This window comes from Diadema antillarum, unplaced genomic scaffold, assembly GCF_040938485.1.
Source record: "Diadema antillarum isolate AM-2024a unplaced genomic scaffold, OU_Dant_1.0 seq00001522_RagTag, whole genome shotgun sequence".
NCBI lineage: Eukaryota > Metazoa > Echinodermata > Echinoidea > Diadematoida > Diadematidae > Diadema > Diadema antillarum.
The window spans coordinates 73,228-145,316 of NW_027272254.1; positions in this window are offsets into that span (position 1 = coordinate 73,228).

Consider the following 72,089-nt stretch of genomic DNA (forward strand, 5'->3'; position numbering starts at 1 on the left):
TAATTTATCAACAAACAGGAAATTAAAAAAATATATAGTTTTGTTTCTTGTCGTTTTATTTGGGGGTTATGAATAAAAAATATGATTATTTGGAGAAACGTCGCAAAGTTCTATCACGTCCTTCTTACAATAGTTTTCCTTTTTTTTTTCTTGCTTGGTTTTATAGTCAGCTAGAATACAGGATGGAGTGTCTTTTAGTGCCTTAATTTGTTTACAAAATATAGAACTTATAATAAAATGGCTTACATTATTATCCCATGAGGTGTTACACACGGTGCCCCATTCCTTGAAGTAGTAGATTTCAACTCGCCCTTCTCCGTTTGAAGACAGTCGAACAGCTAAAATGAAAAAATAATGAAAATAATAACTCTTCCCTGAACTGTACAATTTTGTTTTGTTAAAATTCTTTACATAGAAGTTAACAATGATTCAGATTCAAACTCAAATTCAAATTCAAATTTATTTTCAATTCCATAAAAAAGACATAATCATTTACAATGTATTATAAGCAGAACATATTTATATCAATTGCAAAAAACGTGAAATAACAAAATACATGTGATAATTGGTAACAAAACCTCTCACATTATGTTTCAGGCCTATTTGTATACTATTATCATAAATCATTATATTATTATAATACATATACTATAATGTATGCGTGTAAGCAGGCTGCCGACTCAGTGGTAGCTTCATGTAAATACACAATGCTCTTCGCAACAGTAGTGTCATTTATGGTAGCCTACTTAAAACCATAGTCATGAAATTTAACAATTTACTGTTTGATTCAAAACCTGTTTCCGTAAGGAGTATCACAGGTATATTGAGCGAGTTTTGTACAAGTTCTAATTGTATTTAAAATCACTTTTGTCTTCATTGGTTCAAGGCGTCAGGATAACGAAAATTCCGAGCAAGAGGCGGCCAGATAATCGAGGTCAGACTATATCAGCTGAAATTGCACACAGCAGAGCCTGTGCTGATGACACCGTTTTATGCAGGGATTAATAATAAATACGCCATGAAATGATAATATCTTCCCATTAACTATGATTGATATATTCCATTATACCTCTCTTAACTTATCCATATCATCAACGGATAGGTAGATGAGAGTGACGTGTGAGGAGTAAAAAAGTAAATTACTTAATACCTACCAATGATGTCATTTGATAGATTTTTTTTTTTTGGGGGGGGGGGGAACTAAGTAACACAAGATATGTTTTTTAATCATCTCTCCCATTTTGGTTCTTTTGACTTCAAGTGTTGCAAATGATGTTATTAGGGTACCCGGGGCAAAGTGGTCCAAAAATGTTTGTCCAGCCAAAACGGGAATTCAAAGCAGAGAAAAGTAAGATTTTTTGTTTATACTATTACCTGAGAACCACCGCAAACAAATGGCAGTAAAATTTGTTTTCAAATCATCAGTTTTATCAATTACTATGAATTTGAAAAAAAGTATGAAAAGTCCACTTTGCCCCAGACCATTGGGGCAAAGTGGAATACAAAACGCAAGGCATGCGGCGTGCGTGGAAACACACCAAACTTCATTTTACCCACAAGCCCATTAGTTAACATGTTCCACCTTGCCCCGTCCACTTTGCCCCAACCATGTATAATTTTCCCAAGATGCATCACTGTGACGTCGGCCAATATTTACTAGCCCTGATATCATGATTTATGGAAGCTTAAATTACTTTATATAAATTTATATGGAAATAAAATCATTTTGAACTGAATTGAAGTGAATTGAAATCCATGCATTGTTGTTACCATGGCTTTCGAAATACTATTTCAGATAAGCATGATAATTTTGGCATAAAATATAATAGTCATCAATTGTTGGTTTTTTAGGTATCCAAAACAGATATTTTCCCTAAAGACACACATACAATTACTTATTTACACAACTCTGATATCAAAAGATGGAGCATCCCTAGAGAGATCTTGGTACACGAGCTTTAGATTCAAGACTAAATACATATAGATTTTAAATGGGGGTGTTTCACTTTGCCCCGTGTTCCTCTTTGCCCCGGGTTCCTACATGTATTATTGTTTCAATTATTTTTTGTACAAAAATTGGAAAATATATCATTGCACAGTGATGTTTGTTTCATACTTTTGCGAACTCAAAGTGGATATACATCATGTACATACAAATCAAATCAAACGACAACATGACAGTCCAAAGATTCTCATATGCGAATTCAAGAATTGAAGGTTGCTGCATATGATTATATAGTTGTAATAATATTGCCATAACCATTGTTTTGTTCTGATTTCTCTTTGCCGCCTTCTCGCCTTCTCGGATCCGAAAAGATCGAGATGACGAGATCTCACATCTCGATTTTCGTTTTCTCGGACGCGAGAAGCCGATTGTCGAGATATCACATCTCGATTTTCGTTTACTCGGACGCGAAAAGCCGATTGACAAGATGTCACATCTTCATTTTCGATTCCTCGGACCCCAAAAGTTGAGAATACGAGATCTTTGATTTTGCCTTCTTGCCTTCTCGCCTTCATGGGCCCGAAAATTCGACATGACGCGAGGTCTCATATCTTGGCTTCTCGGACGTGAGAAGCCGAGTGAATACGATCACACTCCTCATCTACCTGCCTGCTTCATAGCTCTGACCAGAAAAGTTGAGAAGAAGAGATCTCACAACTCGCCTTTCGTTCACTCGGATCCGAGATGACGGGGTGACAAAATTTCATGCCTCACCCTTTAGTTTACTCGGACCCGAGAAGCCAATTGACAAGATGCCATATCTCGCCTTTCGTATACTCACATCCGGATTTCGAAGTCAAGGAAATGCGTTAACTCGTCTTCAATCAATGACACTCACCTGCATCATCATTTACGAGAAATGGGATAGTTAAATCTACTGGTATTATATTTTACCTTCACGAGGTCTCACACACTGCCAATGGGTCAAGCTGCTGGGAAATCCGAATTCTTCAAGGGATTTGATTGGCGGTCGCTCTATTTGCTGTAGTTCCAGCTGGATTTCTTCTCCGGTAACTTCCTCCAGCACGGTCGGACACACAAAGGCAGGACAATTGGAGGCAGCACAGACACCTTCGGATCCCGCCGAAAGGGGCAATACCGTTGATAAAATAGAATAGAGAAAGCTTAAAAATAGAGATGAATATATAAATGAATAAAAATATTTAAATAAACAGAACTAATATGCCGTTTGAATAGATTCGCAAAGTCATTTGTGTCTTGAATATTTGTTTGTCTGTGATGTAATACAGATCAGTTATCTTGATTTTAGTTACCAAGAGAGAGGGGGTTTTATTAAAACATCGCAGTGGAAGCTAACCATGAAATTGCCTTGCGTATGCAAACTAATGTCATTGGTCCTCATGCATAGAGGAAAGGTTTGCAAAATAGATTGTGATAAATAATTGCCAGATAAAATTTTGGTTCAATCAAGCATGATAACAGCTAGAGTTAGTATTTTCTCATGATTCGTCCACTTAATCAGTAACGTGTACCGATGATGGATTTAAAAACGTGTTTATTGCATGTAAAATACTAAACGAAATGTTAATTGGAATACATAAAGTGTTAGCACAAGGTGGTTGCGATCTCTTTCGTTTACTTTGATTGTGGACCCTTGGAGCAGAGATAAGTGTTAATCTTCCAGGAGATTGTGTTGTAATATAGTAAAGATAGACCAAGACTCCTATAGTAAAGCCATAATGACAGATTTTAATCCTACTATATTAACTGCATGTTGTATCCCCAAATGCCGAGACTACTGGGCATATCTATTGACAAAGATGATTGCAATCCGCCTGAAACACAGGAATTATTCCTTGAAGTCACATATAGTATTCAGAATTATGCATCTTTCTATCTTATTACAGCACTTCAGGCACAGCTGTCTCTGCAGTAAACCGTCATTCGTGAAATTTACACGGAAGTTCATTTCATCTTAATTTTAAGCAAGTTATTCCTTTCTCCTTACTACATCACTTCACCCGGCTATTTTGTTATCTGCTGCTAAATTAACTTACTTCTTTGCAGGACGGTGCCATTAACATGGTTATGTTTCTGTATTTCAAATTCTAATCAATAGCAATATTGAATTTGACCTTTCAGGTTACTATTCAAAATAAATCTATGTTTCGTTCTGTTGTTTTCTAACAGGTATTTTGTTTTGTTGATTTCTTTCGAACATGCAATTTCTCTAAACTTTAATCCAATAATGTGAATTCAAAATGAATGGGGTGAATTTTTATATCGTTGAAAAAAGGTTGAAAAAAAGTCAATGGAATAGCTAACATAACTCACCACGCAGTGCATATAGTAAAGAGAACCATTTCAAGACCGGCAGGGTCCCCATCCTTCTTTTCGAGACGACTTCATATGTGGAATAGAACACACTACCGATATATCGCTGCAAACTTTACAGCGCTTTATGAAGGCATATCGGAGCAAACGTGAGTTGTCGGGATGGCGCGTTCTTTCAAACTGATACAATGTCGTACGGAGCTTTAGGTTTTCGCCGACGCGGACGTTCGGGAGGGGGGATGAACGTGTTCTGCGCATGCACGCATCCGCTTATAAAAGTCGACCTCGCGTCTGAGTTTGCAAGGCCAATTTGGGGTCATTTTTCGCGTCGGCTCAATTCAATAGGGAGCTTTAGATTTTGACGCGCGGACGTTTGAGCCGACGCTTGCCCTGGACGTTCTCCTCTCCCTGCGTCGTGTGGAAAAGTAGCTTTAGATTACGCTGGGACGCAACGTATAAAAAACAAAATCGCGCCCCCATATGATCAGTGCATGAAGAAGCTCTCTACGTCGCAAACTGTGCGGACGTGAAAATAGCCCAGTACGCGTAGTGAAAAACTCAGGCGACGCAAGCTTAAAATAGATTGACTTTACGCGCGCTACTGCGCACGCTCAGAACATTTTTTTTCCTTTGAACGTCCGCGCGTCTAAAATCTAAAGCTCCCTAGTGATTATCAGGCGTGAACCTAGATGAGAGCTTTAGCGCGTTTATTTTATGGCCTTACGAAATCAAATTGTGAGGGGGTGATATCAATTCACTATTTGCATATTTATATTGAATGTTCGTGGAGTTCATGTTCACTTTTTCGTGGAGATAAGCGAAACTTCAAAATTTCAAAAGTTCCATGATTTTTTCTCCGATTTTGATGACATATTCATAGACGTGCTTAGGAAATATTATTTTCTTTTTATTACAGACTAACTTTCAACTGGTTCGTAATTCCCCTTTAACTCTCCCCAATGATGCAGCACTGATTACCTCGACCCATCTATGTGACCCTGCACCACAAAACCACCAAAAAGTCATCAGACATGGATTCTTAGTTAAGGGCAGATTCTGAAAGAGCAGACTCTAAGCTTTAAAATGATATATAACTCAATGCAAATGGACTCCCCTAACCTATCTAAATACTGGAAAGAAAGCACACACTCTGGAAAAGTGTGAACTGAGAAAAGAGGCTCTGAAATACAGTGTCTATTTAAGCACTAAATCTTTACCAAGCCTTGCTAGCTGTGCCCAAAAAAAAAAACAAAAAACAATGGGACAAAACACAGGATGTAAACCACTAGAGGAGCAACAAGGAAAAGTAGAAATTACGCGGTGCGTAAAATATGTCCCCGCCGGAAGTAGCATTTAGTAGCAAAATGTACAATATCGGTAAAAAATCAAGGTCAAAGGTCAAAGAAGTCAAAGGTCAAAATTCTGTGTAGAAGTTTTGAAGCCCTCACCTAGTGCCATCACATAAAGCAAACGGAATCGAAATCGGGTTAGAAATGGCGAAGGAGTAACATTTTGTAGCCAATGTACAATATAGGTCAAAAATCAAGGTCAAAGGTCAAAGAAGTCAAAGGTCAAAATTCTGTGTAGAAGTTTTGAAGCCCTCACCTAGTGCCATCACATAAAGCAAACGGAATCGAAATCGGGTTAGAAATGGCGAAGGAGTAACATTTTGTAGCCAATGTACAATATGGGTCAAAAATCAAGGTCAAAGGTCAAAGAAGTCAAAGGTCAAAATTCCGTGTAGAAGTTTTGAAGCCCTCACCTAGTGCCATCACATAAAGCAAACGGAATCGAAATCGGGTTAGAAATGGCGAAGGAGTAGCATTTTGTAGCCAATGTACAATATAGGTCAAAAATCAAGGTCAAAGGTCAAAGAAGTCAAAGGTCAAAATTCTGTGTAGAAGTTTTGAAGCCCTCACCTAGTGCCATCACATAAAGCAAACGGAATCGAAATCGGGTTAGAAATGGCGAAGGAGTAGCATTTTGTAGCAAAATGTACAATATAGGTCAAAAATCAAGGTCAAAGGTCAAAGAAGTCAAAGGTCAAAATTTTGTGTAGAAGTTTTGAAGCCCTCACCTAGTGCCATCACATAAAGCAAACGGAATCGAAATCGGGTTAGAAATGGCAAAGGAGTAGCATTTTGAAGCAAAATGTACAATATAGGTCAAAGGTCAAGGTCAAAGGTCACAACTGAAATTCTGTGTAGAAGTTTCAAAGCTCCCATGTAGTGCTATCATATAAAGCAAACAGAATTAAAATTGGCTCATAAATGACAGAGAAATAGCAAATTGAACATTTTGATCACACACGGACGCACAGACAGACAGACAGACGGACGGACAGACACACGGACACACACACCTACGGAGCCCGTTTCATAGTCCCCTGCTCGAACTCGTTCGGCGGGGACAACAATGAAGAGATTATCAGATTAAAGTGAAATTGAGCATGCTCTATTAACACATTCTGTCCATGATTAATGCCAACTTTCAAAGCAGTAGCATTATCTTGTCAAAAGTTATTAGACTTGAAAGTGAAGACTGTGCAAAGGATTTGAAGATATGGAAAGAGGCCTCTATATAAAAGACATACCCGATCATTCTACTCTCCCCCCCCCCCAAAAAAAAAAGGATGTAGAAAACTACTGAAAACACACTTTCCCATTAATGTTATGATTCCAAACTAAAGAATAGCGAAGAAGAAGGATAGCTCTTTCAGAAAATATGAAAAACTCAAGATTGGCTCAGTTGACCCATTTCACCTTTTTTTTAGTCCTCACGTAAAATCAATGGGTGCGGCTGTTTGTTCATTTTGTGGTGCACGGTCACCTATAGGCCGTTTATATTAGCAGCAGTACGAAGTGTAGTACGGGTGAGCTTCTTGTCATACCGATCTGCTGATTGGTTGGTATTTTCTCGAGCAAACACTGGTAGCGAAATTCACTATTCCCGTAATGATTGGCCCTGATATTCCTTCGTGAAGCCATTAGCAAATTACAATGCTGACCTTGACAAAGAAAGTTATCAGTTATTGGTAAATGATTACGGACAAAGTGTGTATTGCCGTGTACTCTTCAGTTTAATGGTATAAATTTTTTAAACTTTCATTATTTGAAAGTGAAAGGTTTTGACCTTCATAGTGAGAAGGCTTTTATTTTAATCTGTATCTGTATATCCCTGTTGCCCAGGGAATTTATAGCACAGAAACCAACAATTATTTATGTTTGTGTAACCATGCAAAGACACAAGCCGGCGTTGATGTACAACGAACGACAAATCAGGCATACAGTAACAACCTTGTGAAAGGCATGGTATAGTTTTGATTGAGGTGAGGATTCAGCTTTTAACTTTTTGCGAGATATTTTTAGAAACAACTTTTTGCAGTATTAAAGGGCACTTAACTCTAAGAGGATTTCAAAGTTTACTTGATGCAAATTGGTTTTGAAATGGATGAGAAATTCCCAAACACAATAAAAGGTGCGTCCCACTTTCGTTGTGATATTTTTGTTTTCTAAATTTGAGCCATTATAAAGCTAGTTTTTATCAAATAAACTTTGAATCCCTTTTAGAATTGTACGCTTTTTCATATTTGAAAGGAGGTTTATTTATTTACCCAGTTTTATTTACCCAGGGTAGCCCAATCAGTGGTTTGCACACTGTTATCCTAGGGGGCCCTGCAACAGAATGACAAAATATAACAGTTCAACATACACAAAATAACAAATCAAGGACCTCCCTTTTTACATCGTAACATCAACACAATATCAATGCTCTATGTAAATGTGTAAATGTATAAATGCAAAATTAATCTTTGGCGATAATAATACACAAGCTCACATTGTTTGAAAAAAGATGGTACCTTAACATTATACAAAAATATATTTAAAAAAAAAGTTTCTCATTATTTATAAAAAAAAAAAAAAATCATCATAAAATACGTTGGAAACCTGAAGCCCCATCTCAAGGGAATGTGTACCATCCCTGTAATAGCAGGAATGTTGCTATCATGATTTTAGTCATAAAAATCATCATCATCATCATTATCATTATAATCATCATTAATGTATAGTGATGTCTAATCAGGATGACGATGATGATAATGATAATGATAACAGCAATGATGCTTTCTATGATAAAGATACAAGATAATCATACAATGAATAATCCGCTCTCATTGACATATTAGAGAACAATGGTCATGGTAGCCTTTGGCAACATTATAAGCTGTTGTTTGTTTGCTTGTCTGTTTCATTTTCTTTCTGAAAAGATGGCTGGATAGCCCATATTCAACTACCCTAGCTGGTTTTCGATGGGGTCCAGTTGGATGTGATTCGCGGCCGCTTCATCAAGTTATGCACCTTTGCACTTTGCGATGAATGAATAAAGTGCATGATTTGTGACTCTCTCTCACACACTGGACCTTCCTTATTATTATTGCACACAAAAATTGCTCAGTTAGACTCGGGAATCGGATCCTGGTCCTTGGATCTGGAGGTTGACCGCTACCGACTGAGCCAAATCACTGCCCATGAAATGAAACAATGAAAATGAAACGACAGTCTTCTGCATTTACACTCCCAATACGTGTGCCATAATTCAGTCTGATCATGTGATTCACTTTATCCCGAGTGATTCCCAATTGACGTGTTAGCTTATTCTTTTCTTTAATCGGTACACGTAAATATATCAGTTTTATATTCGGATGTACACACCGTATGTTCTATTATCTTGTAAACAAAAAGAAACGACTGTATTTCTTTGTAATATACATTCCATGCAGATAATTCCTAATAAATTCATTTGAATTTGAATTTGGATTTGAATGAAATGAAAATACAAAGGAATATACAAGTGAATAAGGATTTATCTGTATTTCGATGACGAACTTCGGGCTTTTTAGTGTTCTTTCCAATAATGAGTTGTATGTGCAGCACACACAATCGGAGCTTGGCGCTGTTATTTTTTTTTTTTCTTTGAGTGATCCACGTCCTACAAACGTTGTTCTTTAGTGGGATACTCTTTTCCATCTTCATACATACAACGGTATTCAAATTTTCTGTTTGTTACAGTGGCAAAGTGTGAAATGTTCTTTTTATTGCTATGTAGGCTAATGTCAATTGTACACATACATTTTGTATTACATTCAATGATTTGTCCTTCTCATTTGTATAAAAGTTGAATGGATAAATGTACAACTTTGTATGATGTAGTTTTTCATTGACTGAAAAAAAAAATTGAATTCAATTTAATTGAAGAACCATTCAATATGAAATGACGTAGTTATTTTCGCAGATTATTGGCAGGTCCTTTTCCGCACATTTCATTTCATCGTATTTCATTTATTAGTTTCCATATCCAAATGATACAGAATAATTTCAAAGTAGCATAGTCGATTTGTACAAGAAGGTGAAATGTCATAAAGCACTGACATGAAGCACATTGTATTAACGAAATACATGAAGTTAAAATCAAGCTAAAATGTAAATACACAGTCATCTCAATACACAATTCCAGAATCTTATCAAAACATGATTCGATGATTTTACATTTTCAATACATTCAAGCGTGAGATATTATGTAATCTACAATATCATGGGTATCATACACAGAGAGTACAATATTTAGGCTTGTGCCGAAAGGGTGGGTTGGGTGGTGGCGCGTCGCGTTAATGGGAACACCACCCTTCGTCCAAAGCCCCCCGGTTTTGCCGAAAGGGTGCGTTGGGAGCGTTGGGTGGCGTCGCGTTGACTGGAACCTCACCCTTCGTCCAAAGCCCCCCCCCCCCCCCCCCCCCGGTTTTGCCGAAAGGGTGCGTTGGTACTTTTTCTCATGTAATATTAAAAGACGAGTTTTGAATTTATATTTAACCTTCAAACAACCATTTCAAAGAGGCTATCGTCCGGATCGGTTTACACTCTATTACCACTTGGTCTACAGCCAGTTCGTCCAATTACTGTTTGGTCTAATTGTTATTTGGTTTAATTACTATTTGGTCTACAGTCAATTAATCTAATAATAGCCATTTGGTCTATTTTGGTCTATTATGAGTTGGTCTAATTCCATTTCGTCTAATCATCAAATGGTCTAAAATAAAACCAAATTTGTCCAACCCAACCCACCCTTTCGGCACAAGCCCAATATTTACAGGTGTTGCATTATATGAAATACACCGTAGAGACATCATTTTTTGTTCTTTGATATAAAAGTAATGATATGAAAAATATTACACTTCGTAGTGAGTACTGTGTATTACATGGCTAAAACGAATTACATGTACTATTTTATATATATTCTTCAGCTGTCTTTAGTTCTAAATGTGCTAATCTAAAAAAAGATGTTCTTTTTTCACTTACACATTGTATTTTCTTCTGCTACCTACATACAATTGTGGGTATGTATTTCATTTCCAATCCATTTTACACTTGAACCATAAAATGACATTAACGAATAAGAAAGTGTCATCTACACTCGGTAGATTATCGGCACTGTCATGTGATAACACTGACTTAAGCATTTTTTTTCTTTAAAAAAAACACAAAACGAAGAAAAATAATCTAAATTTGGCACAACCTGAGTCGTTTTATACGGCAGCTTTATAAGTTGATGGGAGATTTTAAAGCTACAAATATAAAGCTTCTCTGTCACGCAGTGAAGAAATTCCATAACTTGTGATGATATCATACATTCAAAAAGACGAATGCGCCACCAGACAATTGCTTGAACTTTCCGACGCAATCATATTTATCACAAATGCAGCACAGAAAATATAGCTACATTTTGGATATACATCCAATATTTGTAATGATATAGAGTACCACATGTATCACTTGTATACATTGTCATCCTGAGCTTTCCACAGGAAGTTTGATCTTTTTCAATAAATGATCGGATATAAAGGCTACAAGAATAAATGAAAGATGTAACAAAAACATATCAATTAAGAAAGACATTAAAATGCATCTCAGTATTAAAAGGAATTGTAAAACATCTTTCAGTTTATCATGACGTACAGTTTATTAATCGACATATCGTTAAACACTCGTAACTCCTCGAAGACCGGTCCAGATACGTAATTATGCTTGGAAGGAAAGCAGAATACAGTATACACCGTTTTAATGTTTCCTCATCTTCTGCACTGCATTAGATTGGCCAAACTACAATGGAGTTTAATCATTCCTCGGGTAGCTTCTGTATGCTACTCCATAATCACATTCAGAATTCTTGAAGGGTACAGAGCTTGTTTTACAAACCCTCCCTTGGCAGCATGTACAGTGTATCTTTTCTCCAATGATCCCATCAGTGTTTTGTTTGTTTGCCTGTTTGTTTGCTTACTTGTTTTTTAAGACTGAATGCCAATAAATTTTACCGCATAGATATCTTCAAAGCACATGAATTTGGTAGCAGTGTCATTAGAATGGTGCTTAATAATATAATATTTTAAACAAAATGCTATTTACAAGGTGTTTTGAATCTTCTTAAGATTCATTGTTAATATAACAGTCTAAAACACACACACACATCTTAAAGGCCGAAACGGCTATTCTTAAGTACAATTAAGTCTTTTGTGTAGAAATTATGTAACATCATGTAATTCTATTGCATAGTAGACAATTTGTTTTGTAACTTCATAGCAGTTTCAGAGCTACACCATGAAGGGGTGTACACAAGATATTACTTGTTAGTATGAGGAAGAAGTAAAAAACAAAAAGTAAAATTAAGCATTTCATTTCATTCAAACATGGTAAGACCTCAAAATTTACACGCGACCAAAAGTGATTCAAAAATTTGAAAAAAAAATAAAGCAAGATTTTTTTTTATTTTTTTTTTAGTCGGTATCATTCTACAACAGATCAATATCATATAGATCACTATTACAAATTTACAGAAACAGTACAGCTCAGTTACAGTTATATCTTTGTAACTGCATGCTCTGATAAGCTGACATTTTAACAATAATTTTTACTGTGAGTGCTCCTCTATGATTGGCAAGTTGCTATCATTGAAAATTATTGGCAGACTGATTGGTATTACGTACCACTTTGGAATCGGAACTGCCCAGTCACCATGGTCACAATGGTTCATGATATGCTGATATCTAAACAGTCATTAAATTTTCTCATCTTTTATACAATCTTGACAACATATTGACAGCCCTCCTTGATTGCTGCTACAGATAATTCAAGCTTTAGCCGAGTACTCCTCGTTTAGCACATTGGAAATGCTAAATATCACTGGTAGTCTGGTAACAGATACCACTTAAAATCTAAAATTGCTTGTTGGAATAACCCAAAGTACACTGATATTTACACAATCAATAAATTTTCCTCATCGATTCTGCAGTTTTTGCCAAAAAACATAATATTGACCTTCATGACTGCATTTGTTTGGCTTAAGCCTTGCGGCAGTTGCTCCTACTACAACCCACTACTGATACATCCAACACCTCACAAAGATTTTCAAGAAATTTTCTCCCCTATCTCAAGAAAAACATAACGTGAATCTATTCAAGATGAAACAAATACATATCTACGTGTATTCATAGTGTCTTCTTACTCAAGAAATTGCAAATTTGGGTCACAAAGATGAGCAACAGACCTTTTTTTTTTTCCAATGATCTTTACATTGCAAGTGCTGATCCATGTGAATGGTAAGATTTGAGGGTACGTGTACAAGTCTGGATGAATTTTTGCTGGAAAATCTTGATTTTTTAAATTCTTTTCTTTTATAGCCACCTTGATAATGATAACAATATTGATAATAGAAAACATTTGTAATGCACAGGTATCCATCATGAATAGATGCTCATGGTGCAGAGAAAGGCAGATAGAAAATATCTATGAAGAAAGGTACACTAACAACGATCCATCCCCCCCCCCCCCTCCCTCGACCCAGATGAATGGGCTGGGATGTGCATGGGTGGGAGTGGGGAAGGGGGAGGGGGAGGCGGGAGAGGAGAGCCTGCAGGAGCATTACATCTTTGAGACTAGTTCGTAGCTTCTGGACTCTTTTTACTCATAGCAGTGATTCAGTGTACGCGACAAGCCGTAAGGAGGCATTACACCCGAAGATTACAGTGATACACTGAGAACTGCAGTATGCGCAGTCTCATGATTAGGGCTCACACAGGTAAATATTTCCCCATAGAGACATGTGTCAAAATTAGAAATTCCAAAAATTCTGTAAAATAGCTGGGAGAAATGAGGCGTTTCATTTTCACTAACCTTGATCAGTGAGATATATACCCTTTCATTCATCAAATTTCCAAGGGGGGTTCTTCAACTCAAACTCTATCCATGGGTTCACAAAACTAAACTACAAGTTCTTTTTACTCAAAAAATCACATATTTTCTGTACATGCACCCAATCAAAAATAGTCCCTTTAAATTATGATTTCATCTTCCAACAAAAATGCAGTTTGCAGAGGAGTTCATTCTCAATATCTGCAACTACGTGTATTAGGTTTTTTGCCAAACTGCATTTCTGATTTTTAATTAATTTTTTTCTTCATATATTTTAGTACACTTGTATCTTTGGTACGATTTTGTGAAGCGGTCTGGGACATTCCATTACAGTGTATATTTACAGGTGTGAGCCCATTATCGCAATCAGAAAATTTGCGCCCTCTCTTGGTTTGTCGCAAGTGGTAAAATATTGCACCAAGGAAAAAGGGACGGAGCCCAGACTACTCTGAGACCCTGTGCCTGGATGGTCGTTGGATGATTTCTCCAAGTCATCTTGGATGCAGTGTGTCATCCTCCTGACTCAGTTGCTATGGATGTTGTAGAGCAGCCTTAGTCCAATCTCCTGCAGAGTGGTTATCATCCAGCTTCTTCTGATCACTGATATCATGTAGAAATGAGAATGGAGATGGAAAAATCATTTCTCAATACATCTTGAATATGGTGGGGGGTATTAAGATGGACTTGGCATGCCAGGAAAGCAGCAGCATAACATAAAACATTCTATATAATGAAAATTACACTTAAAATTTTCACAATAGATCTGCCAGCATGTTTGACCATTTAGGGAACTTGGACAAGCAAATTGCAAACGTGGAACATAACTGTTAGACTGTTAGACTCATACCTGTGGGCACCATTTCATGAAAGTTGTCAGCCCTGATAAGTATCAGTCTCTGACAATTTCAGTAATATCCTTGGTTTTAATCTGCTGAGAAGCTCTGGTTATACTGACTGTTACTATGGTAATTGTCAGAGACAGACAACTTGTCAGGGCTGGCATCTTTCATGAAATAGTGCCAAGACGTCACTTCAGATAAACTTACAAAACTTGTACTTTGTGTTCTGATGAATCACAAGCATAACAACTTCATAGAAAGTGAAAATACGTGTATATTTGTGTGCATTTGGTCCTTAGACATGTCCTGTTTCAATAGATATTCATCAACGCATCAACTTTACCGTGACTTCCACCATAGAGACATTGGGAGCATAAGACGCTATGGCTGAACTCTAAGAAAAACCTTGGAATATCTAGGTATATTATCTTCTGTTCTTTATCTATGATTAATTTTTCTCCTTTTTATTTTTGTTCTACTTCAAAGCCTTGGGTATCTTCTTACCATTGAGGAAGATTTGGAAGACGAAGTCCTCGCGGCAGAATAAAAAACAGGTACATTTCCTGGCCTGTCATTCTGAAGAAAAAAAAATAAAACAAAACAAAAATAGGAGAAATGCAAATCAAATACATCTACCCCCAGAAGAAGAAAAAGGAATGACTGGGAAATTAAAAATGTGAGACATAACTGGTAGACTGTTAGACTCCTACCTGTGGGCACCGTATCATGAAAGTTGTCAGCTCTGACAAAACTTGGTTTTCATTTGCTGAGAAGCTTTGGTCACTGACTATTACTATGGTAATTGCCAGAGACTGATAACTTGTCAGGGTTTTTTTTTTTTTTTTTGTTCTACTTGAAAGCCTTGGGTATCTTCTTACCATTGAGGAAGATGTGGAAGCTGTTGAAGCACTCGCGGCAGAATAAAAGCCAGGTAAATTTCCAACCCTGACATCCTGAAGAAAAAAACAAAACAAAACGAATAGGAAAAATGCAAATCAAGTACATCTACCCCAGAAAAGAAAAAGAAATGACTGGGATATTGCAAATGTGGAACATAACTGGTAGACTGTTAGACTCCTACCTGTGGGCACCGTATCATGAAAGTTGTCAGCTCTGACAAGTATCAGTCTCTGAAAATTTCAGTAAAATCTTGGTTTTAATTTGCTGAGAAGCTTTGGTCACTGACTGTTACTGTGGTAATTGTCAGACACTGATAACTTGTCAGGGTTTTGTTTTTTTTTTTTTGTTCTACTTGAAAGCATTGGGTACCTTCTTACCATTGAGGAAGATGTGGAAGACGTTAAAGCACTCGCGGCAGAATAAAAACCATCACTGATATCATAAATTCAAGTTTTGAGAGTGGTGTTGTCCCTGCTGCTCTGAAAGTTGCAGATGTACGACCAGCACTCAAGAGACCTGAACTGGACCACAATGCTCTTCAAAACTACAGACCTATATCAAATCTACCGTTCATCTCAAACATTTTGGAACGTGTTGCTTTTGATCAACTCACTGCACATCTTGACAATAACCACTTGTTTGATAGCCACCAGTCAGCATACAGGAGTAACCATAGTGTTGAAACTGTCTTGGTGAGTCTTTGTGACAACATTCTGCGAGAAATGGACAAGGGCAAAGTTACTGCACTTGTTCTCCTCGATGTGTCAGGTGCCTTTGACACTGTTCATCACTCAATCTTGATCAAGAGGTTAGAATCCTTTGGAGTCACATCACAAGCACTTCAGTGGTTCAGCTCGTACCTTCATGGTAGACATCAGCGTGTCTCTGTTAATGGCGTCTGTTCTCCTCAAACTCTTCTTTCACATGGAGTTCCACAGGGGTCTGTAGGTGGACCACTTCTGTTTGTTGTTTACACACAGCCTCTTGGCAATACCATCCGTTCTCATGGCATCACTTTTCACTCATATGCCGATGACTTTCAGTTGTATATATCTTTTAACCCAACGGATGAAAACCTCGCCTCTTCAATCTATTGCTTGGAAAAATGTGTAACAGATGTCAAGGAATGGATGTCCCAGAATAATCTGAAAGTGAATGACAGTAAATCAGAATTCATTCTTCTCGGTTACCAATCTAACCTGAAGAAGGTGTCTCCTTTGCTAACCATCCGAATTGGAGACTTGGATATCCACCCTAACAAAAAATGCCGAAACCTGGGTGTTGCCATTGATTCAGGTATGACTTTCAATGACCACATTTCCACTGTTTGCAGAGGAGTGAGATTTCAGTTGCGAAATTTATCGCACATTCGTAAGTATCTCTCTCCTAAGACAACTGAATGCTTGGTTCACTCTCTTATATCTTCTCATCTTGACTTTGCCAATGGGATCCTGATAAACCTACCAGATTACCAAATACATTGCCTCCAGCTGCTCCAGAACTCTGCTGCTAGACTGGTAACTCTAACGAGGAAAACTTCACACATCTCTCACGTCCTCCATAAATTACACTGGCTTCCGGTTGACAAGCGAATTGTCTACAAGATTTTGATCCTGGTTATTCCGTTCTTTACATGGCACAGCACCCAGTTACCTTCAGGAACTATTCCATAAGAACAAACCAACTAGACTTCTTCGTTCATCCACTGCTCACACCCTTCAAGTTCCCCGTACTCATCATTCATGGGGCAACAGAACTTTCTCCCAGTCTGGCTCTTCTCTCTGGAACTCACTGCCTTTGAAACTGAGAATGGAGACCTCTTTCCCTCTGTTCAAGAGGGAACTCAAGACCTTTTTATTTCAGTAACTGTGCTTTCTTTGAATTGGGATCTCTTCCTGAATGAAGCAATGTGGGAGGAGGTCTTACCTTTCTGCGCCAGGAGTGCCACTGTGTGACAGACATGGCGCATTACAAGACTCCGTTATTATTATTATTATTATTATTAAATTTCCAAGCCCAACATTCTGAAGAAAAAACAAACAAACGAACAAACAAATAGGAAAAATGCAAATAAAGTACATCTACCCCAGAAGAAGAACAAGAAATGACTGGGAAATTGCAAATGTAGAACATAACTGGTAGACTGTTAGACTCCTACCTGTGGGCACCGTTTGATGAAAGTTGTCAACTCAGACAAATATGAGTCTCTGACAATTTCAGTAAAATATTGGTTTTCATTTACTAAAAAGCTCTGGTCACTGACTGTTACTATGGTAATTGTCAGAGACTGATAACTTGTCAGGGTTTTTTTTTTTTTTTCTACTTGAAAGCCTTGGGTATCTTCTTACCATTGAGTAAAATTTCAGTAAAAAATCTACCCCAATAGAAGAAAAAGAAATGACTTGAAGATTGCAAATGTTGAACATAACTGGTACATCTAGCCCAGGGGACTTTACTGTGACTTCCACCATAGAGACATTGGGAGCGTAAGACGCTGTGGCTGTGCTCTAAGAAAAACCTTGGAATCTCTAAATATATGTTCTTCTGTTCTTTGCCTATGATTAATTTTTCTCCTTATTTTTTGTTCTACCTGAAAGCCTTGGGTATCTTCTTACCATTGAGGAAGATGTGGAAGACGTTGAAGCATTCATGGCAGAATTCAAAACAGGTACATTTCTTCGCCAGTAATACTGAAGAAATAAAAACAAAAAAAAAACAGTAGGAAAAATGCAAATCAAGTATATCTTCCCCAGAAGAAGACAGATGACTGGGAAATTGCAAATGTGGAACATAACTGGTAGACTGTTAGACTCGTACATGTGGGCACCGTTTGATGAAAGTTGTCAACTCTGACAAGTATCAGTCTCTGAAAATTTCAGTAAAATCTTGGTTTTAATTTGCTGAGAAGCCCTGGTCACTGACTGTTACTATGGTGATTGACAGGGCTTTCTTTTTTTTTTCTCCTTGAAAACTTTGGGTATCTTCTTACCATTGAGGAAGATGCAGAGAATATTGAAGCACTCCCTGCAGAATGAAAAATAGGTACATTTCCTGGCCTGTCACTCTGAAGAAAAATCAAAAACAAAACAAAACAAATTGGAAAATCAAGTACATCTACCCCAGAAGAAGAAAAAGAAATGACTAGGTAATACATTAAAGATGAAATTTGATATTAGTGGTGGTCAAATCTAGAACAGATGTCAAACTTTGTACAATAGGCAGTACAGTTTTGTTCAATAGGATACTTTATAGTAAACAAACACACCACCCACAAACACAAAATCAATCCTACAGAAGTTTTGGAAATCATGCTGTTGTTATCACAACATTAATGCCTAAATTACACCATGCTAATGGACTTTACTTAACTACAGCATTCATTCTTAGAAATGCTATATTTTGGAAAAACTGAGTATGCTAGATGCGGTCACTAATATTAACCCCTATTAAAATGTTCTGTTTTCATCATTATCAACAAAAAAAAAATCACACTTGTCATTTGCCAGTTTTTACTTCATCATTTAGTAATCAATGCACACTTGGCCTGTGGGTAGTTGTAAAGTTAGCAAGCACACTCAGGTGTAATAATATGCATCAGTGCAACTGCAGACAAGCTATAGAACCAGTATGGATTAGGGGGATTCAATAATCTCTAGTTAGTTTTATATCTAGTGACATTAGTTTCTAATAAAACATTTGTGCCGAGCAGTGGAAAAATTCACTCCAGTGGGTGTATCAATCAGCAAAGCAAAACAAAGCAAAATTAATGCCAATACTTTGTTTTCACCACGCAGAGTTTTCAGCAAATCTATGTGACTGTGTGGGTAGTTGTAAAGTTAGCAAGCCGACTCAAGTGTAATAACACCCATCAGTCCGACAGGATGACCACTGTGACAAAATAGGGATTAGGGGAATAAGGTGATCTGTGTTCATTGCCATTTAGTTTAAAATATCATTTTTTTTTTTGCCAATTAATAAAGAATACACTCCCGTGTGTCTGCCAATCCATAAACACAGCAAAGCAAAATTAATGTCAATACAGTGTAAATGCATACTGGCATATTTTTTTTCTTTTACCATTCAGAGTCTTCAGCAAATATATGCAAATGTTTATCTTCTGATATCACAGGATCTGACAGAAATCATCCATTCAAGATGATGTATGGACACATTCTCCTGAAATGTACCTTCTGTCCATCTCCTTAACAACTCCACTGTAATTTGCACCACTTTATCTGATATTGACTAAATATCTAATGACTTTCATTACACTATATTCTTGTTATTTTTGTGCCATGTCACTGAGTTGTTTCCTTTCCTTTTCTATCACACCTCAAGGAGCCAGTTATCATCTTACCATGCTAGATGCTGAAGCTCTTGCGGCCTGCTCAGGAACATCTACGTCTACTGGCACTTCATTCTGAAAATGGAATGTGAAATATGAGCTGCAGTAGAATTATATTTTATAAACAAAGTTTCTGCGCTCATTAAATAAATGACTGATTGATTGATTGATGATGATGATGATGATGATGATGATGATGAATAAAATGAGGCTACATAATCCCAAAATTGCATTAATTATAAATTATCAATTATGATCATGTTCTTCACTACAAAATTAGATTTTATGCGCGAGCGAGCGTAGCGTGCGCTCAGGAATACACATAAATGTAATACACGAAAAAAGTTATCTTTCTGATAACCCAGGACGTGTAGCTCAAATCTCTTATTGCAGGCTATAACTGCTGGCATTGCTGATAATTTATTGTGAATACCTTATAACAATACCCTCTAAAGTCATTCCATATATCCAGAATCATTATTTACTTCTCTTACTTCTGTGTGCGAGTGAGCAAAAGCGAGCCAGCGCCTGAAGAAACTCATATGCTCTTTTCATGTGTCTTGAATACAACATTTTTGAATAACAAATATCATCCCGAAATATATAAGTTTCAGGTGCAAAAACTCCTATCTTTCTTGTCGGCGCAATGTTTGCTACATGATAACAGTTTTCCTTACATTGATTATGGAATGACGGTGTGAAGCAACAAATTACTGGCAGCAACATCAGGATAAATGCATGACAATTAAATGCGAGCAAGTGGAGCGAGCGAGCTTGAAAATTTTTGACATTCACAGTCCAAGAAACTGCCGTTTGTAGCTATATATTATCGCTTTGGGAATTAAAGGGGCGCAAATACCTCATAACAATACCCTCTAAAATCATTCTATATATCCAGAATCATCATTTACTTCTCTTAATTGTGTGTGGGAGTGAGCGAAAGCGAGCCAGCACCTGAAGAAACATGCTCTTTTCATGTGTCTTGAATACATGTATGTTATCATTTTTACCCAATGAATATCTTTCCAAAAAAAACAACAACTGGCATCAACATTAGGAGAATGGTATAACAATTAAATGTGATGAGCGAGCAGAGCGAATGAGCTTGAAAATTTTGACATTTTACAGTCCAAAAACTGTCGTTTGGAGCTATACTTTTTTTTTTCACTAGCGGAAGGGGGGGGGAGGGGGCACGTGCCCCTAAAAACAATCAATTCTTTACCTTTAATAGTTCGGTTTGACACATGCATCAGCTGTTGTTGTTCTATCTTTAAAAATCATTCCCATCACTCGCCCAATTTTGGCAGAAGATCTCCAGTTTTCAGACTACGTTCTCAACACCTCCCTCGCAACTGGAGTTTGAATTTTTTCCCTCTCTAGCTATGTATCTCCTATCTATGATGTATTTCCTCCCATCTAAACTCCTGTCTAACTTGCCTTGTCATGTGTGTTGCAAAATAAAGTCAAGAGAGCACCAGACGGCTGCATACAACCCTGATAATCTATAATCCTAGAGGTGATATGGCTGCGAGGGACTTTGTCATTATGTTCAGGAGCTCACTAATATTGTGTACGTGTTCATACCAAGCTTGGTGATCAGCCAAGAGAATCTCCAATTTAAGAGATACTTGAGATTTTAGTCTGTCGCTAATCATAAAACCATTTAACTGCACAAGGAGATTATCCCCTCACACAGTCCCTTCATATCACAGCATACGTTGGTATTAAATAGCTATGCTGCATGATACAGCATGTCTATTCTGTGGATGCAAATACAAAGAATACACTTGCAACATGGAATTTCCCAGAATTCATGTCAAGTACGAGTAATCTGTTCTCACATATAAACAGAGAAATGTCATTGATTAACTGGCATGGATACCTTTAAGGTTCAGATTCCTTCCATGTATTCACACTGCCCACTCCTAGATAATTTATATTTTTGCTGAAGAAAAAATAATAATGAAAGCTCTACCATCAGCTACATAAATAGAATGAAATTGTCCTTTTCAATTTTTCTATTCACCACTTTTTTCTCTTATTACTTTTCCTTCTCCCTCCCTTTCTTGCATTTTCTCAAGCGTCCTGTTCCTGCTCAGGAAAGACACTTCAATCTTTAATTCAATGCTTACCAGTTGACAAACCTGCTCTGATGCAACCTCTTCCATCAGTCTGTCAGCAGCAGCCCCTTCTTCTGCACTCCACAGAGCAGCTCTCAATTTCTCAACCTGCTCAGCCAGTGTGGTGTTCACTTGCAGCCGTTTCCACTCTAAGAGGACTTCTAATAGCGCTTCTCCAATGTTATTGGGACAATCCGTTCGGATTCGTCTCAGAGTTGTACTTGCTATGCCCAATTCAATTCCCACTGACATATAGTTCTGTGAATTAATCTCCTTTGAAACCCTGCACAGAACAGATTCCGATAGCCTTCCTGGACTCGAAGCTGCTTGGTCCACATGAGAAGACAAAATCTCATCAACATTGCTCCTCAAATCATCAAAGACTCCTTGGTGCGGGAATTGAGCCTTGACATGTGCATTCATATTCCTTTGCAAATCTTCCAAACACACTCTATCATAATCTTCTTTGTGAGATGAAGAAATATTTTGTGACTGAAATTGCAGTGCATAAATGTCATCTCTTTCTTTTTCCAGCCCTTCTTTGACCAATTTTACACGCTTAGTCACTACATCCTTTTGCATCTGCAAATAAGCACGCTTCCTGTTTCTTTCCTCATCAGCTCTAAAGATCTGAATATCAAGCTTGTCACATGCCTGGATTTCCATGCTATTTACAGACTCAATTCTAGTGTCAATTTCTTTTTCACGTTCCCCTAGTTTGTTGGCAAGAGTAGAGATTTCTGCAAATGGTAGATCACTTGTTTTTTCGAGTTTGCATGTGTTGCCAAGGTGTCTATCTACACAATACCCACAAACATTTTGTTGACACTTAAGACAAAACATTTTCGCCTCAACTGTCTCATGCTCCATGCACATAACTGTGACATCTGGAGGCTCTTCATTCTGAGTGGCAGCCATTATTTCTTGTGTTCCTACGAAACAGTTTTTCCTCCAAATTCAAATTCTTCAGTATGGCTGCAATGTCTTCAGTTTATCTATCCAGTGATGGGGGTTAATGCGGTGTCCTTGAGGATAAGTTTGCATCTAGTCCAGTGATCTGTTCATCCTAAGGCAAGAGATAAAGAGAAAGCAAATTATTCATTGAATGTCAAAACTAAAAACTGCTGAAAGCAAAGTGAACTGGAGGGGTTATCTTTGTAATGAACAAACTCACATGCTCAGGCAGTGTGTTTATTGAAAATCATTTTCTCCATGGGGGGGGGGGGGGATATCTAATGTTGCACATATGCCTCTCACTTCAACCATGTCATGCAGAGTCAAAATTTCTCACATGGAAGATGGAGGAAAGATTGGGTATCAGTTTACAGATAGCTACAGGTAGATGGAGAGTGTCATACAAGAGGTTCCATAGTGACATGACCACGATGTCATTGATTATTTAACACTTGCTGGGCGCCATTTTAACTCAGTTCCACTCAGACTGACATGAAAAATTGTCATAACCTTTGCTCATCATTCTCCTAAATGCTACACGTTGGGCAAACTCTTATGGTACAGTGTTTCAACTGTCTGTAATAGTTGGTACAATCTATGTGCAGTAGTATACATGCAGGCAAAATTGTGGCTTCAGTGATAAGAATGAGATGTTAGTGTTAAACTGACACAAAGTTGAAAAATACTATTAAAGTTGTGATTACTTTTACAGTCGCCTGCAATTCGCTTCCATCATGTCCATATTCTCTTTGGTTTTTGTGTCACCAGATACCATACCAGTGCAATGTCAGTTCTGGACCAGGTGTCGCACAGTCTCAGACCTAAAAATTGGTCTGTATTGATATCGTCGGGATATGTTCTTCTTAAGTTCTTCTTTTTCTTGTGAAGTACAGTTCACCTTCCGGTGTATTACATACTGTTTGGCTGCTCAGTGTAGTGCATGAAATATGGTGCATTCAAACTAGACTGCTACTACTAGTACTACTACTAGTATGTCTGGCTCTATGAAACTGTCAATGACAATGTTTGTTAGTGAAAAAAAAAGTGACTAAACTCCTCACTGAACAGACGGATTTTTCTGTCTTTGACACAAGAGAGATCACCATGATAAAGGGAGATTAATCATGCCTTCCATTAACCACGAATTTGAATCATTGTAATTGTGACCCTGCACCTCAAAACAAACAAAAAGTCGCCAGACATGAATTTTTAGTTAAGACCATATTCTGAAAGAGCAGACTTTAAGCTTTAAAATGATGTATAACTCAAATCAAATGGAGTCTCCTAACCTATCTAAATATTACAAAGAAAGCACAAACTCAGGAAAAGTGTGAACTGAGAAAAGAGGCTCTGAAGTAACAGTGTCTATTCAAGCGCTTAATCTTTGCCAAACCGTGCTGGCTGTGCTATGAATGGGACAAAAAACAGGAAGTAAACCACCAGAGTAACAACAATGAAGGGATTATCAGATTAAACTGAAATTAAGCATGCCTCATTAACACATTCTGTCAATAATCAATGCCAACTTTCAAAGCAGTAGCACTATCTTTTCAAAAGTTATTAGAGTTGAACGTGAAGAGTGTGGACAAGGTTTTTCAGAAATGAAAAAGGGATTCTAAAGACACACCTAATCACACTATTCTACCAAAAATGTTCGAGATAAACTGCTTAAAACACACACTTTCCTGCCCGTTTTATGATACCAAATTTTAGCATAATGTAAAAGAAACCCGCTCTTTCAGGAAATATGAAAAAGTCAAGTTCGGCTAGGTTGACCCATTTCACTTATTTTCAGTCCTCACCCAAAATCAGTGTGTGCGACTTTATGTTCGTTTTGAGGTGCACGGTCACAATTGTAAAAGAAAAGTTGTGGAGATTTATACATACCATCATTAATGAATAATGCATTGGCCATCACGGTGAAATCAGCGGCGGTGTACTTGTACTGTATTGTGTTGTTTTAACTCTAACAGGCAGAGTAGTCTGTCGGATACAGTACACATCCGGCTTGACCGAAAGATCGGTCTGTATCTGTCCGTCGGGGAATGTTCCGCGGAGACTGCGTCTGGCTTCACGGATCCCCTCCGTATACAGACCGAAGTCAATGATTGCGGCTCCTGTGTGGAGCAGTCGCGCACAGATCAAACGTTACGATAAACCAAATTTCTGACAGCTTTTTTACTTTCAAACAAGTTTGACATGACATGACACATTATGCAGCAATATTTGGGATAAATTTCTCAATTGTGCAATCGAAATACTCACATAAACTCGGTTATAACGCAGACATTTTATCGATATCGCAACATCGCCGTTCGCAAGCTGTAAGTCGCCATCTTGAATCTGTAAGCCAATCACATGCGAGGTACCTGTTTTAGTAAAACAAACACACAGAAACTACCTCGCATGTGATTGGCTAAGAGATTCATAGTGTATGTTTCTGCAGTTTGAACGTAACGACGCGACAGCCTGTGTTTTACGTTGAAAATTCTACTAAAATTTTGGATTATTCATTAATCTGGTGAGTTTAATGTATTCTTAAAAAGCTAATTTCACTATACAAGCTTAAATTTGCCGATTTAGGGCCGTGAATTAGACGCAATCGAGAAGGGTGAGGTACCTTACCCAATTTTCCATAGAGACAGTGGTTAAGAACATCCACACAGCAATGGGTACTGCAACCTTCCGTCTGTCTACGGAGGACAGCGTTAATGGCAAAATATACAAAGAGTCCTCCGGACAGACGGATCTTTCTGTCTAACATCCGGCCAGAAAGACAGAGGATCAGAGGACGGTGCAACCGGTAGTGGTTCAAATATCACACACTTCTCTTAAACTTTACACAGCCCAGTCGCTGTATTTATACGGCGTCTGGTCTGGTCGGGCTTGTAATACACTTCTCGAACGTCGTGTGTGAACTGTGAACCCCTCCTGTACTCAATTTGAAGGGGCTTGGGTAACAGTTTGAAGACGATGATCATGATAATCTGCCTGAAGATAATCAACAGCATGAGCACGACAATGGAATGGTACCATCCCCATGCATCGGAGTAATTATAATAGATTATGCATGACTACCGGTACAGGCGGCGAGTCCAGAACGACGTTTAATCGGGGAATCCCCTTTCGTGACCGTTTGTGGTCTAGAGGGCGCCCTCTTTTTCGCGTTAGTCCTGAAGCTAGTTATTTTATTCATTTATTATTGGTTGTTTTTTTTTTGCTTTTTTTTTTTTGCAAGGGGAAGGGGCCTTCTCCTCAAACTACCCTTTAAAGTGCCAAGAATTTGGGGATTTACCCAAATATACACATGAATGCGATGATTCCAGAAATATAGTACCCATCAAAAAGTTTGAGGGTAATCGGACAATCCGTTCAACGCTTAGAATCTATAATTTTGGTTATTGATATATGAGATGTCATTACTTGACAAGAAGTATCCACAGTTTAGTTCTGGATGTCACTATAAGGCAACGATACACACACAAAAAAAAATGTAAAAATAATTATTCAACACATTTTTCATATGTCTATCATTAAGCAAAATCACTTGACTTACTTCTTGTAGAAAGCAGGGAGAATGGCACAGGCTATTAACATGTCGAAAAATATGTAATTTTGAGGAATTTTGCAATGTTCTTTGTAAGGGATGGTACAGGGCCTAACGTGCTATTTCTTATCAACTATGATAAATGTATTTTGAAAGTAACATCCAAGACATTGAACAGTGACTTCGAGATGCATTTCATTATTTTCATTTTTTTATTATCATTATTGTTATTATTATTAGTAGAAGTAGTAGTAATATCATTATTATTCATTCGGCATTTGCAAGACAATACAAGTGATACAGATAAACAAACAAAACAAGCAAAATACAAGGATACAAGATGTCAGGCTTTCCCAAAAGTGCGCTACCAAGTTGACGAAGCTGCATTCCTCAGTGGATCAGGAGTGCTTCCCAGCTACTCCTTCCAAGCAATAATACTTAGGCCTAATCCTTGACTCGAAATAATGGAAATTGAATATCCCAACATCATGATATTGACTGAACAGTTGAAGTTGAGACATTCCATCTCAAGCGCCTTAAGCGTCCTTCAAAGGCGGATTACAAGCTCTATTTTATAAGACGCCATCATCATCGTACACGCTTTGCTTCAAGTGGTACCAGGGAGGTGAGCCACCTCCCTGGTGGTACCCTCTATTTCCATCCCCATCCTTAATTAACTTGTACTACATTGTGCAATGCATACGTAAATATTTTTTTAAAAAGTACTATTGTTTTTTCTTCATCCGTTACTCATTTTCACATGTATTTTGTTAAATCACGTGTGGTTGTTGTTGTTTTTTTTTGCAATTATCTTTTGCTTATTCATTGCATATAATTTTCTCTGTTTGTTTGATGGAAATGAAAGTAGATTTGAATCTTGAATCATCATCATCATCATCATCATCGTCGTCGTCGTCATCATCGCCATCATCATCGCCATCATCATTATTCACCGTCTCTCTGGCCTGTCCTCATTATCCTTAAATAATGGAGACGATGTCATACGAATAGTACTGAAGAACCGAAGATAAAAGGGAAATTTTACATTAAAGGCATTATTTACCATTTGCACATGAAGCAAAAACCCAGCTTTAGCGCTTCAAAATACTTCTAAAATGTGAGTTAGGTGAAGAATCAACTAATGTAAACAATTTGATCAGGATAAATGTTATAATATTGTTGAATATACAAAATGCGAACAATAGGTGTTATAAAATTGTTCGTAGAATAAACCGTCTACAGTTATGACTTTGTGAGAAAAATAGTGATATCTCCTGGTATTTAGGTTTTATTGTAAAATGTTTATAATATCATGGTAGGTTGTTTTGTGATACAACTGACCTACTCGTATGCATCAAATGTGATAACCCGAACATTTTTAAAATCACTGCTTCCAATGGTAAACTGTACCTTTCGGAGTAAAATTCTCCACAGAGACATGATTTAAGGATAAAATTTCAAGGTATTTTATAACATGATGAATGGATAAACAAAACATGTTACACTTCGATTTTGTATGGTGTTTATAGACGTTTCTGAAATACGGACAATATATCAAAAAACAAAGCAAGTGCCAAAATGTGTCTCGCCTATTCGCATACAAGAAATTAATAATCTTATTTTCTAACTCCCTGAAGTTCATTGACCCCGCCTATTACTTTTGACCTTGTGGTGACCTTCAACTCCTTAAGGGACATTACCAGCCAAGTTTGGTCACAAACAGACATAGGGATCAAAAGTTATGAGCCATAATCGAAACGTGACGTAAAAACTTAACATTGGACCCTAAAAGTTCGTTGACCCCTATCTGTGACCTTTGACCTTGTGATGACCATCAACTCCCCAAGGGACATCTACCATATGATCCCAGTTTGGTCACAAACGGACATAGGGAACAAAAGTTATGAGCCATAATGGAAACGCGCCGAAAAACTTAACATTGGGTCCTAAATGTTCGTTGACCCCTGCCAGTGACCTTTGATCTTATGGTGACCTTCAACTCCCCTAGGGACATCTACCATCCAAGTGTGGTCACAACAGACATATTATACATCAAAAGCTATGAGCCATAATCAAAACGCGCCGTAAAAACTTAACATTGGGCCCTAGAGTTTATTGACCCCTGCCTGTGACCTTTGACCTTGAGGTGTATTTCATGTTTGGTAAAATGTGTAACTTTGCATAACCACTCTTCCCTCCAAGTTTGATTGAAATTGGAGTCCTCAGTAGAGAGTTATTCAAGTTTTTGTAGCGTTACGGACGGACGACGGACGGACAGACGCCGCAGGCAATCCCTTAGTCTCCCCGCACCTCCGGTGGGCTCGACAATAAGCTCGTTACAGATCCAAACACAGAGTAATATCAAGCATTCATATTACGCTGATTCGTCCCTGTAACAATCATAAAAATTACATTTATAACATCGAGAGTGCAACACATTATTTTACTCTGGTATATAAATGCATATGCATATAAATACGCAAGAAAAAAAGTGCATGTGTGATGTCTTAAAGGTAATGGCTAGTAACTGATTAGTGGGAATGCTGGGGGACGACTTTTCCAATCCTTGTGGGATTCATTTAAAGGACAAGTTCACCTTCATAAACATAAGGATTGAGAGAATGTAGCAATATTAGTAGAACACATCATTGAAAGTTTGAGGAAAATCAGACAATCCGTTCAAAAGTTATGAATTTTTTAAGTTTTTGTGCAGGACCCGCTGGATGAGAAGACTACTGCAGTGTATGAATAACTTAGATGTCACATGCGTACAACAATATAAGGAAAATATAAAGAGAATTTCACAAAATTCCATCTTTTGAAAAAAAGTACACATTCCCCTGACTCGTTACCGACAAATGTTATGGGTAATATTATTCCCCCTGCCTTTAGAAAGAGGCAAGTCAAGTGCTCTTTTATTATGCGAAAAAAGTGAAAATATGTTGAATTTTCTTTTACATTTTCTTTATACTGTTGTACGCATATGACTCACAAGCTGTAGTAGTCTCCTCATCCAGCGGTTCCAACACAAAAATTTAAAAAATTCGTAACTTCTGCATCGATTGTCCAATTTTCCTCAAACTTTCACTGATGTGTTCTACTAATATTGTTGCATTTTCTCAATCCTTATGTTTATGAAGGTGAACTTGTCCTTTAAGAGTACATTATATATCTATTGTTGTGTGAAAATTATTTGCTTCAGAATTGTCTCATATTCAAGTAATGTGCAGTTTAATGTTTCCATGTTAGCATGCCTGCTTACAGTGACCATGGTGACGGGGCATTAAACTGCACATTACTTGAATATGAGACCGTTCTGAAGCCAATTATTTTCACACAACAATAGATATATAATGTGGAACAATCATTCCCCAGCATTCCCATTGATTCCCACTAATCAGTTAGTAGCTTCACCTTTAAATTGCAGCCTTTGCATATTGCTTTGTGACACTCAGCATGTATTAAGCACGATAAGGTTGTTGTTTTTTTTTTCTTTCGCAGTGATAAGTAAAGTGTCCGTTTGGAATAAAATGCGAGTTGAGTGCCAGTGTTTACCTTCACCTGCCTCTTTCAGGCAAAATGTTTCTTATTTTCTGACGACCTAATTGCCTTAAAGGACAAGTTCACCTTCATAGACATGTGGGCTGAGAGAATGCAGCAATATTAGTAGAACACATCAGTGAGAGTTTGAGGAAAACTGGACAATCCGTTCAAAAGTTATGAATTTTTGAAGTTTCTACTCAGTCACGGCTGGATGAAAAGACTACTATAGCTTGTGATGTCACATGAGTACAACGATATAAAGAAAGAATAAAGAAAATTCAACATATTTCCATTTTTCTCGCATAACAAAAGAACACTAAACTTCTCTCTTTCGGGAGGCAAGGGGAATAATATTACCCCTAACATACGTCAGTAACAAGTTGAAGAAATGTGCACTTTATTCAAAAAGTAAAGTTTTGTGAAATTCTCTTTTTATTTCCCTTATATTGTTGTACGCATGTGACATCATACACCGTAGTAGTCTTCTCATCCAGCAGTAATTGCGCAGACACTTTAAAAATTCATAATTTTTGAACGGAATGTCCGATTTTCCTCAAACTTCCACCAATGTGTTCTGCTAATATTGCTGCATTCTCTCAATCCTTAGCAGGTGTCCTTTAAGGATGATGCATTATACATGTGCGTAGGCGTGAGCCGTGCCGCTGTACAATAAGTTTTGCCATTACACTTCCGTTGTCATTGTGTATTTTTGATGGTTTTCAGTCAGGCATTTGATACCATAAAGATCTACAATCTGTTTGTGAACTCCTGCACCAGTTTCTCTGTCTTCTCATCCAGCAGTAATTGCGCAGACACTTTAAAAATTCATAACTTTTGAACGGAATGTCCGATTTTCCTCAAACTTCCACCAATGTGTTCTGCTAATATTGCTGCATTCTCTCAATCCTTAGCAGGTGTCCTTTAAGGATGATGCATTATACATGTGCGTAGGCGTGAGCCGTGCCGCTGTACAATAAGTTTTGCCATTACACTTCCGTTGTCATTGTGTATTTTTGATGGTTTTCAGTCAGGCATTTGATACCATAAAGATCTACAATCTGTTTGTGAACTCCTGCACCAGTTTCTCTGTCTTCTCATCCAGCAGTAATTGCGCAGACACTTTAAAAATTCATAACTTTTGAACGGAATGTCCGATTTTCCTCAAACTTCCACCAATGTGTTCTGCTAATATTGCTGCATTCTCTCAATCCTTAGCAGGTGTCCTTTAAGGATGATGCATTATACATGTGCGTAGGCGTGAGCCGTGCCGCTGTACAATAAGTTTTGCCATTACACTTCCGTTGTCATTGTGTATTTTTGATGGTTTTCAGTCAGGCATTTGATACCATAAAGATCTACAATCTGTTTGTGAACTCCTGCACCAGTTTCTCTGTCTTCTTCTTCTTTTCCCTCTTCTTCCGGTGTCTTGCACGACCGACCAACTAATTTTCGACAGCCTGCAACAGACTTTTAAAGGACAAGTTCACCTTCATAAACACAAGGATTGAGAGAATGTAGCAATATTAGTAGAACACATCATTGAAAGTTTGAGGAAAATCGGACAATCCGTTCAAAAGTTATGAATTTTTGAAGTTTTTGTGCAGTAACCGCTGGATGAGAAGACTACTGCAGTGTGTAATGTCACATGCGTACAACAATATAAGGACAATATAAAGAGAATTTCACAAAATATCATCTTTTGAAAAAAGTACACATTCCCTTGACTCGTTACCGACATATGTTATGGGTAATACTATTCCCCCTGCCTTTAGAAAGCGGCAAGTCAAGTGCTCTTTTATTATGCGAAAAAAGTGAAAATATGTTGAATTTTCTTTACATTTTCTTTATACGGTTGTACGCATATGCCATTACAAGCTGTAGTAGTCTCCTCACCCAGCGGCTCCAACACAAAAATTTTAAAAATTCATAACTTTTGCATCGATTGTCCAATTTTCCTCAAACTTTCACTGATGTGTTCTACTAATATTGCTGCATTCTCTCAATCCTTATGTTTATGAAGGTGAACTTGTCCTTTAAGGCAGATTTTAATGTGTGTTTGAATGTTCTGAGATGTAGCTCAGCTGCAGTTACAATCTACCTACAATTTCATTTGAACAGAGGGCAGACAAATGAGAGAAAACTCACACCTCATATCTTCACCCCTCTACTGGGAGCAGTAAAAAGGTTCGAGTTATCACATTTGATGCGTATGTGTTAGGTCAGTTGTATCACAAAACATCCTACCATATTAAAAAAAATTGCGCAACAAAGCCTGAAATATAAGGAGATGTCACTATTTTTTCTCAGTAAACCATAATTGTAGACGGTTTATTCTAGAAAAAACATTTATAACTATTGTTCACGTTCTATATAATATTATTTAACAACACTAAACATTGATTGTACTGATTAACATTCTATTGGTTGTTTCTATCCCTATAAAACTCACATTTTTGAAGCACTAAAGTTTTTTGTTTTAGTTTTGTTTTGTTTCATCTACAAATAGTAAATACCTTCAATCAAGATCTCTTACTCTCCCGATATGCCTTGTCCGCCACAATGTCGGAATTTGGAGCTTTGATTTTGTTCCAGGTTCATTGCGTCACTGCCGGAAAACTGGGGATAGCCTGGTGGTCGTAGTGTGGTGTCGCTACCCAGCAGAAGGCTGTAAATGGCACGTTTGACTCTCGCATGTTCCTTTTCTCCTACATGTTTAATGTAGATCAGCACTTGTGATCTTACTTTCTATAATCGTAAAAAGAGGGAGACAAATTGAAGGAAGATCATACTCCAAGCTCCTTTTCAAAGAACCGGTTTTTTTTTTTTTTATATTTAGCACCCATTCATTATATCCGTCACAATACATGACATCATTTAGAAAATCCAATGGTTATCATAGCATTAAAAAAAAGAAAATCTTTAAAACACCATGGACAGGGTGATGGAACTCACATGGAACTCATTGTGTGAAGATCTTCCGTGCAGTCCTCTTCGCTATCTTAGATAATCTTACACGTATACATACACACAAAGATACTCTCCCATTGTATCACTGTAGCATTCTTAGTCACCAATTCAATCTCATATCATAAATCAAAACTATACCTTGTATATCATGTAATTCTTCACGTTTGGCGCTCAAAATGCAAACGTTTTAGTAAATCCTCTTCTACATCCCCTAAAAATTCGTCTCTGTCCTTGCACATGTCCTGAATTGTTGTCCCTCGTCCACCTGCTATTGAAGTGCACGAAGTTCAAATTATCTATGTGTGTGCGTGTGTGTGAGAGAGTGTTTGTTATTGTTATTATTATTATTATTATTATTATTATTATTATTATTATTATTATTATCATTATTGTTCCTTCAGTCAAAAATATACCGAATTGCAAGATGTCATATCGCAAAAAAAGCCGTCATCGCAAAGCAAACTACTTATTGATGACGATCTGTGCCACCTGTACCGAAGGATTATATTGATATTGTAGGGCCTGTGCTGTTGTCGTTGTTGTTGTTGTTGTTGTTGTTGTTGTTCTTCTTCTTCTTCTTCTTCTTCTCCTCCTCCTTCTTCTTCTTCTTCCTGTACTGTGCAGAACCTACTGAGAGTATACTAGCACAATGCTCTTGAATATACGTAATCTTTATGTAATCTTTTTTTTTTACTTTTATTTATACATTGATGCGAATTAACCTTGTTGGTTAATTCATAACGATTTCAGTTGTACAACTGGAGAAATGAATTGAGCTTAAAGATGAAATGCCACTTTAACACAAAGTTCGGTTAACCTTATTGAAGGAAACGACTGCCTTTTGACCGTAGCCATGTTGGCGCTTAAAAAGTAGAAGAGAGTACGCTACGTTGATTTAAGATCATCCCGCGGAGCCTGAATCATGAATTATAGATGATACGAAAAGGGGGAGGGAGCGGTAAAAGGTACTACTAAACCAGTGTGCATCGAGTGAAAAACAAGCCATTAGGCAATTTAGACAATTTTATCACCGTATTTTCACCACCAGTGTATTCTTGCCAGTCTTCTCTAAGGGAGAAAAAAATCCACGTACGCGTTAATTGACAATTACATCAAGTTTCGCATCAATTTTCCGAACACGGAATTCACCCGCCGTGTTTTACGATATACTTGCTGACGCAGAGAGTGTGGTCGTTAGCCAGAAGCTACTATAATGGCAGGTTCTTGAGAATCTTATTTTTGACCTCTGATGTGGTCAGGAAAGTTATGATGCTAACGCTTGTACGACTACATATTCCCCATACCAGTAATCTTTTGGTACGTGTCATCTTCTAGTATATAAAAGCTTATACCTTCGCTCGGCTGTGCCTGATACCAGACTTACAGGTAACAGGTTGATCTTTGTTCAAATGTATCCTTTATTCGAGATGCAGTCAAATGTGGTGTAAGCGTCTCGACATTAACCAAGTGCCATCCCAAGGAAATACTCCACTTTTGAGCGCGTATGTAAAGTCTCGTATTATGTACGTCGTGGCTTGTTGTGGAAAATGGCATAACTTTCCAGGCTCCGCTTTCTTCGTCATGGTGTTTAGTTTCATCTTATCACTCACCCCTCTTTAATTTGCGTTCGATGTACCACTTCAGCGTTAAATAACTTTCATTTAGCATTCATTCACTGAATTCTGAGGCACAGGAATCGTTAGCCTTTATTTGAGTGAAGTCACAGCCATGACGTCAGGTGCCAAGGTGGTGTTGACACTCGGTATGTACTCCACAGAAAAGTGAAGTTATCACACATCAAATGTAATATAACTCCATATATATGATATACGCGGAGCAACTACATATATATATATATATATATATATATATATATATATATATATATATATAGTTGCTCCGCGTATTGGCAGTAATAGAAATAACAAGAATAGAAAAAAATTCATTCGCACTGTCATCCCTGACGAAGGGGGAGGCCCCCGAAAATTCGGAAAATAAAATCAAGGCAATTGGCATTTAATGCATTCCTCCATTGTGACTTATATATATATATATATATATATATATATATATATATATATATTATATTATATCACATTATATCATAATTATGATATTATATACTGATCTTCATACCATTTTTATTTCCTCTGGTGGCCCGTTCGGACCAGTAAAATCTTTAAGTCGGACACTTTCGTGGCCCGATAAATATTGTACTGACCCGAAAACTAGTTCCCGATCGGGCCCCCTAATGGAAGACCGTTTTTGAGATATGATGGCCAGATATCAAATCTTGGTGGCCCCGGACCACCGGACCATGGCGAATATGGTTGGTAATATGGAATAAAGACATGATAGATATAATATTTTGTATATATCTACATTGTGTTATCATACGCGTGTCGATGGACGTGTGGCTTAAAAATAAAATCTTATTAAGATCAAGAATCGCAAATGATGCACCGTATAGCTTTCCTCATGTCTTAATGATTAGACAATAAATCCCAAGTCAAATGATTAATCATCCTTACGTCCTTTTTGCTTTGTTTGATTTGATTTTACATTTCGACGCGCTACATTCTGGTGAACTCTATTCGAACACGGATTCAAACAAGTAGGTGTATATACGCAGCTAAATAAGGGATAGTTAGTGGGCCGAATGCATAAAACAAGCAATGGTAAGCAATTGCTTAAATCCATATGCATAACCTTTTGCTTATGCTAATACCTTTTGCTTGTCCCGCACAAGCAATTGCTTGCGTTTTCAACAAAAGGAACGTCACGCCTGTGCGAACACAAGAACAAAGGCGAGTGTGACAGCATGTATTTGAAAGGATGTGTGTGTGCGAAACATTTCCTGACATAGCAATAGAGCTATGAAATGACACTCATAAATGCGCACAAAGAGGGACACACACACACACACACACACACACATCTATACACACACACGTACTGGCTGATTCCCATCACTGCTTATAGAGATAGCACGGATCTGCCAGATCTCACGTGGAGAGAGGTCTCCTTGCTCTCCACCGAAGTCAGACATCTACCTGTTATTCATCACATTTTGCGTGCTGACCACTGGACTTTCCCTTTGTTGAAATGAAAAAGTTTCTAACACTGCTAAGGAGTAATTTCTTGTAGATTTATACGACCTTGCACAAGTGTGGTCTTTCTTGTATGAATGAGAAAATGATACTTAAAAGGGAACGTCCAAGTTAAGCAAAAGCTCAAGTTCATTTTGCAGAGCTTCGAAAATCGTAAGCAATTGCTAGCAAGAACAAGCAAAAGGTATGTTTTATGCATACGTTTTTAAGCAAACGCTTGGTCTCTAAGCAATTGCTTGTGCTTTCTAGCAAAAGCTTCTGCTCGCAAGCAATTGCTTGTTTTTATGCATACGGATCGAGTAAAAGGCTAGCACAAGCAATTGCTAGCGTATGCATCCGGCCCAATTGCTTGTGCTAGCCTTTTACTCGAATCCGTATGCATAAAGACAAGCAGTTGCTTGCAAGCAGAAGCTTATATTGCTAGCAAGCACAAGCAATTAATTGCTGCCCGCAATATTATTTATTTATATTTATTATTTTTATTTTCATTTCCAATCAAACACAGGTAATACACTTTGACATGATTACATATATTGGAACACAATTGCTTGTGCGGGACAAGCAAAAGGTATGAGCACAAGCAAAAGGTTATGCATATGAATTTAAGCAATTGCTTGAGCTAGACCTTTTGCTACACGAGCTTGTGATTTTGCTTGAAGCAATTGCTTACAAGCAATTGCTTTAGTCTAGTGGGATTTCTGAAAAAGGGCTCTCTAAAATGGTGTTAGAGGCATTTTTGAGTAAAAGTTGGGAACCAGTCTCTTTTACCTAATTTGAGTATGCTGAATCCGAAAAATCCGGTTCCCAAGCGAAATTCACCGATCTTGACCATCTAATTTGCATAAACAAAATGGCTGCCAAGCTACAGAAATTATCAGTTTCAGATACGCATTTTGTAGCAATTCTTTGCAAACAAGCTGGAAAAAAGTGATTTGAAATGTTTGTACAGAGAATAGAATTACCAATTTATAAGAGATAAACGTTTCTTAGGTGGAAAAAAGTATATTTTATTCATAATTATGCAAATTAGGACTGAAATATGCATATATATATATATATATATAAACATATACATTAACACTGGAAGAGTAATTTTGACATTTTTATTTCTTGAGAGGCAACTTAAATACTAGAACTTAAATACTAAATATGTAGATTATAAGCTTTTGAGGGTCAGGAAAACTCCGGTTCCCAAGCGAAATTCACCGATCTTGACCACCTAATTTGCATAAACAAAATGGCTGCCCAGCCACAGAAATTGTCAGTTTCGGACACGGATTTTCTAGAAATTCTTTGCAAACAAGCTGGAAAAAAAAAAGTGATTTGATATTTTGTACATATAATACAAGCAGCAACTTGAGGGATAAACGTTTCTCAGATGGTAAATAGTATATGCTATTCATAATTATGCAAATTAGTACTGAAATATGCAGATAAATGTATACTAATACTGGAAGAGTAATTGTTACAATGTTTTTCTTGAGAGGCAAGTTAAACACTAAATATGTAAACTCTAAGGTTTTGAGGGTTACAAAAAACTCCGGTTCCCAAGCAAAATTCACCGATCTTGACCATCTAATTTGCATAAACAAAATGGCTGCCCAGCCACAGAAATTGTGAATTTCAGACACGCATTTTCTAGATTTTTTTTTTGTTAACGAGTTTGAAAAAAGTGATTTGAAATCTATGTACATAGAATGGAATTAGCAACTTGAGGGATAAACGTTTCTCAGGTGGTTAGTAATATATTTCTTTCATAATTATGCAAATCAGTACTAAAATATGCAGATAAATATATATTGACACTGGAAGATTTTTTTTTTCTTGAGAGGGAAGTTAAGAACACAAGGTATATACACTTGAAGGTTTTGAGGGTTAGATGAAATCAGAATCCCTTCTCAGTGGTATCAAAATAAATGCAAATACATGTATCGTAATTGGTATGCAAATTATATATAGGCTTCATGAGTTTTATGCGCATGCAGTTCATTCAATAGCCTATATACCCTGGTAAAATTTTATTTTTCAAATCCTCTAAAATGGTCCTTTTGGATTTTTTTTAAGAATTCAAGTTAGGAACCCGATTCATAACCAATAATGATTGCGCTAGGGCAAAAAAAAAAAAAACAACAACAACAACAAACAAAACAAAAAAGGGTCTTTTTCAAGCGAATGAACTTTAACATCTAATTTGCATAATACATGCAAAATAGCTGCAATATTGCCATAAAATTGTTAATATCATGAAAAATATTTTCGTAAAACGAATTGATGAAAACTTTTTCTACGCGGATCGTGACTAAACTTTTTATGGGTGGGGGGGGGGGTGTCATCAAACAATGCCATTCTATTCATATGCAACATCCATTATCGCGATCTCCAAGATCTCAAAAGGCGCGGCCAAATTGGTAAATTATCGAAAAGTTTCAGATCGCAATCTTTAAGATCTTGAAGTTTTGAAGTGCGTGTGACTGCAAACTTCCGCGAAACTTCCCACTACAGGTAGGGATATTTCATTTTAAAATGCTGTCCTCTCCAAACTTCTCGATCTCTTGCCAGTGTGACCGGACAACAAAAGATCGTGAAGACTTTTGCCACTCTGACCGCGCCTTGTCATGATAAACTTAAATAACGATGTTAGAATAGCCATGATAGCAGTGAGGGAGAAGAAATGGGACAAAAAAAAAAAGAAAGACGTGTGGCACACATCTACCTATATTTGATCCTTTTACATCTGTTATAAGAATGTAAGTTAGTCAGTTTACAAGACAGTTCGAACTCTGAAATTGCATCGGCCAGTGCAATCTGCGAAATAAGGGGTTTACACCTTCCTGTTCCTTTTTGTTTTTGTTTTCAGTATACTTGGATAACAGGCCACCTGTGATAACCACCAAGTATAATGCATTTCAATTTATTCTTAACTGGACGACGCCACGCTCCCTTGTCTGTCTGACTTATGATATATCTCACCAGGTGTGATTCAGATCATAGAAATGACATTCTTAGCAAACAGGCCTCTATAGCTTTAAGGGCCAGTGGATTGTAAGAACTAAGGAATAATGAATACTCATTAGAAACCGTACATAAACAGAAGATTCCACTTCATATCAGACGTAAATGGTCGCCATTTTGCCTCTCATTATATGCTTTATCAAGTATAGTTTTTGAATATCCACATTACCACTTGAATTTCTGCCCAAGAATTAGGATATGGATCTTTTCATGGAGGACCTGGGTCTTCCACCACCTTGCGAACATGAAGTTACTTTTGTTCCCTTGAGAGATAACATCGATCCGATAGCTACCTTAAAGAGGCCTTCTTTCGTAGATACTGGAGTTGTGCTTTTTCTGCCAGACAGATACTGACAGTAGCACTCTCATTAAAGCAAGTGATCAATGACTCACAATCATCAAGAATGCTGCTTGTATACGAGAAGAAAACTAAAGGGTTCCAAGAACATGGTTGTTATCAGTCGTCTTTATAAGAATAAACTTATATTCGATTCAAAAGATGCATCACACAAGCTCGTTTGGCACAAAATATGTTCCGCCATTTTACCGACAAAAGTATACTGAACGCGCGAGAAGCAGTTCAACGACAATACTCCAGTTTAAAAAAAAAAGATTAAAAAATAAGAAAATCCTGCTCTCTGTGCCAGACCTGATCTTTCTTCACCAGTAGACAATCGATGGGAACGTTTTGATCTGGTCTACAGCCTGTACAACTGATATATCTAGCTCCCATCCTGCAAAGTTGCCTTGAGGTGATTTCATGTGCATGCGAAAGCATTGCAGAACATTTCGATACAAATGTCACAAATTAGGCCTACGATGTACAGCAGTGTGTGCATGTAAGCAACAATGTGATGATGCAAACCTTGCATGAATGTAGATCAATTTAGCTCGATTGAGAAATAGACTTTTTGACTCTGATTATGTTTCTTTTCTGCCAAAATATAAAGGTGTTGATGACTAGAATTACAAAGTTCATCCTTCGTTTCTGTTTCCGACACTGTTTGAGATACCAGGATTTTTCTTACATTTTTTTTTTGCTTGAGCCTGCAGAGTGGGTGAAGAGATAGATAAAAAAAAACATAAATTATGACGAGATTTATGAAAGCTGCCACTTGATTTTGAATTCAACAGATTGAAAATAATTATAAACCAATCTATCCAATGAAAACGACAAAGTACAGGGAAGGATAAAGCGACCTTGCACTAATCCATAGAGTAATGTATAGTGATGTGATTGCTCGATAGCTTTAAAGGCATGACCTTGTTTTGGTGGTAAATATGCATAGAAAATGGGTGAATATTTGCATAATTTATTATGCAAATGAGATAACAGATGTGTGTTGTTTAGTAGTTGCAGTTAAAGGGATGGTATAGTATCCGTGGAGGTGAGGATTGGGCTTTTAACTTTTTTGCGAGATACCAAGAAATCATTTATGAAACAGTACAGACCATACCATTCTAAGAGGAATTCAAAGTTTATTTGATTAAAATCGGTTTAAGAATGTATGAGTCATCTACAAACAAAGTAAAACAAAGCCACTGTAATAAAATGTGGGTCCCACACACATTTAATTAGGATCCCTCAGTTTTGAATATCTCAGCCATTTCAAAACCAATTTTCATCAAATAAATGTTGAATTCCACTTCAAATTACATGTTCTTTCACATTTCATAAGAGGTTTCTCATTATCTCACCAAAGAATGTTAGAAACCTGAAGGTAGGTCTCAAGCAAAACTATACGATTCCTTTAATTTTTGCATCTCTTAATCACACCAGGAATCATCAACAGGTCTTGATGTTATAACTGTTATGAAACATATTCATATAATGCGGCAGTGCGTTGTAGAATCTCGAAACCTGCCTGGTCTACGGCCTCTTGAATATCAATTTGCAAACATATTTCATTTTAGTGTCATTCAGTTCTCCTTTATTTTTTTTTTCCCTTCCACAGGGTGTTTTATTCATACACATATTCAGAAAGTCACATTTACAAATAATTTTTTAAATACAAAACATCAACAAAGAGTGGCCTACTGCACTTGTACATATAACATATAACTTATATCATTTTTTTTATTTTATTGGCAGAAATAACCCTGAAAACACTATGAATATCATGCAATTTTAATATTCAAAAGCACTTAATAAATAAAGCCCATTTCTTCACAAAAGTTTTTTCTCTACTATTCATTTGACTTATACATTTTTCCATCTCAAAATAACATTTTATCTCAGATATTATATGTTCGAATGACGGAACGGTCTTTTTTAATTTCGCTGAAAAAATTTCTCTTCTCCTTTATTGATTGATTCCAGTACTTGATTTACTTCGGACTCTGACGACATCATTACGTGCAACGTTTTTGCCCGATATCTTAGCTGTATTTTAGTACGCCAAGGTACATTTTGATAGCAAGACTTTGTGTTAGAAAATACATCCATAGAAATGGTCTACTATTTGTATAATTCATATGCAAATAAGATTATTGGGGTATTTCTGATAACTGTGTTTTTTTTCTTGTATCTCCTTTATCACAAAAGAATCATCAACTTACGTCTTGATGTTATAACTATAATGATTCAGATTCACATGTGTTGTAGAATCTCGAAGCCTGTCGTAGTACGTGTAAAGCCTCTTGCATGCCAATTTGCATACGTTATTACAAATATTGTTATTCATTTTTTAAATTCTGAATTGGTTTATTCCAGTACTTGATTTTCCTCGGACTCGAATGAAACCATGTACACTTTGTTTGACCGACAGCATATCTATAATTTCCACTACGCCAAGGTACATTTCAGTAGCAAAACTTTTTTTGGGGGGGAAAATATGTTGAGAAAATGGAAAAATATTTGCATAATCTATTTTGCGAATGAGATGCATGTTTTGTTTAAATACTTAAGGTTGGTTCTTGTATCTCTTTAGCACACTAGGAATCGTGAACTGGTCTTGATACAATGATAACTATCTTCAGAATTATGATTCAGATCCATAATGATATTGCAGCAATGCGTTGTAGAATATAGAATCCTGCCAGTTATGTATCCTCTTGTATACCAATATGCATAGATATTTGCATAAGTGAAATTCAATTCTTTTGAATTGATTTATTTTGATTCGACTCCGGCGACACCAAGTACTTTTTGTTTGCCCTTTAACTTGTTAAAATGATTAAAAATAGAAGTGAACACGTAGGTACTATACATGTGCATATATATGCGGTAATGCATTACTTTATCAGCGGCAACTCCCAATTTGCATATTTAACTTCTTAATTTGCATATATAAGTGAAAGTTATGAACAAATGATGACCTAGCTATTGTATTTGCATCTTAATTTCTGAAAACATTACTATTTCTGCATGTCTAGGGAGATTTTATGAAACTTAGATCACCGAAACACCTTAAAAAGCAATGAATTGGCGGCCATTTTATTTATGCAAATTAGATGCTCTTAGACTCAAAATTTCGCTTGGGAACCGGAATTTTTGGATTCAGCATACTTGAATTATACAAAATAGACCGGTTCCCAACTTTTACTAAAAAATGCCTCTAACAGTCATATTTTCCCCAAATCCCACTAGACTACTTGTTTTATGCATTCGGCCCAGTGTGATGGGGCTAATGTAAGTACATGGTAGTACTGGCAGCAAATTGTCAAAGACCTCCTGGGTAATCACTGGTAATACTCTTAATTCGTTATGTATGATATTCACCCAGTCTTCTTGGCTCTGACGAATCGCACTCTCGGCCAGAGGGCCCCTCGCAGTTGCCATGGCAACGACGTGCGTGTCCGTGGATACTCAACAGATCCTTTCCGATTTTACCAGGGCTCGTCCTCGAATCGAAGCGTCCTCAGGAGAGGGTGTGATATAAAAAGTAAGCAGGTTGGAAAAAAAAATATTTTTATTTCTAACTGTATCGTTGATGGCGATCTGAAGTTGCCACCTATAAATTATAGTATTTGTTTTTATCATATTATTATGTTATTCGTGTCTATCTTTATCAATTATCCTTAATGATGATGTATAGATATATAAATTCCATAACTTTATACCTTCAAATTTTATTGCAATGGTTAAATCATGTTGGCATTGAAAGACATGCACACCAACAAGACAGATATCTTCCACCTATATCGTACTCATATGAAGAACCGGGGCGAAGAAAGCACAGTACCTGGAACGCCCCAAATGAGTAGTGACAATGACTGTACTGTTTTGCTCCTAAGCCCATCTCCTATTCTATTTTATTTATCAATATAACAATCCATCGTTCACACAGTTAATTAATCATGACTTCCAACAAATTACCAAGATGTCTATCGTAAATCACTTGCTATAGAAAATATATATAGTTCAAATTATATCTCTTCGTTCTTGATACAGTTCCATATATTACTCTTTCTTTGCCATTGGTGAACAAAGTAGTTGGTTTGCGATGGGGTGGGTGTAATCGTATATTATCTGAGTGGATAGTTTGATTTAACTAACGTCATCCATAGTTATTGTATGTCATTACGTTACATAAAATTTAATACGGGCTTATGTTATGTGTCTTTGAGATTTTTAAGACAACAGAGCTTGGTTGATATTTGTAAATGTCGGCACTGGGGTCGACGACCTCCAATTATTTGTTTTTTCCCTAAGATTATCGCTATGTATTATTATTGTATTATACAAGCGTTTGACGGATGTGGGTCGGCTTATAAGCGTTGTCAATCTAAAATATCAAAAATTAAAACATGCATCATCTATCGAATGTGCTGATAAGAAAATGAAGGTATGTGGTTGAACGAAGTGAATGAGCTCTCTCCCTCTCTCTCTCTTTTCTTTTTGTATCTTTTTGTGTTCCCTCCTTCATACACGCAATGTATAAATTTCTAATACTTTTTAACCGTATCATTGTTATCATATATTGAGTCATATTGTTATTATTGCCAGAACGACAATGGTTCATCCGCCTACAGCATGTGGCTTATCCGACCCCAAATCTGCATTAAAGAAGAATTTGCTATATAACTGTATAATCGTACTTTTTTTCTCTATGTCTCGGTCATTGTTGTACCCGTGCTCCCCATCTTAATCTTTAACTCGACTTTAACTGGGACCTACGCTCAACAAGCTCGCTTTTAAGTAGGCTCCTTCACATTTCTTTAGCATTCATTCATAGATTCCAAACTTCATAGATCGACCACTATATGTTTTATATATTTGCATTATTTTATGTATGTTTCCAGCTTGATATCATGTACTTCATTTAATTTTGTTATATTTGATGTATTTTTTCATCGAGAAATATGAAAATAAATCGAAATTGAAATTGAAATTGAAATTGAACAGATATAATTTCTAAACCACGAAATGTGGAATTTATTACATACCTTTCATTTTTGTTGAGAAAAATATTATCATAATAGTGTCATATTATAGTATATATATATTTCAGAACATGTTTCGTCAAACGTATAATGCTTGTTTACTGCTTCGTTTGCTTATTTTTTTTTTGCAGTCCTGTTATACGTAAATCACGTCAACTTAAAAGCAAAAAAAAAAAAAGATACAAATAATTCAGACTTTTCATTGCCGAAGGAAAAGGCCGCGGGTTTTGGCGCCAGCAGTGTATTTATACTTCTGCATAATTATATATGTATAAGTCAAGTCGCATACATTTTGTTCCTGTTGCCGTAATATCTATTAACATACACTGGTACCCTGCATTTTTTTTATGCTTAATTGTCTGTCGAATTTGGCAGAGAAATGGCAGAAAAAACTGTGAAGGTCCTTTTGGGTTTTTGTTTGTTTGTTTGTTTGTTTGTTTGTTTGTTTGTTTGTTTGTTTGTTTGAAGTGGCAGACCAAAACATGGAGACGTTTTTGTTCTTTTTCTTTATTTTATATCTGGGTTTTCGCGTGTTAGCCGAACTTGGGTAGAGAAGTGGCAGCCCAACATTTTAAGACCTTTTTTTATCTATATAGTTCTTTGTTTGAGGAAAGCTACTCAGGCGGAGGGAAGTGACAGCAAAAAAAGAGAAAAAAAGAAAAAAATGAAAATTGTAAAGACGTTTTCTTTCTCTCTCTCTCTCTCTCTCTCTTTCTTCCCTTGTCTGCAGATTTGGTAGAGAAGTGGTGTAAAAACGTCCCCGTCCGTTCTGAAAACAAATCGATGTCCTTGTTCCCATGACGTTGGTTTCAAAACGTGATAGCGCCATGCCTGTATCAATATTACACTTTATACCCTTACCAACATTATCATCATCATTATTTTCACATTATAAATATTCATGAAGATGTTACTTAAGCTAACATAGACTCTGAAGTTGGTAAAGCCAACATTTTAAGTTTTTAACTCCTTGAACCCGAGTGTTGGATTTACCGGTACATTTCATTTTTAGCTGAAAATAATGAAATGGTAAACTAACTTTTAAACAATTACAACATTTAAAATGTTAGCTTTTACCATCTTACCTTTTTAAAGTGTATCTTGGCTAAAGTGACACCTTCATGATTACTAATACTGTAAAAAATAATGAAACGGACATGGTATTGGTAATGTTAATGGTGACGGTAATGGTATTATTGATGTTGAAATCATGATTGATATTGAATATTTACCAAAAATTGTATTTCAGAGTATAGCTGCTTGATGAATGCAGCCTAGTGTTATAGAGGCTCGTTTTCCTCCTTGGTGTCATCGAATATGCCTGAAATCTCTTTCTCTCTTTTATTGCACGTGATAAGACGAGGGTTTTCAAACGTTGTCGTCGGATAACCGCAGCACCGAATCCCCCGCAACGGGTGTGCGGCTCATGGGCGGTCGAAAAAGGAGTGAGGGTCGCATCGAGCTTTTCATTGGCGATTCGTGGCGATCGGTCTGCGCCCGTTACTGGACGTCAGCGTCTGAACAGGTTGCTTGCCGATCTCTCGGTTTTCCGTTCGCCGCGGCAGCCGTGCCGCGACAGCACTGGTACTTTGAAGCAGTGTCATCATCTATCATCGAATTACCGGAAGTACTGCAACTACGTTGCCATGGCGACGAGAAAAATGTCTCCGAGTGTGAGGCTATTTTACAGTCCCCAGAGACCCACACTCTCTGCGAAGATGGAAGGCCCGCCTCTGTCGTATGTCAGGGTAAGCTATATAAGGTTCGCCTCATCAAAATATTTTCTTAAAGATTTTTAATGAAATAGAGAGACATACACTGCTACAAACACGTGTAGAATAAAACTGATAAAATTCAAATGTGGATTTGAAGATTTTAAATCCTTTTTATAAAATCGTGAATAAAATAAGATAGTAAAGATTAAAATTTGGAAAAGGAACATCAGCGCATGCATATAGTCATCTTCAGTTCACATTGCCATGCTTTTAACATGTGTGTAAAGACATCAGGTACTCGTATCTGGTGTAAATAATAAGCTCGATAATAGGCGGGAGGTGAATGCATCTTTCTATTAAGTTTGATAAGTTTGGATTTGACTATTTTCATCTGAGCATGTCATAGAGAAAATTGTCGGGAAGATCTTTTGAATTGATTTGAATTGAATTACTAAAACTGCACTGGTCTTACACTTGAGACACGGTGAACAGTTCCAGCTGTTTATTTTCATATTTCACATCACATTTGTACATGTACTTAACAAAAAAGAAACAAAAAAATAACAAAATACAAAATAATTATGATATAAGGTTGGTCATTACAAGAAAGTTTGTCAGCATATGCACACAAAAGACAATTCTCTATAATGTAAAATACGAAGGAACCGCAAAAGCAAAGCTTGTAAACACGTGTTCCAGGAAAAAAAAAAAAAGTATCAATGTAAATTCGTTTTGCAATGGAGGTAGGACACAGAGTACAAAGGACGAAACTATTTTGAAAGCCAAAATAGCAAGGTACAAAGAGTAGAATAGGTAAAAGAAAAAGCATAACATAAAGAGCATTTATCTGAGATATCTGAAAAGTGGATAATTAACCCGTTTAAGTGACTGCATAATAGTCTAAAAGCCAGTAAATGTAAGATATTGTACAGAAAATGCCTCAAAACAATACGAAAATTTTAAGTAAGGTTCTTCAAAACTTCATAGCTGTGTGGCTTTTTTTCTTTTCACTTCAGAAGATAAAAACGCATCAGCGGCAGCGAATAAAACTCTGCATCCACCGAGAATTGGGAAATCCGACAAGCCGTCAGCTCCCCCGCCGACGACCAGTGCCGATGCTTGCCACTCCAAACCATGCCTCAACGGGGCAACATGCAGTGTGTGGGAGGATGGTACACGTGTTTGCCAATGTCGCCTTGGCTACGGGGGAGACGTGTGCCAGAGAAAGAGTGAGTCTTTCGTACGAAAGCTACACTATATTTCGTGCTTACACGTGTATGATAATAATATAATTATAATAATGATCCATGATGATTAAACTATCATCATTGAATTATCACTATTATTGTTATTATTATCATTATTGTTATTATTGTTATTATTATTATTATTATCATCATCATCATCATTATAATTATCATCATCATCATTATTATTACTATCATCATCATCATTAATATTATCATTTATGTATGATGCTATATAAAATTCATATAGCAACATCTAAAACATATAGCAGTATAGAAGTAATTAGGTTTGAGACGGGCATTGCTCTCGAATGCTGCTTTAAATTATCAAGCTTTCGGCCTGTTTGTAGTCTCCATCAGGATCTATGAAGAGAACAAACAATTACATAATTCAATATGAGTAGCAATTCTTCTAAAATATTAGCTTTGTTCAAATCTATCATGATACTTCAACGCGGACTCAAAGGCATCTCGTAAACAAAAATATGTTGAGTATCATACAAAACTGAATCGAAATTCCTGTATACTTCGTATCACACTGGGAACAGCGATGTGCGGTTGTATTCAGCATATGTATAGACTCATGGGCGGGTGACAAAGTGATACATAGGGCTTTTTACACTTGCAAATTTTTGCTTAGTCCCGTACCAACGGTGGGGCTAAGGGGGGCCTTAGCCCCACCGTTGGTACGGGACTATCCTTAGCCCACTTTCTGTTTACACTCGTTTTTGCCAAAGTGGGCTAGCCCCACCGATAGTCCGGTACTATCTGGCCCTGCAAAATAGCAGGGTTAGCACCGCAATTGCGGTGCCAAGCAAGTGAGTGTAAACAGAACGAAAAAATAATCCGGGGCTAAGCGGCGGAGACGAAGTCCGACCCCCACTGACCAATCAGAAACGAGGTAATCAAGTGCTGCCGGTGCGTGCCTGTACGTGTACAGTGCACAGCGTAATCATGAATATTCATGTGCTTTGGAAAGTCCGGGGCTAAGAAATACGAGTGTAAAAAGGACAGTTTTCTCCTTAGCCCCGGACAAGAGATAGTACGGGACTAATTGGCCAGTGTAAAAAGCTGAAAAAAATTGGTACGGGACTAACGATAGTCCTGGGTCAGAGAAAGTCCGGGGTTAAGAAACACAAGTGTTTGCCAAGTCCCACCCTTCAACTATTAAATTGGGTGTACCTCAAGGGTCAATTCTTGGTCCCCTTTTATTTTCAATATATGTCAATAGTCTACCCGAGTGTACTTCAGAAGGTGTTACAGATATGTACGCTGACGATACGACCCTCACTGTCAGTTTTAGAAGAAAAGATAACTGTTGCACTAAATAAAGTAATGGGGTGGATTAAGAAAAATCGGCTCGTCCTTAACACTGACAAAACTTCTGTCATGATTATCGGCTCCCGTGCTAATCTCGGGAAAATTGAAAATTTCAGTATTTCATTAGATGGTAGTCGGATTAAAAGAGTTCAGTTCACTAAATGTTTAGGTGTTTTAATAGATGAAGAACTGAAATGGTCTAAACAAATCGAAAATGTATGTAAACGTACCCAAAAAAGTGTCTGCATGATAAAGAGAGCGAAGGCCTTTTTGCCCCAACAATCCCTAAAATTACTTTATAATAGTCTAGTGTTACCACAATTTGATTACTGTTCTGTTGTTTGGTCAAACAGATTTCAATACCATACAACTAAGCTAGAAAAAATTCAAAAGAGGGCAGCAAGAATAATTTTGGACAAAACATATGACACACCGTCGGCTGATTTATTCAAAAGTCTTAAATGGATGACACTAGACAAACGTTTTGATTTCAGCCGCGTTATGATGATATATAAATGCGTCCATAACTTAGCACCTTCGTACCTTCAGGTGCACTTAGTTAAGCCTAGTGATGTACATGAACATCATACAAGGCTAATAGACAGTGGAAATCTATGTGTGCCAAGATTTCGCTCTGATTGTCACAAGTGCAGCCCAATCGTATCCTCTGTACTTGAATGGAACAGGCTAGATCATTCAATTAGATCAGCTTCTTCCATATATTCATTTAAGAGATTGTTTAAGCAAAGTTGCTATTTGTAAGTAACACACGAAATTCATTCTGGGCTTTATCATTCCTGTATAATAGCGTTTTTAATTGTTATTTCGGCATTCTGGTGAACTCTTGCTGTGGCATGTACTTTTTATGTTACTTTGCAATGTACAGTATGCTGGTATGTATCTACACTGTATTATGTCATCTTCTGTATATACGTTTTGCTATTTAATGTACATATGTTCATCAATATTATTCAGGGCTCCATGGAAGACCACTATTTATTGGTGAATGGACTACCCTGACAAAAGATTAGAAATAAATAAATAAATAAATGAATAAATAAATAAAGTGTAAAAAGGGGCTTATTGTTGCTGTTGCTTGTTACTCTTACGTTTTACTTCCATTCGAACACATAATAGATAAATTGAATGAATAATTTTAGGTCAGCTAGAAATAAGGGACATCTCCTTTCTGGCTGCTACCTTATACCATAGCATTAACCTATGTGTATGTAATTGTCAATCTATTTTTGCATGTTTTTCTTTTCACTGTCTTACTGATATGTTTGTAATCGTTTCCGAATATTGATGTATGTATTTGTTTTTTAATATGTTCCTTGCTTTGGTGAAATAAAGAAACTATTATCATGATTATATAATCGGACATAATCATTTCAAAAGGCATTGATAATAACATAATTGTACTGTTTCGTTTTCAAATGACAATAAAACAATGCTCACAGTCAAAACATAATGATGTTAATTGTCAAATGTGAATCATAAGTCATAGATGTAGCTTGATGATTAAAGGGAATGTTCAAGAGCATCGTCAGCCTTAAACCTAATTTCTTCCACAATTACACACTTTAGAATGGGTTCTTCATGTGAATATTATTGCAGGTGCGCGTTAGAAATGAAGAAATGTTTTGATTTGTATACGCTTTGCTCGATTTAATACGGGATGGGGGAGGGGGTCATTGCTCTAATCACTGTCCGTGAGTACGGGTTGATTAAGAAATAAGTGGATTTTATATGACATGTATGATAATGGATTCAGATAGATACAAGTGTGTCTGCATAGGTCTTAAGGCCATCGCACACTACACGATCAGACTGGTCTAAAAGTCTTAAGCCAAGCTGGGTCTTAAGAGCAGTCGTACGACCGGACACCGCACACTATACGACCCGACTGTAAAGCGCGCGCAGTGCGCACTGGGTGCGCTTGCATTTTACTGCATTGTGAATGGCTGAAAGCCTACGACCAGTCGTAGAAATTCAACATGTCAAATCTCTACGACTGGCGCTAAGACCCAGTTGTACGACTGGAAACTGGCAAGACTGTGACGTCACACTTCTAGTCTTAAGACCGGTGAATCGGGGCAAAATTGTGTAGTGTGCGGCGGGCTTAAGATTGTAATTACTCATTAATATTGTGCTTAAACGGCGTCAGCGATTTTTTTCTTGTGACCCAAAAAAATGTCAATTTCTCACTCAATCTTATGCGAGTGTGTCCTCTTTATCACTTGTTTCCTATTTGAAGATAATTTCAGATCAAAACAATCTCAATGTTTTTTATACTCCACTCTTCGAAAAGCGACCACCTGCAAAACCTTGCGGGACACTGGAGTAACGCAGAGCGGAGTGCAGACATTGATGCATGTCGGGGAAGTCTACTGCGATATGGACACAGATAACGGCGGTTGGATGGTATTTCAGGTACCAATGGTAGCTTTTACACCGGTTCTGTGTTGAGTTTATTGCGTAGTGCTGCGTACCGACTGCGCCAAAACAGGCCGAGTAGGCTCCTGCCCTTTAAAAAAAACACACACACAAAAACAAAAACAAAAGCAGGAGCAAGTGATCGCAAGAATAAGAAAAGTCATTATGGATTCAGGGTTTTTTTCCGTTGGACTGGCATAGGGTATTGTACTATCGTGTAGGCATTGGCGTATAAAATAGCATAAGTGTTACGTATCATAAAATGGGTTCAAGAATGTAGCCAATAGGAAGCGCTGAAATGAGTGACGTGTGCCTTGGTTACTCAGTCCCATTGCACTGCGTGTTAAATCCTATTGCCGATCGTCTGTGCGCGCGGCGGCTCCTTTGAATTGCATGCATACGCGCAGCTGTCAATCCTTGATCATGTAAACAACTTCTAGTTCGGGCTGCCGGCCGGCCGGCATTTCTTCCCTTGTGCATAACATGTGTGGCACAGGTTTGGCGTACGTGTACTTACGTACACTTTGTACAGTACAGTAGACCAAGCGTTGTGGGACCGGACGCGTACATGGAGTCACTTTGAAGGGCAAATCCAACGATTTAGCAGGTTAATTCTCACGCCGTTTTCAGAGTATGTTGTCTAGTAGACCTATATGAGGAGTCTATATCAAGTCTTTAAGGTAAAGGGTGCATATTCTATGTAAAATAAGTAAGTTTTCACGCGGGAACTTAAGTGTCCGGAAACCCAACCCCCCATATCATACTGTATGTGCGGGATTTCCGAGTGCGACGTGCGTAAATGTTTGGGACGAACATCTTCGGACGTCTTGACCCACAAAGGTACGTGAAAAACGCTGAAAAATGCTGTTAGTTTTCGAATTTTCGACCCCTTTTATAAAACAAATGATGCACAGGATTATTTCGTGGCGTTAGTGGAGGGTAGCTCACTCTCGGGTATTTACAATGTAGTGCAACATGCACTCGGCTTCGCCTCGTGCATGTTTCACAATTGTAAATACCCTCGAGTGCACTATACGCCTACACTAACGCACTCTATCCTGTGCATCATTTGTATACTACTGCACAGGCATGACGCACAGTACGTAGCGTAGTGTTGCGTAGACGTGGGTATATAAACTGTGTATATTTGCGTCCGATGCCCTACGCCGAAAGTACGCAAAAAGTAAATAAACATAATATACATGTCTCTCCTCTTTTTTTTTTTTTTCGTGTACCCCGTTTGTGTCACTCGGCGTACGTCGGTCAGCGTAGGCACAGCTTAGGATAGCGTAAGCTCGGCGTAGTCGGTACGCAACACTAAGCATTTCTACGCAACCCGGGCCCCGTTTCATAAAGATGTTCGTAAAGTTACGAACGATTTACGAGCGACTAGTAATCAGTTCTTGTGCTGAATTATGGAAATTCTGATAAGTATAGCACATCAGAATTGATCACCAGTCGCTCGTAAGTTGTTCGTAACTTTACGAGCAGCTTTATGAAACACCCCCTCCCCCATGAAAGCCCCTTTATATCTTGATAGTGGTCTTAAGTTTCTGATTTGATTTGATATAAGTCCATTTCATTTCATTTGTTTCATCTTTCTGAACTGAGGACACTTTAAAACAGAAACCTTCCGAGCACAAATACATTCATATCATTAGGAATCTGACGGAAATAGGGGGGGGGGGGGGTATGAAACCGCCTCCACAAACGCGAGTGTTATAGTCTGCATGTAGTTTTTGTTAAATCACTGATATACATATAAATTCGGTTACACTAAAAGAAGTGACACTGTAGATATAATAATAAGACAAGAACTTAATGACGTATCATTTCGCCAAACAATAGCATTGGTCGAAACCTCAGAAACTGCTTCATCCCAAACATAAATTAAAAAACAAAAACAAAAACAGAATCAAGCTATGATGCACAGTTTTGGTTGATAATGTCGCAATTCTATCTCTTTCCCTACCTAAATTACCTCTTTGTAAGACATGCACTTGATTTCTTCGGTCACAGAAGTGAAGGGACAATTTCATTTCTTTATTAATATGGGGGGGGGGGGAGGTGGGTGACACATGCTGTGACACATATTGTATCATTTTTCTTTTAGGAATGCAACATTGAAAAAATACAACAACCAATAAACAACTTATTGCCATGACGCCGTAGCGCATCAAGATGAAAAATTTTCGTATTCAGCATGCTGCACACTTCAAATGATTCAGAAAGAGTCGTCGTGGTAATAGCAGGACTGGCATAATTATGTTACCACATGTACAACCTGATTTTCTTTCCTTTTTGCGGAAAAGGAAAAAAAACCATCTCATCTGTTATTTTGATTTGGGGACAAAGTTGTTTCTGTGGCTCCATATAAACAATACGTTGATGTACACAAGGACTAATGTATTGCTGGAGATGCGTAATCAAGGAAGTGGCAGTACTTACACTCTGGTTTTAACACGCTTACACATTACTATGCATAGCTGATTTTGCTATCGATTTTAATTCGTATGAATTTGACATTAATTCATTACATTCAATTTACCATTGTTGTGAAAAAAAAAAAAAAAAACAAGAGACGGCACGACGGGTCAATTCATTTCGACCGGGACTGGAATAGCTATGAAGAAGGGTTCGGCGACTTGCATGGCGGGGAGTTCTGGCTGGGTTTGGCAAAGCTCGCCCTAGTCATGGGCACAAAACAATTTCACCTCCGCATGGACGCGCAGGTGTTCGGCGAGGAGGTGGTTCACTCTTTCACCTTCGGTTTCCGCTTTGAACCGGGATCAGACGAGTAAGTTGACCTCTTTGTGCCACATTTTAATTACCTGGTCATAATTATGATTGTGTGTAAAAATATGTGCAAGTTTGACTCTTGGCACAGAAAGACTTTACTCACCTGACTGTGAATTCGAGTGTGATTGTGAGGTCAATAATAATAATGATGATGCTGTCTCGAATATGGCAGAACAACTATAGACGCGTCGTAGGTGCGTCGGATTAGCGTTGTGAATCGGAAAGTCGCTTGTTAAAAAAGATAAGTCATGAACGGTTCACGATCCTACGACACACCTTTTTTCGCATCTTTTCGTACTTTTAAGGTTATTTCGCAAACATTCCATCGCCAATATAAACATACCTTTCTTAGAGGGGGCAATAACAAAAATTTGTTAGGACGGATGCAACTCCAACTATTAAAGGTGCCCTATGTTAACTCTTTATGCGTCACGTTCGCACGTCGAACTCAGACGATGGCGTGCCAACTTCGCATATTCTGCTCAAACGCACAAACCCGCCCAAACCGATCGGTAAATCGTCAAATACCACAGTACAATGACTGTTCCTCTCATAGCTTACATTTTATGTGGTGACTGACTATCAAGCGGTGTTCCCTACTTGATTTGCATGTAAATTCTAAGTTTTTGTCACTGTTTTGTGTGCAAAAGTCATGCCGTTTCGCTAATGTAGCTACTGGTCATTTGAAAGCATGACTACATTGGTGTCGCGGAATAATGTGGCACACAGGAGGTTTCCTCCATGGGATATAGACAGTTAATAGGGTGTCAATTAGTAAAGGTTGGAAGGACAGGCTGCCAGAGCGGAAAATTGAGGCGATCACATCATTACATCATGTAATGTGTCAAGGTGATCGTGACTGCATTGCCGTTCAGATAAAACGACTGAAACATGAACATCGCATAACTTACGTTTGCTTTCCTGCTCTTGTAAAAATGTAACTTTATTACCTTTTAATAACATATCTAAAGGATTGTGCTTAAAATTTTTGCATGTTTTACTCAGTGGTACCGAAAGAGTTATACATTTTTTTCCGCCAGTCGCTCCTGAATATTTTCAACCTTTCCTCTTTCCATGTTCTTTCCCTTTATTCCTCCAGTAAAAACCCCTCTCAGCCTTTTATGTTAACTGTTTGTTTGCTTGGTTGTTTTTTTTTACCTTTTTGCCTTTCGTGTTAAACACTTGTCTTTATTGAAGAAATATGAAGTAAGTATGATGTCTCTACATACCAAGGCACATCGTAGTTTTGTTACCCACTAAATTTCTATACAAAGATCGAGAATGTCATTATCTCAGAAACGAAATGTCGATCTTTGTTACAGTTACGCAGCGATTGTTGAATCGACAGTGCCCCGAGTCTGGAGAAGCGGCAAAGTGCACTTCAGCACCCGCGACAGGGGCAGGTTGTCGATTTGTGCCGTAGAGTTAGCCGGTGGATTCTGGTTCAGCCAGCAGACGTACTTTGCCGGCCACACTGGCCGGCGCTGCGGGGACGCCAATTTCAACGGGGTCCTGGTAGGAGCGGATGACGCTTGCCTTCGGATGACAGGATGGCCTATTGCATGCAATGGCGCGGCGCACTGGCCCTTTGGTTTTAACCAGGTAAAGACGCTACTCGCCACCGAGATGAAAATTCGCGAAATCCCGACGGCGACAGAAACAGGACTGAAGAAAAGACCCCCGCCGAGGCTCCGCAAACATCGACCAAGATTTCACCGAGGGTAACTTTAGAACCATTTTAGATCACTTCGCTGATCTGCAGAAACGTTAATATTTCCATAATATTACCGAATTTTAGTTACCTCCTTTTCTTGTCTAGTTTACGTGAAATGTTTATTCTAATTACATGGTACTTTGGTGTATACCAGAAATTGTTGAATTCATTTTGATTAGAGGAATGTAGTCCAAGATCTGACACAAACTGATTTTCCTCTTTCATGGGAAGCATTAGTAACATAGTTTGTGTAGATCGCTTGCCAAGTGTCATGTTTGAACTCCATGCACGTTATAACGCTCATTAATTAATTTGACTCACGCAAACGAATATTAAGTTGATGTGCTATGAGGTGCATTTCACTGTTAATATCCAATTAACAAATTGTTTGTTAACGTCTGAAGGAGACACGTGATGCATCAAAATTTTGATGCAGTTAATGAAATACATTGAGCATTATAGATATATTACTGCTCTCTTCTTGCAAATATAATGATTGGCAGTTTCTTTCTATCCTCTAGACCTCTTCCTATCTTCGTAAAGTCTTTCTTCCTGTTACCTTTAATACATGTAGTTACGGATATCATGTAGCGAAGCGTTCACGAAGAACTCGGCTGATTGCGTGTGACATTATGTATTAAAATTAATAACGAAATATACACATTGACCTCAAATGGATATAAACATAATATGTAAAATTAACAAAATATTTTCAAATGCAATGTAGTATAGATTTAAGTACAAAAGATTTGTATAGTTAATTTACATAGTATAGTTATAGACATTGGCTATATGTTGACTTATGGTCCCTCTAAGTTAACACGCATTTTTTTTACAGTTAAGTGAAATCAAGGCAAGCCATTCGTGAGTCCCCTCTCTCCCCTGCACCTTTGCACCTTTCCATCCCCTCCCCCCAAGGGAGTAAATCCATGAAAATAGTTTCCTATTCGTTTTGTCAGGAAAATGCTGTCATTTTGTCAAACATCATTGCGTATGTTTGTTTTGACGGGCCCTGTGACGTTGAATATGTCATTAAAGTAAAAAAAAATGCAACAATTCACTACATTTTACATCTGAGTGATATATTGAAGTTGTTTGAACACCAGATTTTGTAAATGTTGAAAATGTTATTTAATGTAAAAAAAAAAAAAAAAAAATCGGTGTTATTGTAGTTTTGTTTATATGTTGCATTCTTTAAAAAAAAGGAAATACTTTGCAGAAGTTAGATTATGATAATAAAATTGGGCAAAAAGTAAAAGAACAATATCACCGCTGATGTCGTGGTCCTACCTTGTATAAATGGATCGGGCAGCACAAATGGTTTCGCGACAGGAATACCTTCTTCCGCAGTTGATATCCCCGGAAGGTCTTCATAACAAACAGAAAGAGAACAGACGGAGAAATATTTACCTTTCACACACTGCATGTACAACGCGATGCTAATTGCAGCTCTTGAGTTTGTGCTCCCAAAACAAGACAGACATGATCTCTGGCCATGTGATTAATGTTTACTCCCCCGTACGATACAAGTATGGTATTTATGAATATGTCTATGTGGGATAGGTAAAAGTCATTGCTATTGATTTTGTCCTTGCGGTTTGATCGTTATCACAGACACATCTGCCCGAAGGGATATTTCTCATTTGATTGGAGGGATTGAAAAGTACAAGTATATACTTGTATACGCATATGTGAATAAATGAATACATTAATTAATAAATAAGTTTATCGATTAAGTTCAAAGCAAATTATATATGTCTAATGCCAAGTCTCACAAAGCAATACTGAACATTACAAATTGTGATCAATAGTATGGTACCTAAAGGAAAACATTTATTCACATTTCGTTTGACGGATTTACAACTAATGCAAGAAACAATATCAAAGGGATATGAAACTAACCGTTGAAGTCATAGCGACCAGAATGTTTCTCCTCAATCCAGCGCTTCGCCATCTGAACAGCCAAGGCGGCGTTGTTGTGTTGAAAGTCACCATGAAGACCAAGTTCGATTGCTCTGCCATCGGTCTCGTAGGCAGAGAGAGGAGGGCAAATGTAAGGGATCGCCTGTCAAGATGAATACAAATGTTTGTTTAAATTTGGCCTATACCTGTCATGCATACGTGCAGTGGAACCCACTTGAAAGCGAAAGTATACTGTATTGACATTCATTCATGATTAATAAACAATCTTGTTTATATCTAAACCAATAGAAACGAAATAAATAAAACAGTGAATTATTACACTTCAGCAACATCGATACATGGCCAATCAAATGCGACCAGGGCCCTGTTTCATAAAGCTATTCGTAAAGTTACGAATAACTAATACGAGTCACTGATGATCAGTTCTGATGTGCTTTACTTATCAAAATTTCCATAATTCAGCACAAGAATTGATCATCAGTCGCTCGTAAGTCGTCCGTAACTTTACGAGCAGCTTTATGGAACACCCCAGTTACTCATTAACGCTTTAAAAATAATGATCTGACAGGAACATACCGGTACATTCTCTTTTACCTGCAGCTCATAAATATGTTTGATTCGTGCGTGTGGGAGTGAGAGTGAGTGTGAGTGTGTGTGTGTGTGTGTGTGTGTGTGTGTGTACAAGAGTGTGTAGGGGTTGCTGCCATTGGCTATACCAAGTAGACAAGCTTACTTCAATTTCCATCGTGCGCAGTGCAATCACCTTCAGAGGTCCTTTCGGCTGGTTGAGGGTGAGCAAAGGGCGGTCTTTCTGCAAGTTAACCGCAGCTCATCATTAGAAAAAGTCATTTTTCGTTTTATTGGTTAAATAGGAACAAAACATCGACCAAAATATTAACTTTATTGTAAAAATGACGCAGATTAAACAGCTATCCAAGAATATCCGTCACGCCATTTGAAATCAGGTTAATTATGGGAAACCAACATGTCTAAACGTATTTGTAGATGTTTTCATCTCTTACATAAAACCTTGCATGATCACGAGAAAAGAAAATCAATACACATGTACTTTATTTCTACACAACTGTATTGGATGTACTGTATACATAAAAGTTGTAAGACCGTGTGAAGATGTAATATGCAATTCCAAGAGAACATACGTAGGAAGTTGTGTCTGAGTAGGGAAAAAAGGATAAAGTGGGGTCTAAAATATTATATATATATATATATATCTGCGGAAGATGTGGCATGTTACCAAAAAAAAAAAAATGAATTTAAGTCTTCTTTATTGAAAAGATAGAATACCGCTTAAAACCCACTGCGAGTAGCAGGTACGATGACAAAACATAGCTAATAACCTAACGGCTGATATTAGTATTTTTGGAGGTTTGTTGATCCGAAAATGAATAAGATTCGTTATTCCAAAATACACAATACCTAGAGGTTCGTCAATTCCACAATGAAAGAGGATTCCTTAATTCAAACATACGTGGCGTTATATGTTGAATCCATAAACGAAAACCGTTTCATCATTCCGAAGGTTCCGAAGAAAATTGCAAAATCATTTTTGTATGAACCTGCCTTTGTACATTACGAACCTTATTTCATTTTCAGATTAATGCATCTTCAGTATAAAGAACCTTGTTTTATCGTGGATTAACTCATTTGATCTTCGGAATAACGAACCTTATAATTATCTAATTTTGGATTAACGACAACCTTCGGAATGACTAACAGTAGTTAATAAAAACATAACATGGTGTCTAAATAAAAACGTACTATGGATAACAGCTACTCCGCGATCGATTCACACGTAAGTACATGTACTCTTTAGGCACAACGCATTATTTACGAAAAAGTTGTATCAATTAATTAAACCTCTTATAATGTCACTGCCAATAATATTACGCACATTTGCAGACGAAAAACTGCACGCAAAACGGAAAAGCAGACCGCTCTGTGTGCCATTTTTTGTTTGTCGTAATTGATGTATTTTTTGTATTAATTGCTAAAAGAGGTGAGTCAGTTAATTTAAGCAGACATGATGTGTGATAACATGTATATTTTCATTGTCCAATGTCAGCGATAAATAATTCTTACCTTAGCGATGCCCGATTTGTGCCAGGCGATGCTCTCCAATGTGGTTCCAAGATATTCGGTGTGGTCAATGCCGAGAGTCGTGAGGCCAACAACAGCTGGGGCCCTAGGTAGTGAAGTGCGGAGTAAGGGTGGGATTTCACGGAGCACGCGAACGATTTGCGAAGGACGCGAATTAGTACAGTCTGCTATGTCGAAATATTGGGTCCCGTGAGATTTTCGTGCCAAAATTGATTTTTTTTTTTGGCTAACTTGGTCAATTTGGGGGTGCTGAATCCAAAAAACTTTGGTTCCATTTTTTCCGACCACGTCTTCAGCCGCCATTTTGAATTTCAAAATGGCCGCCATAGTAAACGGTATTTTGACCCAATTCTCATAATGTGAGCGTCATAGAAGGCTCAAATTTGATGAAAAAAAAGCATGTTTATGATGTCAGACATTCTGGTACACCATTTTCTGATACTGTAGATAATATTAATACAATTTTTAGGCAGCCATCTTGAAATTCAAAATGGCCGCCATAGCTAAATATATTTTACCCATATCTAAGGTTGTAAGCATTATGGAAAGTATAAATTCGGGGTAAAGAGCATGCTTGTGATGTCAGGCATACTAACATATACATTTTTTTTTAATGATGGATCATTTTATTGGCGGCCATCTTGAAATTCAAAATGGCCACCATAACAAACGTAATTGGGCCTGTATCTCATATCGTATACATTGAGTAAGGTTGTAATTCGGGGCAAAGAGCATGCGTATGCTATTAGACATTCTGAAACATCTTTTTGTGAAACGATGGTTCATTTTGATATTGAAGGCGGCCATCTTGAAATTCAAAATGGCCGCCATACCAAAGCGTATATTTTGACCAATATCTCATGTTGCTAGGGGCTGTTGTAAGCAATAAAGAAAATTCACATTTCGGGCATAAACCAGGCTTATAATGTTGAACATTCAGATGCACTTTTCCCCTCCCTGAAATTGCAGATCACTTTCGAGGCGACCATCTTAACATTCAAAATGGCTGCTTTTCAGCTAATATATCTGGTTACAAGCAATGAATGTCTATGGTGGCGTACAGTTTACATTCTTTTAAAAACAAACACATAGATCCTATACTTTGTGTAATAATGAATTATTCGCTTTGGCCGCCACTCTTGAAATTCAAGATGGATTTCGACCATATTTGGTGCTGTAAGATTATTAAACTGCAAACCCAAGCATGCTGGAACACTCATGTGTAAGTCAATCACTTCAGTGAATTGCATAGGCAGGACTGCTTCCTGTCCCGTAGGTACACTGCCATGTTGAAATGCAAAACGACTGCCATGGGAAACATTCCTTTAAAAGCATTGCATTTGAGTAAAAATTGTGAATGGGAAATCATGTGATTCTGACGTCAAAACAAATGAATTTCAAAAGAACCTCTTAATAACTGTGTCTGAGTGACTAAATGCCCCATTTAGACGATTTGCTTGTAGAGTTTACAATATTAGCCCTATATTCTAAAAATTTGTGAGATAGTCACTTTAATAGATATAATGTCTTCTAGGCCCATTCCTTGCATGAGTTTTTGAAGTCACAGCACTTTAAAGCTGTACACGGGGAGGATTGGTTCTATAAAATTCTTCCAGAAACAATGACTTTTGCATTTCTTGCTATGAGCATGATAATGAATTCTGTGGCCACCGTTTGTGTAGGAAGCTCCAAGTATTTAATTCAACAGTTTATGGATACCCTCTGGAAATAGCTACAATGTAATATATCATATTTCCCTGTAGTAGAGGCACAAATTAGGTTGTGAGAGTTGACGAGGTTTGCTCTCTCGATGTGTTGTATCAAGACTCTACTAGGGCAAAGCGGGAGATTGTCCTGGTTGAAGTCATCCACGCCAAACTTCTGGAAGGCATGGACTGTGTCATTTCACATTCTGCATGATTCCATGCAGGTTCAGATACTTCTTGGTCCATCTGCTCTTTGTGACATCCTCAAATTTTCAACTTCAGCCAGCACCATGAAAGGCATGAAAAAGCAGACCTTTATAGTTGTTGTTTTTTTCACAACGAACTGCAGAACATAATCTCTAAATAATGTCAATTGTACTTTTATCATTTTAACAATTTTCCAGTGATGGAGCAGACATCATGCAATGCAGTAAGTAAAGCAAACTTGAAGATCCATCAGGAGAATTGAAATGTCAGTGTATACGTAATAATCATGAATATCTCTGATTTTTCCGTTGCTCTTGAAGTAGCATCTAATACATACAATGGAATGAGGCTATCTGTTTCCTCGTTGTGAGTGACGGGTGACAGCTCCCATGGCATCTTTGATGAACCCTTTGTTTCTTTTCTTTCCGTGATGTGGTCTCTGTGTCAGATAGAAATGACTGCTTAGTATTTCAACTTTCAGGCTGATTATTTGGCTCAGTTTTGTGGATTTCTAAGGCATGGGTATGAAAAATGAACCTTTTTGAGTGAGAATGAGGAGAAGGCCATGAAATTATAAGATGAAGAGTGATTGTTGAATTACTTAGAACTTATACCTTCCGATAATTGTATCGTCCAGCAATGACTGGATAATGACAGGTCTATTAGACTGTAGAACCAGTAGAAATGTTTTGAGAAGTTGGTGATCCTCTTATGCTTAATGACTTTGGATCCGATCTTACATGGTGTATTTTGATTGCACCAGCTGAATGTCTGGCCTTTTCATACTATCCGAGAAATGAATATATTTTCATTCTCTTAGATACAAATTCTTAGTACAGAAGATGAAAACTGCCCTTTTCATCTCTTTCTAGAATATCCCCCTTGCATGTTTCCTATAGCTGAATGCCAAACACCACATTCATCAGCTTCAAGGCAGTGACAATTAATTTTTGAGATTACCTCATGTGATGGTCTTCTAAATTGCGGAGGAATTCTGATGCACGCAAAGTGCCACAGAACTGAGCTATTATTGCTCCTTTGTTGTTTTAGAATCATAGGCTGAACAGCAGTAAGCATCTTGGAAGTCTTAATAATTGAAGATGACCCACTCAAGGGCAATCAGGAAAGAGGCTACTCATTCCTTATTAATTCTGCATTATTCTAGAGATATATCTAGTGTCTGGCAAATCTTGTTTCAGTTTGTGGCCAACAAACAAGCTTGTGAATGGGATGCCTGGTAGGGTGACCGTGACATATCTTGCCATTGCGAGACTTTTCCTTGTTTGTCTTCAATCTCTCGAGGCAGCATCAAGTTTTTGAAGATCACCTTCAATTGTATCAATGGTTGCTTTTGTACAAATATTTTACTGACTGGGATTAAATGTAATCATTAACGAGGTTCCACGATGCAAAGTGATGTGTTCCCTGAGAGGCAAAAACAAACCGCTTTAGCGCGCAATTTGGGAACCGCATATACCCGCCTGGCTATATGGGATGTAACGCTTACATGCTTGCTTGCCCACATGTATGGGACAGGGGTATCCCCCCCCCCCCCCCCATGCTCAGTTTTTGCCCCTCAGCATAGCTTGATGACGTCATTGGAACCTCGTCCTTACATTTTGAATTTATGGCGACCATTTTGAGAGATGGCTCTCATTCTGCTTGACCTGGAAATGAATTCGGTCTAACTAGAACTATTTTGGCATATTCATCTAAGGCGCTTACAACGGATATATTTTCTATATAGCAGCCATCTTGAATTTCAACATGGTTACCTGTCTAATGATCCACAATTAGGAAATAGCTGTACTGGAACGTTGGAAACCACAAGCATGCGCAGTCTTGAAAATTTGATGCTTCTACAATAATTGTAACCTAAGATATGGGTAGAAACGCTACGGCAGCCATTTTGAAATTCAAGATGGCAGCCTACAAACTGTACAAAACAATCCACAATATTAGAGAAAGATATATCTGAGTGTCTGACATCACAACTAGGCCATGGGGTGAGCTGGTTTTTTCGCTTGTTTCGTTCCGACAACTGCGGCACTAAAATTTCTCCACAGCTTCGTGTAAACAAATAACCAAAAAGGCTACAGGAAAAAGTTCGACACAAACCCTCCTGTAGTATTTTGGTAATTTAGGGGGAAACAGTGAACTTTTTTGTCACTGAAGAGCTGAATATGTACACTTTGCCGTGTACGATATTCATTCGCGAACGATCATGTGATGTATGTTATCCAATCCGAATCGAGAATTATCGTTTACGAGTCAAAATGGCCGCCCCCTGTGAGCCTGTCGACGCGTCTACGTCGTCTGCTCTGCCGAAACTTTTAAGATGCGTTATTATGCATGTAACATCGATGAAGTTTGAAAATTTCACGGCCATGACAAACCTAAGATAGACGAAACCTATTTTGTGTGCCAAAGAGTGGATCAAATTGAGTGGGGGAGACCGTGAAATCGCAGACCAGAACGAAGTGATTCAGCTGCTCGGGGGACTGACTGCAACCTACGTAGGATAATTTACAGGTTAGTTTACGTGCGTACAGTCGTAGCAGTCGACACTGCAGTGCAGTCTCTCTCATGTTATATGCGTACCATGATGACTACAAGTACAACGTTAGCTATGTTATGAACGTTGCTTGTGTATGTTATAATGGGCGCTAATGCAGTAGCTTAGCCATTAGCGTGTCTGTTACATTTTAGATAAATTATCTTGAATTTCACCTTGGCATGGCATAGCGCCGTTATAATGTAGCCTAGATGTAATTTTACATGTTGTTCTATGTACAGCCCAGGTTAGGTTGATGTGGCTGATCGGTGATATTGTTTTGTAAAAATCTTGACACACAGGACTGGATTGAAAAAGGTCTAAACTGCATGTAAATTTATATTTTCATAATCATGGCCATGGAGTATTAATATTAAAAATCCATCCTGTTTCTCTCACCCCGAAATTGGCGAATCCCCCCTCAAAACACACATTTAGCATCTCATTAAATTAACTTATTAATATTTGATATAAATAGGTCTAAAAAACCAACAATGACAAGAACATAATTTCAACAATTACACTCCCTAAAACATATGATTACCATTATGTTGTGCCAAACTATAAAGCAGTGGGTGGTGGCGATAGTGAAAGGCCAAGGATTACTAGTATTAATGATGATAAGGCAGTTGTATTCATAATTATGATAATTGATATTGCATGTGATCAGGTGCTGAAAGCTGTAGATGTAATTTAAAATCAGTAATTGGACTGCAAGTACAAGTTGAAGTAGTTGATGATGACAATGATCATGAGGTGTTAATGATTACCTGGCATAGTACTAGGGCCTATTGGTAATTACAAGATTCAAATATTGGCAGTCAATAGTCTACCGTACATTTAATGATATATTGAGTGTAATGTTCAACCCCTCCCTCTAGCGTTTAGCCTTTTTTTCCCCCTAACAAAATCCAATGACTAATCATTGCTGTTCATTTCTCCATTGTATTGAATAGGATTCCATGAAACGTGCTACAAGAGGTTTATAGATAGCAAACGCCTGAATCTCGCTAGGAAACGAAAGCTGAAGGAGGAGCCTGGTCCGTCAGCAGGAGCATCTGTTTCCTCCCCTAAGACGCTCACATCAAGATCAAGATTTTCTTCTGGAAGCTCTTCAGGTTCTGCTGTGTTGCCTGTAAAATGCATCATTTGCAACAGAGTCAACCTGCTCATTACTTGCCAAAGGAAATCGGTTAATATGATTGATATTGAAGCATGAAAACATTGTCATGTTACTATAAGTTGTCCTTGATAAAATGGAGCAATATATATACACCACTGAAACATTCACACACATACACAAAGAACTTCAGTCAGTCAGGCACAGGCGCAGAAAACTGCGCCTGTCGAAAAGCGCCGATTTCTGCTATCATGAATATTATAATGACAATACCCATCATGCCACGCGATGCTCGTAGTGTAAAAGGCATGGAGAAAATTTAGGTGATGAAGACACCTAATCGATATTAATTTCGTACGAAAATTCTAACCTTGACACTTTTCTGATATTTCCTCTGTAGTAAGCCAAATACCTAATCTTGCATAATAATCATTTCTAGGGGAATAAAACCTTGACATCTGGCGTAATTCTGGTCGGAATACATAATTAGGTAAATGTTTTTTGAATGACCACCGGTTTGCCCTCTTTTTAGCCTTGTGCAACAGGTGTTGGCTAGTGTAACAGAAATGTACTCCTTCCTATCAGACCTTCCTCTCTCCCTTCTCCTCTCTCATCTCCTCTCGTGGCTTCTTTCCCTTTCTCTCCCCCAGCACAGCCACCTTCCATCTCTCAACGCATCATCTCTTTCCCCCTCTCTCTTCTCTGTGGTACTCTCCCCGGCAGGTTGGGTTCTTATCTCTGTTGAGTAAACATAGGGCAGCAGTTTAAAACAAGGAGAAGTGTTGTGAAAGTGCGGCCAGGCTCTCTGTGGGGCCTACCTCGTACCTCCCTGGTCTTGAACTGACCATGGGCAAAGCACAGAGGCAGGAGCTATGCGATAGGTATTGCAGTTTTAGATTAGATTCCAGAGAGACAGAGTTATACAAGAGAGCACATATAGTTAAACATGAGTTATCAGAGTTAATTGCAGATGATTCTGCAAAGGAAGCAGAACAGCGTAACATCGTAACAGCAAGGTAATCCCAATGGCTCCTACTTCATTCTCAATCTCACTAGCCTATTTCTTGATTTATAAATGAGCATGGTCAGTGTGGAGAGACCTATATAGCGCATGGTGTTTGTTGGTGAGAGCGTGTGGCTCTGGATGTGCCTGATGCATGCTGTATTTCGATATAATTGTGGTGATACAGTGCAGTATACACATACATACTATCGTGTTTTGGCAATTTGTCTTGCATACAGTACTTAGTGCACTGCAAATCAGTAAAAAGCGATACGCCTGGTACACAGACGATATCAATGGAACCGACTGTTCGCGGAAACTACGAGAATCGATTGTAGCGGGCACACTTGCTCGGCGCTCGGGCGGATAACCCCAAAGTAGCAGTTTTCTGCGCCTGGCGGGAGGCGCAGTTTTCTGCGCCTGTGCCTGACTGTCAGTGCAAAGTTCAGAAACAACAGAATGTACTGTATATGCACCAGTGCTTTGGTCAATGTGATTGATATTCAAGAATTGACATCTTACCAAAGTTGTGCATGATAAAATGTCTTTGTAATACAGATTGCTTCCTGTATTTTGAATGCCAATGTTTATGCAACATGTTTTGACTCCTTGCCTCAGTATGTGATTGTTCGCCCTTTAGCAAACATTTCTGCCAACTATTATGATTTGATTAGGGTTGAATTATTCTAAGAACAAAGATGTTTTCCTAAGTGTGGTTTTTTTTTCATAAAACTGAATGACTACAATTAAAATTTGTTTCTCCCACTCTGGGAAAAAGAATATGTAAATATTATTAATACTGAAACAGAATGTTCATGTAGAAAGGTCAGTACAATGTAGGTGTGAGTACAAAATCGGTTTGCTAAAACTAATACACACCAGCCAAATGAAAATTGTGCATAAGTTTAGTCAGGTTTGCACAGATCCTCTGATATTGGAAGTTAATTGCAATGTTATCATAATTTTTAATGCCAAACCTGTTTTATTCTCTCCAAGATTTTCAGGTACACATTGCCTCCAATACAGAATCCAACAGTTTTCACTCATGAATGGGTAAACTATAATTTTGCCTTTATTTTATATATTGGCATTTTTCAAAACTTTTACACCCTTTCAAGGATATTTGGACCATGGAATGTTCCAGGAAATTTATTAAAACTAGAAAATTTGACTGATTATCATTTTGAGCTATCTTACATGAAAGGAGGTAGTGTCCCACCATGTTGTAACCTAATGATAGCAATGAAAACTTCAAGAAATTTTATGAAGATTAAATTTTCTAAAGTACTGTATAATATTTCATGAACAACGTGATTGCTATGTGATCTAAGTATAATAAAGCTTCTTAAGAAGAAGAAGAAGAAGAAAAGAAAAATATGTTTACTGATAAACAATATGATCTGTTTAATAGTAATGTCTCATGTGTGTAAATGAGTTTGTATGTGTGCGTGTGAGTGTATATAATATGTCAGCGTTTTTATGCACCTGTGTATGTGTAATGCACTGATCAATACATGTATTATATCATTGTGTGTGTTCATGTTTATGATCATCTTTTTTATGATGCTGATGTGATAAATGGCCAAGGCATGTAGAATAATATTTTAATACACTTGGGTATATTGAATCTTTATAACTATGTGTGTGCGTATGTGTGTGTGCATGTGAGGGTGTGTGTGTGTGTGTGTACAATAAGATTCTCCCACATGCACGCGGACACACACACAAACAAACGCACTGAATTTGTTCTCTTTTTTTTTTTGCCTTGAATGATTAGTCATTTGATTAATAACATGTCTTTGAACAGAATATAAGGCATTTGCCTTGACCTCTGACGGTCAGTCAGTGCTCTCTCTCTTATGGTCTCGAACCACTTTGCTCTTGTCTTCCTTTGCATAGCCAGCATCAGGAAAAGCTGAAACATGAGATATAATGCAACTATTAAACCAAAACTTCACTTTTTTTTCTAGGTATATGGCTAAAAGCAGTGCTTTACAAATGTGTATATGTATTTCAGCTTAGAAACACCATGGGAACTATACTGCGGCTAGCAGCCCCATACGCATAACTGCAGCCATCAGCCCCATACGCATAGCGTCATGGGGCTGTGAATTGTAGCATACAGGATCATGACGGAAGTTTTATCGCGGACAAATATCAACTTAAAATCGGGAAAAAATCTTAAATTTGAAGACTTATTAATAAGTTTGAAGTATTGATAACAGAGTTCGTGCAAGGGTTGCTTCTGCAAATAGTTCCTTTCTGTTCAAATTGATGACTAAATGTGACTCGGTCGAGAGGAAACTGGGAGAACTACACTGAATTGACGGCCAGCGCATGCACACACAGACAGCTTAATATCCAGTCAATGGATTCGAAATTTGTGCGCAGTGATGTGTGCGCCTGCGCTGACCGTCAATTCAGCGTAGTTCTCCCAGTTTGAAATTTTTGCTCGTGAATTGTTCTCGAAAGTGTCTTTAAAGCCTCGTCATATGCGCAAGACCTTCGCAAGACACGCGCGATGTTCGCAAAATGTTCGTGAAACCCCAAACAGACTCCGAAACTTTGGAGAATGTCTCGCGTATGTTAGGGTGGGATTTCACGGAGCACGCGAACGATTTGCGAAGGACGCGAATGACAAAATCCAACATTCGGAAAAGTTTTTCTCCGAATGTTTTCCGACAATGAAGCCGAAAACTATTCTTGCGCAATTTGTGCGAAGTTTTCACGACGTATGTGCGAATGTCGTGTGTATCATTGCTAAAGTACAGCATGTTACGTACACGAAGAACACGCGACGGAAATGCGAACAACGAAGAATTTTAAACAATCATGGGAGAAAATGTACCCAAGGAGAGGTGGAAGCTGTCTTGAGTTGAATTTTTTTCTTTCCTCTATTTCTCCTTTCTTTTTCTCTCATTTCTCTATCGTGTGCTTGCCTCCATTTTTTCCCTAGGACATATCTCCACTAGTAAAGCATTTGATCTTCTTTTTTTTTGCAGTTCCTCCAATACATAATCTCTATAGTTCAAATGAAATTTTACATACTTTAGATCAATTTTAAGTGTATTCTGCGATTTTTTTTATATCAAACATTTATTTCTCTTTGCTAGTCTTTAATTTCTTTTGTTACTGTAGTTGTTAATAATTCTTTGATGTTTAGATGTATGTTACGATTTTTATTTGTAGAAAACGTATAGGTCATACCTCCCCCAAACGTGCGCTAAACGTTCGCGAGAGTGTCTCAAAAGGTACGCGAACAGTTTGCGATTACGTCGTAAAATGATCGGAAAAACTTCGCACATTTCGCGTAACGTACGCGAGACATTCTCCAAAGTTTCGGAGTGTGTTTGGGGTTTCACGAACATTTTGCGAACATCGCGCGTGTCTTGCGAAGGTCTTGCGCATATGACGAGGCTTTAAAGACACTTTCGAGAACAATTCACGAGCAAATCACGACCAAGTGTGCGGAAAAGGTTCGCAAAAGATTTCAAACTTTTTTGAAATTCTTGCCGAAGTAAAAACGACATTCGCGAACAACTGACGACGCTTCCGAACCCTCACGTTCGTTTGGCGAACTTTTGCAGACTAAAATACGAATGCTGGATTTTGCCATTCGCGTCCTTCGCAAATCGTTCGCGTGCTCCGTGAAATCCCACCCTTACGCGAAATCTGCGAAGTTTTTCCGATCATTTTACGACGCAACTGCAAACTGTTCGCGTACCTTTTGAGACATTCTCGCGAACGTTTAGCGCACGTTTGGGGGATGTATGACCTATACGTTTTCTACAAATAAAAATCGTAGCATACATCTTAACATCAAACAATTATTAACAACTAGAGTAACAAAAGAAATTAAAGACTAGCAAAGAGAAATAAATGTTTGATATACAAAAAAAAAATCGCAGAATACACTTAACATTAATCTAAAGTATGCAAAATTTCATTTGAACTATAGAGATTATGTGTTGGAGGAACTGCAAAAAAAAAAATCAAATGCTTTACTAGTGGAGATAGGTCCTAGGAAAAAGAAAATGTAGGCAAGCACACGATAGAAAAATGAGAGAAAAAGAAAGGAGAAATAGAGGAAAGAAAAAAAATCAACTCAAGACAGCTTCCACCTCTCCTTGGGTACATTTTATCCCATGATTATCGAAAATTTTTCGTTGTTCGCATTTCCGTCGCGTGTTCTTCGTGTACGTAACACGCTGTACTTTAGCAATGATACACACGACATTCGCACATACGTCGTGGGAAGTTCGCACAAATTGCGCAAGAATAGTTTTCGGCTTCATTGTCGGAACACATTCGGAGAAAAACGTCTCCGAATGCTGGATTTTGAAATTCGCATCCTTCGCAAATCGTTCGCGTGCTCCGTGAAATCCCACCCTAAGGTCAGTTAGGTCAAGAATTGAATTTTTGAAATTGAAGTAAAAAAGAATAGTGAACTTTTTTCAGCAAATGACCAAAATGTCATCAGCCGGTATAATGAAAGCCATAAGAGTGCCATATTCCTTACATGCCTATATCTATCATCCCTATAGCGTCTTGAAATCATCCTTGAAGCCATGTTTGCCATAAGCGAGAAAAGGATGATATTTAAAGTTCAAAGTTCAAATTTATTTTTGTTGTTGATTTCTAGGTTTCCCGATCGTAAGTCTTTTTTCAGATACTATAGTTTAGAGTATGGAATCTTATAGATTCATATGAAAGTTTTGGAATTAATACAAGATAGCATACATGCAATGACTTATCCATGCATTAGCGTTATCATGAATATGACAGTAGATTTTTTTCCTGCCTGTGTTAATAGTTTAGTTCTTGCCAATGGACGGGATAATTCAAAATTGAAAATATGACTACAGAGGTTCCACTCATGCCAAATTGCTATCGAACTTACCGAAAAACATTTGAGTAGTCATTTTCTCCCCCAATGAACACTTCAAATATGACGACATCAACCTAGGATGAAATCATATTGACGTGTGATTTTTCATAGCTGCATAACATACAAGAGACAGTGCATCAATAGATTTGACAAAAAAAAAAAAAGCTTTCATGAATATTGTCGATAATGCATACAGAAAAATAATACACTGGATGAGGCTGAAACGCGTAGTACATGTATTGCCATGTGTACGTCTCATAGTGAATTAAAAAAGAATACAGACTGTTAAGGCTTTCATGATGTCACGGTTTTCCTGTGTCTAAACCAATGCCTGTGAAAGAAACGACTCAGTGTGACTGTATGACACAGTGTCCTCTTTAGGACAACCAATGCAGACATAAGACCAAGATCAATGTTCCCCAAAACACAGCACACATATCAAGCAGACTCAAACTTTACTATGAAAGATCTCAACACACCAGGGCACTATTCATATTTCTTATTCTCCCGAATATTTTTGTTAATTATATCATTAAAATTGTTGCTTTTCGTACCATACACATGGCCTCGGTACAAGATTTTTTTCTGTTTTTCATTGCACTAGAGCAGCAAGAATCAAAACCTATAGACAGATAATGGGATTGGTAGTAATCTTCAATTTGCAAAACATATATATCCTTATATCGTAAGGATCTTATTTTACAGCGAAATCTCAGTGCTACTACCAAAGCAATGCTAAAAGAAGACAGAGAAACAAATCGAACAGCTACAGCTTCCTTCTGATTCATAGCAGATTTGTTTTTCTTGTTTGATATGTCCATCTCCACCATTGCAAGATTTAACTGAGGGAGGCTCCTATCAGAAAAGGGATAAATGGTCATAACACACTTCTTGTCACAAGAACATTCATGGAATCCTATTCACAGCGCTGGTTCACCTTTTCTTTGAGAAATATGTAGAGCCCTAGTATCATCATGTATTGGAAAAGATTTGGGCGGCGTCTGTCCTCTTCCAATTCGTTGAAATCCTCCTCCACTTTTTCCAACATCTGTAAAACCTCTAGGCCGTATGTTGCAAA